At 32.8% G+C, this 51,068-nt stretch overlaps 3 protein-coding genes, 2 long non-coding RNA genes and 1 pseudogene across 5 annotated transcripts; 4 read left to right on the top strand and 2 right to left on the bottom strand.

The window, feature by feature from the left end:
- Positions 1 to 6,842: 6,842 nt before the first annotated feature.
- Positions 6,843 to 7,696, top strand: LOC107022580. Its single transcript, XR_001457130.2, has 2 exons — positions 6,843 to 6,980; positions 7,065 to 7,696. It is a non-coding gene; the product is annotated as an uncharacterized LOC107022580 (long non-coding RNA).
- Positions 7,697 to 20,323: 12,627 nt separating this feature from the next.
- Positions 20,324 to 21,645, bottom strand: LOC107021979 (pentatricopeptide repeat-containing protein At5g16420, mitochondrial-like). The gene has a single exon (XM_015222686.2). It carries the CDS (start codon positions 21,452 to 21,454, stop codon positions 20,324 to 20,326), a length of 1,131 nt encoding a protein of 376 aa, XP_015078172.1. The 5' UTR covers positions 21,455 to 21,645.
- A 2,207-nt stretch (positions 21,646 to 23,852) lies between these two features.
- LOC107021978 lies at positions 23,853 to 26,793 on the top strand (annotated as a pseudogene).
- LOC107021106 (pentatricopeptide repeat-containing protein At1g74630-like) lies at positions 26,779 to 32,244 on the bottom strand. The gene is given in 5 exon segments (XM_015221699.2): positions 26,779 to 27,308; positions 27,880 to 28,199; positions 29,822 to 29,965; positions 30,059 to 30,490; positions 30,492 to 32,244. Coding segments are annotated over 2 exon segments (1,938 nt in total). The 5' UTR covers positions 32,208 to 32,244; the 3' UTR covers positions 26,779 to 27,308; positions 27,880 to 28,199; positions 29,822 to 29,965; positions 30,059 to 30,268.
- Positions 32,245 to 33,520: 1,276 nt separating this feature from the next.
- LOC114077492 lies at positions 33,521 to 35,475 on the top strand. The gene is made up of 2 exons (XR_003578733.1): positions 33,521 to 33,572; positions 35,005 to 35,475. It is a non-coding gene; the product is annotated as an uncharacterized LOC114077492 (long non-coding RNA).
- Positions 35,476 to 41,288: 5,813 nt separating this feature from the next.
- LOC107021086 (probable polygalacturonase) lies at positions 41,289 to 45,971 on the top strand. The gene is made up of 6 exons (XM_015221679.2): positions 41,289 to 41,444; positions 42,877 to 43,194; positions 43,842 to 43,962; positions 44,045 to 44,219; positions 44,317 to 44,387; positions 44,849 to 45,971. Exons 1-6 carry the CDS (start codon positions 41,433 to 41,435, stop codon positions 45,523 to 45,525), a joined length of 1,374 nt encoding a protein of 457 aa, XP_015077165.1. The 5' UTR covers positions 41,289 to 41,432; the 3' UTR covers positions 45,526 to 45,971.
- Positions 45,972 to 51,068: the final 5,097 nt, after the last annotated feature.

Here is a 51,068-nt window from a genome sequence, read left to right as displayed (position 1 = left end):
TATATATATATATATATATCTGTATGTATGAGAACCCTAGGCCCGCCTACATGTCGCCACCACATACAAGGATTCCCCTTTAAATTTATCTATTTTCAGAACTAGTTTTCCCCTTTTATGAAAAGTGGCGACTTTTATGAAAAGTTGCGACCTTTAGGAAGAGTTATGACTTTTATGGAGGGTTACGACTTTTATGTAAGGTTGTGACCTTTCCGAAGGGTTGTAACTTTTTCAAATAGTTGTAACCTACACTTTGTTTAATATTAGAGGATTTTTTTGCCACTATTATTTGTAGGTTTTTTTCCGTTATAGGGTAGTCGAATTCAAATACAATAAACATGCTTCTTATGAAGTTTGTTTCATTCCTTAAAGTTTTCTAACTCCTACTTCATGGATATTAATATTTTACTATAAGTCATAGTTATTCATGTAACTATGACAATTTCTTTTTACTATTTTGGTGACCTTTTTTTAACTCTATTAAATATTTCAGCAAAAATGATTGAAAATTGATCTTCTCTTTCTTTCCTCCTTACAAGTTTCTTCATATAAACTAAGAAAAATTATTTTTTATCGCAATATAATATTAATACTCTTGTACCTCTCAGTCCACAACTTATAAAACTCTTGAAATGGTTTATTTCTACCACTATTATTTGTAGGTTTTTTTCGCTATAGAAAAGTTAAACTTAAATACATTAATTAAGCTTCTTATGAATTGTGTTTCATGCCTCAAAGTTTTCTTCCACCTATCTAATGAAGCTTAATCTTTTACAGTAAGTCATAGTAATTCATGCATCTATTGCAATTTTGTTTTTCTATTTTGGTGTCTTTTTTTTTTTAACTCAGTTAAGAATTCCAGTGAGGATGATTGAAAATATATCTTCTATTTCATCTCTTTCTATAGTTTTATTCGCATACTTTTTGAGCAAATTTCCTGTGGGTTGTGCTATATTTGATAGCACAGAACAATAAATATGTAAAAACTAATACTCAACCAATGTTGGAGTTTGTTAAAAGAACCAAACAGATTGTTATCTTCTTTGCCACAGTTAGTATATTATTTTGATTGCTCATTCTTAGGTACAAACATTTTATATGACATTGCATCCTTCCTAGAATATTAGTATAAAGACAATTAGTTCTTTTATCGCAAGTTAACTAATTTGACATATTTCTTCTTCTCTTCCTTTTACGCATAATAAGAGATCAAGTTTTCTTGAAACTAACAAATGTCCAAAATACATTAAAACAAAAATATTTTTTTATCGGAAATGAATATGCACAGTAAAAAAAAGTGCAAGAGCTTTTACCTACATTAATTAATTGCTATTGGATTCAATGTTGCTATAGACTTTTTCTAGGGACATTTATAATTGCCGCTAAAGATCATTTTTGTTGCTGTGATAACTCTTTCTTTTGATAAAGTTTTTTTTTTTTTATAAAGAAGTAATAATTCTTTCTTTGGCTTCTTTCAATTAAATTTCTGAACTGTAAACTTGGATACAGACCGACAGACTATCTTTTTGACAAATATGTTAAGCAAATGTGTTTTTCTTCTTGTGTTAGGAAAGTAAGGTTGTCTTTATTATTATTGTGGATATTTGTGAGTTCAAGCACTCAGAAGATTATGCTTTGAGATTTTAATATGTTATGTATAAAATTTTTGTTTTGAATATCAAGTTATGAATGATGTTGCCAACTGCTTGGTTGATAATTACATTAATTCTTTGTAACCGCATAATATAACCATAACAAAAACTATAGTTCAATTGCAAATAAGTTGGGCTTGTGATATGAAACTTGAGCAATAGTAATGACAATTCTGAGACGATAAGGAAAAACATATATGATACTAACAATTTTAGGGTCGTAAAAAAGGAGTCGAAGGTCCTCTATTTGAATTAGTTAATTATGTTCTTGTATGAACGCAATGTTTCACTTTACTTGGGAGTGTTGTTGTTCAAGGCTTTTGGTCCCTTCTTTAACGTCTGATGTTGTTCTTTATAAGTTCTTGGAATTTAGAAAATTTCATTACTTCTGACCAACTATTTTCATGGATATTTCTTAATCTTCTTTCATATCTTAAAATATCTCTGACTCATAATTTTTGTATAAAAACATAAAAAAAAAATATAGTTTTTTTAAGAGTTTGAATTGCCTTAAGATAAAATGATCTTGACAATGTAGTGTATATATCTAAAATCCGAATATTACCAAATGATCCGAATATTACCGAATGATCATAATTTTCCTAAATCCGAATATTACCAAATGATCCGAATATTACCGAATGATCATAATTTTCCTAGTTTTAATAATTTTCTACCTCTTTTCGGCCTACGTAGCACTATCTTGTGAGTTCAACGTTAGTTGAAATTTTTTCAAGCTAGTGTCACGTAGGCCAAAAAGGGGTAGAAAATTACTATAAAATAAGTTCAGGGGTAATAGAACCTTAGTATAGTATAAGTATGCCTCTGAGATTTTAGGCATAGATTGAGGGGTCACTTGTACAGTTTTCCTAATGAATTTGATACATGTTTAAATATGTTTTTGAAAAGTTCAATAACCAATAAAAATGATCACATAAAAACAACGATTGGTAGGGGAATTAAATTATGTGGTTGGTGAGGCTCACCTGTGGATCCCTTTTCCATTGGCCAAATACAAATGTGCAATTCATGTTAATTAGATTCCATTTATTTTATTTACGAAAATTATTAATTTTCTATAACAAAATAGTCATCCAACTTCTTGTACTTATCATAAAAATCGTCAACTATTTGGTAACAAAAAGTTCACTCATTAAATAGTATAATGTGTTTGTATGCCTTTTGGGGAAATTGTCGAATTAACATAGAAAGCGAATAATTTCAAATAGGCAAATAAACTTATAGTATAAAGACAAAATAGAATTGTGATAAACTGATTTAGATTTTTTTTATTTTTGATAAGAGATATCGAGTTCGAGCTTTGTGGAAAAAATTCTATTTGGAACGGCTTCTTAAGCCTTATGATATGCAAAGTCAAATTTAGTCGAGCCTCAATATGAATATTGAACATTGAATAATCTCTAAATAATCAAACCTCAATATAATTATCAAACACTGATCATGAAATTGATTTTATCAGACTTCCTACGTGTGAAAAATAAAGATGATTTTTTGGAGGTATAAATAATCCTAGATATTTAGTAGAACTTTCTAGAGTTATGAAGAGTAATACCTTAAGTACTTGATATATCTAGGAATTGTGTACATGTTTTAGAGAAGTAGATATTTATAGTGAATTATAGAAAAATCTAGATTCTTGTTAGATAGTTAGAAAGATAATGACATCTAGATTTTTCTTGTAGATCAATCTAGAATAACTTCTAGAAGCATCTTACTCTCGTATAAATAGGGATGGTCATAGTCATTTGCGATCAACCCAAATCAAACAGTCTTCTTCCATATCTTACGAGTGTTGTTTCTAGATCGAGTTGGTGGTAGATTCAATTAGTTTGTGTAGATGAATTTTAGCGATCGTGTAAATGGACTGGAAATAGAGTTGTTGAATCAGTCCAAATTACAAGGTATGAAAGACATGTGTGGAATCATACCTTATGAGAGAGAATTTGTGGGATATTGTTAATGGGAATGACACAAGTCCGACAGACCGGAAAACAGTAGCATATATAAGAAGTGGAAGCAGGCCAATGCGAAAGCGAATTATTTTAAAGAGGACAATCTCCTCCGATTTATTTGATCATATTATAAGGTGCAAATCAGCTCTGGAGATATGGAAGACCCTCGCTTGTTCAACAAGAAGAATGAAGTTCGACTGCAGATTTTGAAGTATGAATTGGCTAACACTACTCAAGGAAATCTTTCTATCACTGAGTAATTTTTGAAGATTAAGAATTTATGCTCTATCTTTGTTGAATTCGGAAAAGGCTATATTTGAAGCACGAATGAGAAGAATAGTCATTCGTGGGTTAAAACCTGAATATATTCCATTTGTGACGTCGATTCAAGGATGGACTCAACAACCATCCTTGGAGAAATTTAAAATTTTGTTGTCGTTACAGGAATTACTAGCCAAGCAGTTGGCTAGTCTGTTTGTCAAGGACGGAGAAGGAAATGCTCATGTAGCTGACAACAAAAACTTTAGAGGAAAAACAGGAGATATGCCACACTTTCGATCCTTAGGTTGTTCACGCTCACCTAGAGAGAAGGAAAAACCTTCTAATTATTATGGTGAGAAGCCTCTCAGATATTATTATTGTAGCGAAGTAGGGCACATAAAAAGATATTGCCGAGCAAAGGAGAGCAATATGACTCAAAAAGTTGCTGAAGAAGAAGAAGAGTGGGGAATATGCTTCTTAGTTGAGGCTCGAACAATAAATGTCATGGCTTCCATTAACTTTGAAAAAGACTGGATTGAAGATTCAGAATACAATGCAGTCGATCATGTGGAGAAGCAAGACAGTGATGTCACCGATATAAAGCAAAAAGCTCTTGAAGATGTTCATACCAGTGATATGGTAACTTCTATCGAAGAAACCAAAGAAGTAACTCCTGAACAAGTAGTGTTTAAAAGTATGTGTGTCGATGAAGACCTTCATGGAGAAGACATTGAGGGAGATGTATTAGAAGCGAAAGTATCTGGTTAGTCATCTACAATATCAAGGTGGATTAATGACTCAGAGCAAATTTCGAAAGTAGATGGAGAAATATAGATCATATAGAGGAAGAAATTGATATTGCAGGCTCAAAGGTAAACGATATGATTTTTGAAAGCTCTGATGTCGTCAAAAAATCTATCGAGGAGATGATACAAGAATATGGCAGTGAATCCTATGTTGATATTGAGACTTCACTACAAATTGATAGCGTTTTTTTCTGGATAATATAGTTGTCAAGAAGCTAAGAGAAAGGGGGAGTTCATGAAATCAACAAGGAGATAATTTACATGGATCATTCGATGTGGGAAAATCTTTATCATTTGAATCAGCAAGAGGAGTCCAAAAGAAACTGCTGATATTTTCACCAAGATGTGGCTCAAAGCTTCGTTTGAGCTCCTCCACGACAAGTGACGGATAGTTTCCAAAAAATCACTTTAAGGGGGGAGTGTGAACAATAAAGATGATTTTTTGAGGTATAAATAATCCTAAATATTTAGTAGAACTTCTAGAGTTATGAAGAGTAGTACCTTAGTATTTGATGTATCTAGGAATTGCGTAGATGTTCTAGACAAGTAGATATTTATAGTGAAATATAGAAAAATCTAGATTCTTTTTAGATAGTTAGAAGATAATGTCATCTAGATTTTTCTTGTAGATCAATCTAGGATAACCTAGAAGATCCCAACTCTAGAATAAATAGGGGTGGTCATAGTCATTTCTAATCAACCCATCAAATAGTCTTTTTCTATATCAAAGTTTTCTTATTCAAAATATTCCTTCTCCTTTCCAGTTTCATCTTTTTTAGTTGAATCTTCCAATCTTAATTAACGATCTTGGGCTAGGCGAAGATTTTTCAAATTATACTTTTCTTTTGTGAGTTCTGCTATTCTCTATAATATAATTATCGGACACAAATAAAAAACCAAATCACGCTATTGGTGTGCAGCAACTACAAGGAAAGGCTGAATGATAATCACGATTAATTAGTGACTATTATGACTTTAAGTCATGCTTATTAGGTTCCTTATTGTGATTTTTAACTTAAATTTACTGTCAGCTTAATGATAATTTTATACTATCATATCAATTGAACTTGTTAAAGAAAAGTGCTTTATTTTTCATGTTATGAAAAATCATTTTTTTTATAAGTAATATTTGTAATTACCTTTTAAATAAAGTAAATTTTAATCTCAATCCTCTGATATATATTAATCTATTCTAGCAATTTTATTGTTTTTACTACTATATGTAATCAAAATTATTTTATATTTAATTAATTAACATGTGAATTTATGCTATTCTATTTCTGGATCTTCATAAATTAAACATGTTATATATCGTTTCATTATTTAACTATCATAAAATCAATTTATATTTGATTAAAATGTAAATTGACGTTATTCTACTTATAGATCATTATAAAATTAAACGTGTTATATATTATTTCATTATTTGACTATCAGATGTTAAATTATTATTATTATTATTTCATATATGAAGACAATACATTTTAAAGATAGTCTATTTCATATATAGTTCTTCGGATATAAAAGAATAGTTCTTCGGATATAAAAGAGCAAAAAGACAAATATTTTCACAAATTAAAGAACAAATTGTTGAGTCATATTTCACAAAGTTAAAATTAAAATTTCTCCAACAACTAAGAGTTTAAAAACAATTTTTTTTCCTCTTTATAATTGCACTTTTCAAAAAGTTTATATTTGAAAAATTCAAACAATTATTTTATATAAATTGTCTGCACTATTAAGCGAATAGTACATACTAAAATTTTAATATCTAAACTTACTCTAAAAATATTAGGTATATGAGATTTGTATATGAGATTTTTGAAGTGTTTTTCTGTCCAATATCTAGTATAATAATGATATATGCTATGTATTTTCACAATAATAATGCAAATTCAATTTACTTTACTTGAATCAAATTCATGATCAGATCATGGTAATTTTTAATAACTTAGAAGTAAAAAAATACACATTCACTTGATGACACTACATTTTTATGTCATATATATTTTTTAGCAATAAAATACAAATTTTCTAATCCACAAAATAAAAAATAAAAGTAAGATTTTGTTTTATTTTTTTATTTTATTTATGAAATTATATATATATATATATATATATATATATATATATATTTTCGTCCTTTCAATGCTTTATTATAGATTAGGTGTCTTGTGCAGAGATATTTTCAATGACACATCATTAGCTTCATCTTTCAACTTTCTTCCTTTATTGCTTTTTACTTTGGTTGCTGAAAATCTCTTCTATGTTTTTCCCATTCATCCCAGGTAAGGCTCCTTCAAATTTTTTCTTTGATTTCTCTAATGTTTTATTTTCCCTAAACTTTGATGGTTGTTTTTTCCTTCTTCTAGCTGTAATCGTTATTCTCTATTTATTCCCTCTTCTTCGCCACTCCTCCGGTGACGAAAACCAGCTGCTCCGGCTACAACTCTGGCGAAGAATCCCACAACGGTCAACGCTCGCCGAAGTCCGTTCTACGGTGTGCTTCAACTTCATTTGATGAATCTCAGAATAACGAGGAAGCTTAAGCTGAGTCATTATCGATTTTACCCTCCGATATCAGGGACAAAAATGACATTTCCATGTCGGAGAACTTCTGCGATTTACCACCGTTCGAGAGTTTCTTCCCAAATGATTTGTTTCAGTTCGAGAACCCGGCCCGTAGAGGACTTCTTTCAGGATTTCGGAGATGTATTCGGGTCTAACCCGCTTGTGGCTCTTTGATTTCATCGGCAGATTAATCGGCGATAAGTATAAATGGTTTAATATTCGTAATTTTAAAATTTAATTTTGTGTTTAGTTTACCAGTTTTGTTTAAATTTGTTGATTAATGTGAGTGATTAGTGAGTAATTAGTAATTAGTAGTATTAATATGTAACAGCTCCGTCACATTAACGGTGATGCTGATGGATGAGATTTTGCGGTACAGTGTTGTTTTGGTGTTTTGTGCTTCGTTAATAACAATAAACGACTTTAGCAATTATTAATTATTCACTAATTATTATTTTAATTGCTAATTAATTATTGATTTTTTTTTAATTGTGAAGGGGTGGGGTGGGGTCTGATAAAGGCACGTGTACGGACACGTGACTTTAGTAGCAAAAGAATTAGGTGAAAGAATGAAATGGCATAAATGCTTTTAACCTGCATTCACACATGCTTAGCCTTAACACATTCTCATCCTTCAAATTTTATAATTCGTTTTGTTAGATATTCCATATGTGTATTCAACATTTGAATTTAAGAAGATACATAATATATAAATCGAATACATTAAAAACTAATTCCAATACATTAAAAATTAACTCAAATATATTAAAATAAATCAAAAATAAATATATAATATAATATAATAATACTTGCTTATAAAGTTAATGCATTTTATAGGTATGCGAGTTAAATTTTGTTAATAATTTGTTTAATCTAACCACACACATAAAGAAATCTTGCGTCAAAAGCAGGTACTTGGCTTCTTTAAATCTACCACTATGTTAAGTTGTTAATTATGTGGACTTAATAGGGGTGCTTATCAATCGATTTGATCCGTCTTGTGAATTATCGATTCGATTTATCAGTTTGTAAACACCTTAAACCGATAATCAAATCAGTAAGATATTCGTTATCCTTCTCATCACATAATCTAGCTAAGGAATTTGTTTCCTCTCCAAATAGTATAAAATTCTTCAAATATTCAAGTGAGTTCGTGAAGACGAACTATAATCTTTAAAGCACCCAAATAAGAGTATTTCATGGCTAATCCATAGAACAAAACAACTATTTGAGTGAAATAATAGGTACATGTATACATGTCAGAGTAATCATTATTTGTGTCATAGCAAAACAAGAAATGACACGAAGCTGGACTATTTTCTTCTTCTAGTGAACCCCTCTTGTGCTTATGTTTTTTTCCTCTTGGACACAATTTTGAAATACTCCATAATGTCTATCTGGTTGTGGTATTACTTTTCAATATCTAGACAATTAACTATCCTTCTAACGTGCACATAATATATCTACTTTTTGATAAAAATATTAGGTCCCCCAAAATTGAGAGCTTAAGGAGTTTGTCATAAAAAAAAAAAAGAGAGATTAATGTGTACGCCAAACAATATTTTTTTACCATGATTAGTAGCAGTAGAAGATAAGGTGAGAATCAGTATTAGTCAACAATAGTTACATGTTCTCTCTCAGTAGCCAGCATGAAAGACACAAGAGACTGCAATTTAAAAACAATGAAAATAACAAATTCAATAGACAAATGAAGTCTTTGTATGTTAAAAAATGGTTATAAGTTAGAGTGCTATATAGAAATATCATTGTCATTCTTCATTCATAATCAAAAAAGTATCTTTATTAAAATGTTGCACTAAGTTTAGATTTAAGAATCAAAGTTAATCAATGTGCCACAATCTTATTAACCCGTATATGTATCGACACTTCCCTCTAGAAAATAGGTCTATTATTCATTTATTTAGTAAATATCCTTCATTGTTCAGTCAGTCTTTAGTCTTTATATCAAACTCGAAGACAATCATAAGAATAAACTAAGTTACTTACCTCATGAAATCTATCTGATTTACTTGATTCAAATTTATTCAAAAACACGTAGCAATCTTTTTTTCATCATTAGAATTAGTGATGTTATGCTTGTGTAAATTCATGTGGAATAGGAAGAGAAGTTAAAAGACACTCTTTTATCAAGGACATTGCTCTGTTAAACACATCAACCTTTTTTATTATTGGAGTTACGATAGATATGCAATGCTGATGTAGAACATAGTGTCTAAAATACAAATACAATGGCAAGTTGAAACTCAAAACTTTTGAAAGTCTATACCAACTATTTGTTATTTCTGTTAGGTTATATCTTCCTAACTCTATTAATTGTCTAATAGGAAACTCAACGGCAAGTTGTTAAGAACGGTACAATTATCACACATTATGAAAAGAGTTTGTTCCGTTCCAAACACACTTGGTGTCGATGGACATGTCCAAGAATCAACGAAGGCATATGGAACTCATGTTCATGATTTCACCAGGACGATCGATCGGGGCACAATTGTTGAACCAGTGGAAGAGGTTATACCCCCGAACCACCATTGTTGTCACCAATACAACTAAAAGTTACATCGTTTCACAGTTTCGACTATCAAGCTATATGCTTTGAGTTCGGTATCTCTCAACATTTTTCTATAATATACTTGCCACACATATTACCCATTTTCCGTAGCTGTTCTAACTTATTAACAACTTCTTACTTACTGCAAGATGTTTTTGCCCTCGTACGTAGCCCTCCATCATAAGCTTCAAATGGAAGCAGAATTCAAGATTTCATCATCATTGATTATCAGTAAGTACAATTTTACTGTCTAACCATGTAAATCAATCAATATTTGATAGAAAAAGTCAAGCAACCAACTTTGACTTTGTAGCTATATACCAACTGTTTTATCTTCGGTTTATAAATTATAACTGGTCATTCATTTTTGTTTAATAATCATACCATAATGAGTTTGTTGAGTGAAAATTTGTTCTTCACATTGAAGATGTATGACATTATGTAGAGACAAAAAGTTATACAATATATAACATATAATTCAATATATTATGAAACAATTTTTAATAACCATTCAAAGAGAGTAATTAACAAACTATTGTTCATCATTTTTATCATTTAAAACATATTTCATATTGGACTAAATCATCATTTAAGGTTTTTCTCTTTATTTTCATTAATATTTGAGTAATCTAACTAGACATGCCCTTGGAGTTTACAAGCTTTATAGAATAGTTGATTACTGAAATTTTTCAGCAATATTTAACTTCGGCTGTAATCGAACAAAAGAGAATATTGTATTCCTTGTGAAGGCCTTTAAAGAAGCTGCAATTGCCTTCATCTTGTCTCCTAATTTGGCTCTTTTGATTTGTGTCCCTTTGTTCTTCTTACAGTGATTGCTTCTTAATTAATAGGTGCACAAAATAGTTCATCTTTAGTGTCATTTTTCTCTTCTTAAAAAAGGAAGTTTGTTGGTATCTTTAGTGTTACTCTTTTAAGGTATTTAAGCAGTTATTAAGAGAACATATGACCACCTAATCTACTAGATGTAGATGTTAAAAATTAAAAACAACAACCTCAAGAACTATTGTTGTGCCTTCAGTTCCAGTGGTCCTAACTTCAGCTCTTTTCCCCCCAATTTGGCGGTTATTAGATCTCTCTTATGTTCTCAACAATCTTGATTTCATTTGTTTTCTTTTCTTTGGATCACATTGTCAAGGTCATTGATATTTAGGATAGGTAAGATATGAACATATGGACTGAAATTGACCTTAGTTACTTCAAATTTTGAACTTATTTTTATAAACTTAGTTACTTTAAAGTTGCAAACTTTCTTATCATGAGGCTTGGAGTTTTACAAAACTTGATATTAAAGAAAGTTTTCTCACACTTTGATTCCCAAGAGGATGCACATATAAAGCTCAAAACTTTTTAGTCAGATATTTGAGATAACTAAATCCCATCGTTAAATATGATCTTAGGTGCATGGAGGACCGGTGCTTAGAGATCATAGAATAAATGAAATCTCATGTAAATTGTTAGGGAGGACCAATACTGATAGAAATCACCTATTGCCATTCACTGCACCAGCAACTCTAGAAAACAACAAACGCAAGTTGTACCAGATCATGATGGAGGAAGACTGAAAAGGTATTCTCTTCACAACTTATTTTTACTTGATTCATACTACCACCGGATGCAAATACACATTCTGTCGTTTATGTTGTTTTAATACCCTCAAAAATATCGCTTGTTAATTAGAATCCTAATCTAACTCTAATTAACCAAACTACATTCATTTGTCATTCTATTTCTCCAACAATTGATACCTTTAAATGTTGATGGCGTAAACTTTTGCTGCCTACTTCTTCAAAATTCTCAGGTACAACCCAAAATAATTAAACTATATTTTGATCTTACATGTTGTCTTTAATTCTGAAATACTCCATTCACTAACAAACTTTAGAATTGTTGATGCAGTGATCCACATTTACTATACTAAATTCATTCTTAAATAATCCTATCACTTTAAGTTGTACTAAATTCATTTTTCCTCTTATTTCACAGGTAATTTTTATCTGGAGCTGCCCAACTCTGAAAAGCAGTCAAAAGGTAGAACTATGTAAATATAATAGGATGTAAATATCTAAATAATACAGCCAGAAAAACAAACTAAACAATTGCCAACTATATTTACAATATCTAGCGATCTCTATATCTATGTATCTCCATATGTACATTTAGTCGGCTCATACATTTGATATATGTTTAGATCCAACTAACAAAAAACTTTCAACGTTGGGCCCGTGCAAGCACGGGCCACCTCTATCTAGTATATATATATATATATCGTCAATGTAAAAACTTTCTTTTTATAAGTAAACCTTGTTAATATATGAGATTTGTAAATTTGAAAATAGTTCAAGTTACGTATAAAAAATGTAAATCTTTTTTTTTACAATACGAGGTCTATATATTAGAGGATATCGTAAGCTTTCTTAAAGTATCATGAGATTTATAATTTTTATAATAAGATAGATTATCTGTTAAAACAAATAGAGATAATCTGTTAGTGTAAAAATTTCTTTATTAATAATGTATATAATTTAAACTCGGATAACAAGTTGCTCAAGCAAGTAAATATGACCTTAAACTCTTTGTTAATTTAATGTGGTATATTATAGTGTTATATTTTATACTATGAGTATGTTTGGTATAAAGGGAAGTGTTTCTTTTGACATTATTTTCTTTTGTTCGACGAGGAAAATTATATTATTTTTAAATTATTTATATATAATTTAAATAAATATTATAAAAATTGAGGGTTAATTGTAAAATTTGTTTTTCTGGCATCAATTAGAAAAACTATATATTTTGTTAAAAATAAAATAAATTGACATGCCAAAAATGTGAAAAAAATTAAAAATACATTTTCCACCATTCCCAAAATCGCAAAATTTGGCTTTTGGAATTCAATCACCTTTTTCACATTGGCAATGTTTATTGAAAATGAAGAGGGAAGGATCAAAATAGTCCCTTTTCTTTAGGTTAAGGTTTAAAGTAATCCTTGAGTTTTTACATAGAGCAATAATAGTCCCTCATGTTGCAATATTAGTGCACTTTTGGTCCTCCTCTAAATTTTACCTATTTTTTAGCATTGATTTTATCCACAACTTATGTATGGGATGTTCAATCATTATTTTATATATTTAGTAGAAATAACAACTCCATATGAACGAATGTGAGAAGGAAAACATTTTGTTTTGTTTAGTAGAAACTAAACTGCAGGTAAAGTCGAGAGGTTTATCATGATAATTTCACGTGCAATAGTATAATTTTTTCTTTTCATGTAAAGTCATATGTTAAGATGTTTTTAGTTTAGCTACAATAATATTTCTAGTGAACAGAATAAGGTGTTTTTCTTATCACCTTCTCTCAGATAGAGTTATTATTTCTATTATATATATAAAATGACGATTGGACATTCTTATATAAAATTTTGGACAAAATTAATGTTAAAAAATAGGCAAAATTTTACGGAAGGATGGAACTATTACTGCTCCATGTGAAAACTCAAGGATCACTTTGAGCCTTAACCCAAAATTGAGGGACTATTTTGAGCCTTTTCTCGAAAATGAAAGGAAAAAGTTGGAAAAAATTAAGGAAATAAAATCAAGAAAAAATGTATAAAGATAAAGTTGTGCACTTTTTAAAATGATTTATCAAGATAATGATTATCCTTTACCCACCAAATTTATCAAAATCATACAACAAATTTTGATGGGAGGGCCCAAAGTGTTCCCATTAATTGGAATATAATCAAACTTTTGTTGACTTTAAAAAACTATGAAAATGATGGAACATGGTATAACAATTTTTATTTCATTTTTAAAATTTTAAAAAGCTTGTAAAAACTTCCCATCTTAATTTAACTTTTATTATTATTATTATTATCCTTGTGATATCTATCGAGGCACTTGTATTACTTAAATATGCAATTTAATTTCTCTACTCGTGAATATTCACAATTTACAATTTCCACTATTTGATTACACATATATTATATTAAACTTGTATCATTAAATCATATTTAAAGGTAATATACTTCTTTAAACAGTTCAATACACATATTTTAATTAATTAAAAATTAACTCTATTGACTTGAATCATATGTAGGACAATTAGCCAGTCAAAAAGTGAAGCCAATATATATACAGATACATCTATTGCTAGTTTACAAGTCTACAAAATTCTAATTGGAAAAGCAAATAATGCAAATTATTTAAATAGAAATATTAACCAACGGGGGCAAACAATTCAGATTGTGATGTGTAAGGAGGAGAGTACCAGGAGAGGATTGGTTAGAAGGAAGATGATTTTCAGAAATCCAAGTAGGGCAAGAGGCGGTGTGCAAATGACGAGTTTCCGATCCCGATTCCGTTTCCGATCCAGTTTCCGATGGTAGAGTTGGGATCCGGCCGGTAATTAGAGCTAATCTGTCATTTCCCCGTTCAACAATACGACGTCGTCGGGTATCTCTGCCGCTCGTCGCCATTATTATCCTTTTCGTATCTGTGACAAGAGTTGTTCCCTTCGTATTCAAGTTGTGCTTGCATTTCTTTTCTTATAATAATAACTAGAGAAAAGACATAAATACACCATCGAAGTTGTTTCATATTTGCATAAAGACATCTAAACTTTCAAAGTGTCCTATCACACCACTAAATAACTATATATCGTTGTAAATGGGTTATTTTTACCCATTCCCTCGTCTGGGTTGTTTACACGCACGTTAGGCGCGTCATGGACCAGTTTTCACTTTCATTGACCAGTTTAAAAGTGACACATGTCATTTTCTTTCTTTATTATTAATTATTTCATCAATTTATATCATCTTCCCCAATTTAAACCCAAAATAGATGTGGTAGCCCTAATATTTTGATTTTTATAACAAGAACTATGTTGCTTTAGATTTCAAAGGTGTGACGCCTGAGTTGATTGACACTCGTTATGCTATTTTAGTTTTGGTTATTCCGAGTGCAAATGATGATTGGAGCCATAATGAGATGGAGATAGTGGAAGTAGTTGTTGATCAGGTGATTGTGGCCCTATCCCATGCGACTGTTCTTGAAGAGTTAATGAGGGAGAAACTAGAAGCGATGAACGGTTTGCAGCAACAGGCTAAGGAGAATGTTCTGAAGGCAAGCCAGACAAGGTATTCGTTTCAGAATTTAATGAACAATGGGATGAGACGACCGATGCACTCGATTTTGGGTTTGCTTTCCATACTTCAAGATGAGAACACAAGCACTAACCAGAAGATTATTATCGATACAATGGGGAGAATGAGCACCGTTTTGTTAAACTTAATAAATGATGCAATGGATATACCTGACAAAGACGAAGGGAGATTCCCAGTAAAAATGATGTCGTTTCAGTTGCATTCACTTATCAGAGAGGCTTCTTGTCTTGTTAATTGCCTGTGTGTTTATAAGGGCTTTGGATTTTCCATGGATGTTCCCAATTCTTTAACTAATCTGGTGATGGGTGATGAGAAGAGAACGTAGACGACTTTTCTTCAAAAGATAAGGGTCGGGTCGGGTAAATTCTATCCTAGGGAGTGAGCAACACGCGCACGACGTAGACGAGGGAATGGGTAAAAATGACCCATTTACAATGATATATAGTTGTTTAGTGGGGTGATAGGACACTTTTGAAGATTAGGTGTCTTTATGACAATATGAAACAACTTCGATGGTGTATTTATGTCTTTTCTCTAATAACTATATATATATACTAGGCAAGAGTTGCCTGCGCAAGCACGGGCCCAACGTTGTTAATTATTTCTCATTTTCATATCATACTTATCTTCATTAATTAATTCTATCTTATACTATCTTAATATTTTATTATAGATATAATAACAAAGTTTGGTTATAAATATGATTGTAATGAGAGAGTACTATAAAAAGAAGAATCAAATAATGATGAGATTATTTAAATGGAAAAGGATAAAAATGTCGTTAAATTATGTGAAAATAATAAAAATATCTTTCATTTATAGTTTGGCTCAAAAACATTTTTATCGTTAATATTAAAGAGGCATCATCAATTGGTTCAAACATAAATTAATGTGTTAACTCAACAAAGCCAGAGATCGTAAATCAGACTATCCTTCATCTTAAACGGCAAATAGTTAAACCAAACACTCTTATATAAAACTTAATGACATCAAAATGGAAGTGATGTTATTAGGGATAATTTCAGAATAACATTTACCTGAAACCAGGGGAATCAGAAGGTGACAAGCCAGGTTCACTGGCAAGTCTATGGTGTATTTATATATATATATATATATATATATATATATATATTAGACACTAAAACAGAATGAGACACATGAAAGGTATGTATTAGATTGTGATAATACTTTCGTTATCTCTAGTATGAACAATAAATCAATAATTTGTGAAATTTCAGCCCATCCAAAAATTAAGAAATGCCTAATCCACATTAAGTGTAAGATCATGATTTCACTTATATCAGCTACCAATAGTTTCTTACTTTGTATATGATAGACATTTTTCTGTTATTTTTCTAGTTATCTTTCTTATTATCAGTAACAAGACAACAACTTTCTATCCTTAAACTCTTCATACACATCCAAATCTTCTATCAATCAAAATGGAGCAAAACAGAGTGGCTGGATAGCTACTACGGAAGGAGATAAAATGAGGAATGAGAGAGAAAGAAATCACAATGACGGATGAAAAAGAACATACCTGTAGCTGAAGCCTTAATTGTAATAACTGCAAATCGTTAACTTCACCTGCACGCGAAAACAATTATAGAATGAATTTAGTATTTTTTGCAATTTGTACCTATCAAATAACATCTGTTACACTATTAGCACACTTGTTTTCCTTGTTACCAGCATGAAAACAGATTGTCCAAGGTTCAAATGCAATGTATTATAGATGGGATAGATTGAATTGAATTCTATGTGAAAAATAGCATGTGAGCACCTTTAAGTAAAATGAGTCGTGCATACTATAGAAGCAATAGTATCAGTTTGATGTCTCTTCTGCAATAGAAGTTTGGAAGCCTTTTCCATGGCTAAGAAATATGCTAATCTATTCTTACTTTTCTCTGTCCGGAAGTGTTGAGTCCTTAAGTTTGTACTTGGCGGAATAGATCCAAGCTTTTGAGAAAGATACTGAAACATTGAGGGATAAATAAGTTTTATAAAGGATGCCAAAAGTACAAGTCTTTTCATCTTGCTCTTTCTACTTGTCTTCACATTTTATGTTTCACGAAACACTTTATTATTAAATCATTCTATGTAAAGAGGGATCAACAGAGAGAGAGCACAACAATTGATTTCAATACACTCTTTTCCTATATAACAATAGGACATCTAATAAAGAAAGGTTATTGCATCTGAGAAAGCAGAACAAAAATGTGAAACAGAAATCCAAAATAGAACACGAGAACCATGGATATGTGCTTTCAACTTTCATGACCAGATGAACAGAACATCTAAAGACAATACAATCTCTGTTGGACCTTAGATAAAAAGCAATTCAAGTTTTGTCGATTTCATCTTCTATACAATTCGACAAATACACAAAACTTAGAAGGAACTTGACAATCTAGCTACTTAAATCGAAGTCTAGCGACGTCATATTTTTTCATATAAACATTTAAACAGAATTGAGAACATGGGTCAATACAATCGAAACCATACAATGATGGCAAATATAATAAATCTTATGATTTAGGTTCAAGATATTTAAAAAGATAATCAATCTGTTGAAATTAAGTCAATCGATCCACGGAAAAGAAAAATATAGCGAAGGCATATAGAGAGAGATATGAGGACGAACAAGATCGATAGGTGCTTAAGCGACTGATCAAGAAATGCAAAGATGAGATAAATGGTTAGTCATGATGATATAGGACACAATTTAATATTTTCTGTTTTTTTATTATTTGTAGTTGATTCTATAGTTTTTGGAAGTCCTCTGGATGTATAGTAAATTTATAATTAGTATTTACTACTCCATGACATGCAACAACATAGAAAGTGTAATCCTATAAGTGGGGTCTAAGAAGGGGGTGGTGTACACGAAGCCTTAAGTTGTTTACGACATGGTAGGTTACAAATATTATCACACAGGCATGATCCTTCTAGGGTTGTATATCAACTCTCTTTAATTTGCATAGGATTTTTATTGTAGTTCATGATTCATGGGATAAGATTGGTGGGTATTAAACTGCCGCCTGTGTCTAGCCATCTAAACGTTTCTCATTCTTGGCTCTTGGTTTATAGAAGCAATCTTTGCTGCATTCTGTCTTTCATTAGAACATATAAGTTGTAACCAATGAAGCTCTGCCTGGTAGCAGGAAATTGAGGTTGCATTACCCCAAAGTCATGGGCAATCTCAGGGCCACGGGAAAGAGGCTAGTTCCTTAAAAAGGTGACAGAATTGTACTGTAAGTTCGACTACGCTTTTTTGGTTAATCTTTGTTTCCTAGTTGTTTAGCTAAGAAGACCTTCCTTTTTTGGGTGCCATCAACTATATAACTCTGGTCATCTAGTTTTTTTGTTAGCGTTTATATATTATCAAAAATGTGATAATTTGTATAGCTAGCTTCTATACAAATTTGACCAAAACACAAAACTAAGAAGGAACTTGATAATCCGGCTACTTAAATCAAAGTCTAGCGACATCATATTTTTTCAGATAAATATTTAAACAGAGTTGACAACACGGATCAATACAAATCTGGAACCATACAATCATAGCAAATATAACAAATCTTATGATTTAGGTTCAAGATATTTAAAAAGATAATCAATCTCACACAGCTGAAAATAAGTTAATTGATCCATGGAAAAGAAAAAAATAGCAGAGGCATTTATAGAGAGAGATATGAGGACGAACAAGATGGACAAGAGCTTAAGCGACTGATCAAGAAATGCAAAGATGAGGGAAATGGTTAGTCATGACGATGTAGGACACATAAAGTTCCTTCTCTCACTTTTCAATCTGAGCATTGCCACACAAAAGAGGCTAGTCCCTTCACAAGGTGACAAAATTGTACTGTCAACTCGAATACTAAAACACGTAGTTTTTAGAAGCAAAAACAAAAAAAAAACTAATTCAAAGAGTTTTGCCTATCATGTAGAAGAACCCTAATCAAGGAGGAATTGTGGAAGGGATACGGTATAAGGTGTAGTTTGAATTGAATCTATACTTACCATATAGAAGACCCTCACAGATACCAATAGAGTATAAGCTTTGGTTGTTTGTACATCACTCCGATTATTATCATCTCTGTCCAATTGTATTCTCGTTTATATTGAGCAAAACTAACAAGATTTGTGCAATATTCTGTATATGTAAACTTTATTTAAAAAAATCCCTTCCTCTTGTGAAAGTCATCAATTTAGCACTATCTGTAGAATACTAGAGTAAATACTGGGATTTTTGTATGTCAAGTGGCAGGAGTATATGATGAAAACCACTTCTTTCTAAAGCTAAATCAGCAAAAAGAAAAGAGTAGGATTCATGGGGCTTGAAGCAATAAAGCAAGTAAAAGCACACTTCTTTGAGATGAAAGGCTCCATTTACAGAACATAAAAAATATTGAACATCTATGAATGTTAGTCCTACAATAATTGTAATTAAAATAGTTAATATCACCACCCAATACAGAAAAATGCAGATAACAATCCAACTCTTCAAATTGAAATTTAAAGAACCAATAACTTCACGGTGGGACCATTTTGCAAGTCATTGTTTCAAAGCGCCATGCTTTCTCATTACCCGATGACTCCTCACTTGCTTCATGTTGCTTCATCGCTTTAAGCAACAAATCAAGAGCTTTTAATAACACTGACCTATTCCATTGTATGAGTATAATTTTACATACTACAAACTTATTAATTGGACACAAACTAGGTAATGCTAACACCATTTCACTAGATGTGTTCTAAGAAAAAGTACACATGGAAAAGGCTTCCAAACTTCTATTGCAGAAGACACATCAAACTGATACTATTGCTTCTATAGTATGCACGACTCATTTTACTTAAAGGTGCTCACATGCTATTTTTCACATAGAATTCAATTCAATCTATCCCATGTATAATACATTGCATTTGAACCTTAGACAGTCTGTTTTCATGCTGGTAACAAGGAAAACAAGTGTGCTAATAGTGTAACAGATGTTATTTGATAGGTACAAATTGCAAAAAATACTAAATTCATTCTATAATTGTTTTCGCGTGCAGGTGAAGTTAACGATTTGCAGTTATTACAGTTAAGGCTTCAGCTACAGGTATGTTCTTTTTCATCCGTCATTGTGATTTCTTTCTATCTCATTCCTCATTTTATCTCCTTCCGTAGTAGCTATCCAGCCACTCTGTTTTGCTCCATTTTGATTGATAGAAGATTTGGATGTGTATGAAGAGTTTAAGGATAGAAAGTTGTTGTCTTGTTACTGATAATAAGAAAGATAACTAGAAAAATAACAGAAAAATGCCTATCATATACAAAGTAAGAAACTATTGGTAGCTGATATAAGTGAAATCATGATCTTACACTTAATGTGGATTAGGCATTTCTTAATTTTTGGATGGGCTGAAATTTCACAAATTATCACCCTTAAAACTTCTGCGTTGACTTCAGAGTCAAGAAGCCCCTTGATTAAGATGGAATAAGTAGATTTGTTTGGGTGACACCCTTTGTCAAGCATCTCTTCCAGAACTCTAATTCCTTCCTTAGCATTTCCAACTTTGCAAAAGCCTTTGATCAACATGTTGTAAGTAAAAGCATTAGGAATGCAACCCTTGTCTACCATGTCATCCCATAACCTCCCAGCTTCATGCAGTTCTCCTTTCTCACGCATCCCAGCAATAAGCATGTTATATGTCAAAACACTAGGACTCGAACTCTTTTCAAACTCGTCAAACAATTTCCTTGCTTCCCGAATCTGTCCCTTCTTACAGAGCCAGTGAACAAGTGTGCTCGATATTGTATTATCTGGAGTACAATTTTTTACCAATAGTTTCTTCCACAAATCACACGCCTCCTCAACCTTCCCCTCTTCACACAAGACATCAATCACCTTAGAGCAAAGTGTTGGGCTTGGTATATACCTCTTATCTAGCATATCATTAAGTAAATTAACAGCTTCACCGGACTTCTTTTCCTTGCAAAATGCCTCAATCATAATTCCATATGTCACTTCGTTTGGCCCAATCCCATTGTCGTCCATCTCATCCATTATCTTAGCTGCATCAATAAACTTCCCTTGCTTAACATAACCATGCATCAAGATAGTGTACGTCGTTGCATCAGGCAACCACCCTCTATCAACAATTTCATCAAACATCCTCTTGGCGCCGAGTAAATCACCAAGTGATACATAACAACCCAAAATGGTTGTGTAGCTCACAACATTGGGAACTATTCCCATCATAGGCATCTCATCAAGAACTTTAGTTGCACTATTAATATCGTCTTTCTTACAGAGAGCCTCAGAGTCCCACTTTTGAATTTTTAATTTGGTATTCTTGCAATTTTTTAAAATCCCTTGATTGAAATTGTTGGCTCCACCATTATCTCCAACTCCAAGTAAATAGATAGGTTCAGTTACATTGCTAAATTTGTCCATCTAAAATCTCACATAAAGAAGAATTGGGTCTAAATAAGTTCTCAAGTCCAACACTAACATGTAAAAAAAGGCCCAAAGAACGATTTTCTCCAAAAAAAAAATTTCTCAATTTAACAAAACACCATCATTACATACTCAAATTTCATCACTCTCACAATATATAGCTAATAGCAAAAGTACTAGTACATTTCCATTAACAAATACAATGGCAAGTTGAAACTCAAAACTTTTGAAAGTCTATACCAACTATTTGTTATTTCTGTTAGGTTATATCTTCCTAACTCTATTAATTGTCTAATAGGAAACTCAACGGCAAGTTGTTAAGAACGGTACAATTATCACACATTATGAAAAGAGTTTGTTCCGTTCCAAACACACTTGGTGTCGATGGACATGTCCAAGAATCAACGAAGGCATATGGAACTCATGTTCATGATTTCACTCGGACGATCGATCGGGGCACAATTGTTGAACCAGTGGAAGAGGTTATACCCCCGAACCACCATTGTTGTCACCAATACAACTAAAAGTTACATCGTTTCACAGTTTCGACTATCAAGCTATATGCTTTGAGTTCGGTATCTCTCAACATTTTTCTATAATATACTTGCCACACATATTACCCATTTTCCGTAGCTGTTCTAACTTATTAACAACTTCTTACTTACTGCAAGATGTTTTTGCCCTCGTANTAAAAAGTTTTGAGCTTTATATGTGCATCCTCTTGGGAATCAAAGTGTGAGAAAACTTTCTTTAATATCAAGTTTTGTAAAACTCCAAGCCTCATGATAAGAAAGTTTGCAACTTTAAAGTAACTAAGTTTATAAAAAATAAGTTCAAAATTTGAAGTAACTAAGGTCAATTTCAGTCCATATGTTCATATCTTACCTATCCTAAATATCAATGACCTTGACAATGTGATCCAAAGAAAAGAAAACAAATGAAATCAAGATTGTTGAGAACATAAGAGAGATCTAATAACCGCCAAATTGGGGGGGAAAGAGCTGAAGTTAGGACCACTGGAACTGAAGGCACAACAATAGTTCTTGAGGTTGTTGTTTTTAATTTTTCACATCTACATCTAGTAGATTAGGTGGTCATATGTTCTCTTAATAACTGCTTAAATACCTTAAAAGAGTAACACTAAAGATACCAACAAACTTCCTTTTTTAAGAAGAGAAAAATGACACTAAGGATGAACTATTTTGTGCACCTATTAATTAAGAAGCAATCACTGTAAGAAGAACAAAGGGACACAAATCAAAAGAGCCAAATTAGGAGACAAGATGAAGGCAATTGCAGCTTCTTTAAAGGCCTTCACAAGGAATACAATATTCTCTTTTGTTCGATTACAGCAGAAGTTAAATATTGCTGAAAAATTTCAGTTATCAACTATTCTATAAAGCTTGTAAACTCCAAGGGCATGTCTAGTTAGATTACTCAAATATTAATGAAAATAAAGAGAAAAACCTTAAATGATGATTTAGTCCAATATGAAATATGTTTTAAATGATGAACAATAGTTTGTTAATTACTCTCTTTGAATGGTTATTAAAAATTGTTTCATAATATATTGAATTATATGTTATATATTGTATAACTTTTTGTCTCTACATAATGTCATACATCTTCAATGTGAAGAACAAATTTTTCACTCAACAAACTCATTATGGTATGATTATTAAACAAAAATGAATGACCAGTTATAATTTATAAACCGAAGATAAAACAGTTGGTATATAGCTACAAAGACAAATGTACTGGAATCTATCAGATAAAATGTAATTTAAGAAGTAGGAAATTCCAGAATTCTTCTTCTTGATGTTTATGGTTTCCTTGGAATCGAAGTATAAATTTTGCAATACGACTATAGCCCAAAACTGGGATTTGCACTCCAGATGCCTAAACACATATACTTCTTGTTTTTCTTAATCTTTATATATGTACAGGTTAATTAGAATGCATCACTCAGTTACATCTTTTACGGAGTTGTGAGAGTGATAATGTAGTGTTCACCGGGAAATTGAGATGCATTTCCATTCTTAAAGGAGCAAGAATTGGATGCATCTATGAGATCATATATAACTGTGTTCTTTAACGTTCTCTCTTTTTTTTTCTTGTCATCTTCTTGTGTGTTTAATTTTTGTGCTTTCAGCTATTTGTATTTGTTGTTGTTTTCTCTTTCGGAAAATTTCTAAACGTGTGACAAGTCACTAAAAGGATATCAATTGAAATCCACCTTTCTAGTTGCAGCAAATCTTTGTCCAAGACATTCTGCTTGATGTCACTTGATTATATATTACTACTTCATTTTTGGGTAGGGAAGCAGCATACTCCAAACTAATGTTTTCAGATTTGAAACTGAAATAAACTCGGGGGTGGCTGTATTTTGCGGTATATGGTTGACTTATTTTGCTTGCAGGAGAGATGTGACAAGCTCAAAGTGCCCAATTCATTTTCAAAACCAAGTTGTTCACAGCATAGAAAGAAGTGTCATGAGGACATGGAAGATAACAGTCCTACCTACGCGAAGAAACCACAACGGAAACATCTTGTTTCAGAAGGTCTTACTGATTCCGAGTTCTTAGCGGATGATCAATCCAGTTTGTAGCAACCTCAAGAAAAGGCCTAAACAATTTCCAGTGGAGAACTCGTCAGACAAGATTCTATCTGGTCCTAATGATGCAAATTACAAGGCCACAAACGTGTTATCTCAGGTAAGAAAAGCACAATAATAGTAAAGCATTTCTTCTACATGTTATCAGTTTTATCAGATATTTTTGCAGTCTATAATCTGACCTGTTTGCTACTTTCATTGTATAAGACGATGCCACAGAGAGAGGAGAGGTTCTATCCCTTGTGGAAGAGAACGGAGCAAATAAACATATTTTGAGAACTACAGAAAGTGAGGTTACTGTTCAACCAGGATCCCCAAAGAGGTCCGTCGTGCAAAGTACCGCTGATGCTCCTAGTTTACTTAGGCACAATATCGGTACTAAAGATAATTCATCTGAATGCAGTGATGTTTTCAATCAAGTCTCTGAGGGAAATGACAATTTAAAATTATTCGGAAGAGGTTCTGGAGTAGCATCACACAGTTCACAGTATTTCTGCAATCCTGGGTCTCAACAGATGTATAACCACCAAAAGAATGACCAAATAGTTGGAAGTCTTATTAATGCTTGTGGTGCCAGTGAGAGATCACATGACAAGTTAAGAGGTTCTCCTCCTGAAGTTGCTGGAGTTTGCTCTGTGCATTCTGTGAAATCCTCAACATTCATCAGCTTACGAAAATGTGAACAGGAAGCTGCCAGAATCCATCGAGGGAAATTGCAGTGGTCATTTCATGCAATATCAGCCACTCCCTCAAATCCGCCATCAGGAATTAATGTGCAAAATATGTTCTTTCCCTGAGTGGAAGCAAAGAGAATCCATGCATGGAGAGAAGGTAATTGAAAAGGACTATGTTCGTTTGCCCCTCAACTCTCAAGGGGAGTTAATCCATCTGAACTCAAACAGTAAAGGAAAGTTGACTCAGCTGCCAAGCTCAAGGAGAATTGTGGGATCTTCCGGAGGATTAGCAGTAAACAACGTTTCACACTCAAACATGGACAATCTCTCTGATGCTAGAGGTTGGGATAAACGAGAACCATCCACAGACCAGCTAAAAAGGTCCTCTGCAGATGACTCAATGGAATGGAGCCCTACTTTTCCAGTACCTTCAAGGTTAGGTATCATGAGTACGACGCTGGAAGAACAAATGTTGAGTTGGATCCGCTAAAGAAAAATAAGGAATCTTTTACTCCTTTTGAGTTAGATTGCAGTGTCAGTAATTTGTCCAACCATAGAAGCAAACAAAACAATCAGGCCAAGCAACTTGAAACGAGCTGGAGTAAGCAATGTGGGAATTCTGATGATGTCTCACTGGTTGTTACTCCATCGAAAATGCGTCTGATGGGGAAAGAGTTTACGGTTGATAGAAGAGATTTTCATGCACCACAGGATAAAAGGATTTGGACAGATAAGCAGATCATTGCTGAGAAATTTTCAGCAGAGACTTACAACTACAATTCAGTGGTTACAAATCATGATCAACAAAATCTCACCGTGCATCCTGTGCTGGGAACAATGAAAGGCATGGTTGCTTGCTCTCCTAGTATCCAAATCAATCAGGCCATTCCAAGGCCTCAAGTTTGTCCTCCTCACTTCAGTCACCAAATTGATTCGGTGCAGCAAAATTGTTTAGGTGCAATCAAACAAAGCCCTTTCACCCTTTATAATCAGAAAGCAAATTTTGAGGAGCCTTTTCCAGGTGGATATAAATCTTTCACAATCAGCCCATATGGACCTGTACCAACATTAATGCATCATTACTCCAGCCAGAATGGGGGCTCGAGCTCTCTTGATCTGAACAGCTCAAGCTGTGCCATCAATTTTCCTTACTCGCGTCCAGATTCCGGAAGGAACTTCCGATCATCGTGGTCTCAGTTCTCTACAGAAAGCACCCCATGGTTTTCAGATGCAAAACAAAAGAAACTACTAATGGATTTTCATGAATTATATTCTTCATCTGACAGGAAACATCATTACTGCAGCAGCATTACTGGGGATAGCCGTCAAACTGACCCTTCACTATATCTTGCATCAGAGCGCTTCTGTTCTTTCACTCAGCGCCCTCAACATGCACTGGAGAATCCAGTCTCTCTACCATCTTTAGCTAACAATGCTCCTATGCCACTCCAAATAGGTTCCAGAGTAAACACTGGCTCATATAAAAGAAATGGTGACGTGACCAAAATCATATCTACTCCTTCTCTTAGAGATCTTGGTGACAGCAGAAAGAGCAAAAAGAGGCCATTATCTACATCAGACAATCGTACAAATGTGGCGGAGATCCCTAACTTTTTGTTTCGGGAAGATCCTTATGTTGTTTCAGCACCATTAAAAAGCTATAATTTTGAAGGTTAATACAGCTGCAGAAAAGGAATTGAATCAGGTTCAGTTAAAGGCATGTCAAACAGTATTGAGAGTGGCCAAAGTGGAACAACAGAGGCACGCCTTGGATCTTTCAAAGATGAAGATACACTGAAATTTGAATGTACTCTGGGATCTGGGCCCATTAAATTAACAGCTGGAGCAAAGCATGTGCTTAAGCCCTGCCTGTATAATGATCAGACGAACTTCAGTCCAACTCATTCAACCATCCAATTTTACGCTTCTGCTACTGGTAGCACAACTCGGGAAGCTGAGCAATCAATTGCAACCTTAGAGAATGTTAATCAGTTGAAAACAAATTTAGAGAAGTAAGACATGCAGAAGCGAGGTTCAAGCTGTATATATTTTTATATGATATAACCTCTTAGATGGTAGCTTCTTTTAGTCTACTAAACAATCACAAAACGAGGGCATGTTCCTGAATATACAGAGAATTGAGCTTCAATAAGCCTACATGTAAAAAGGTTGTTTAACCCTTCTACTTCTTAGCAATCAAAAGAGAATGGAATTGAAAGTAAGTGAATGAAGTTAGATTAGAGCCAACAAAAAACAAACTAAAAACAGTATGCTACGTAATCGTTTGACGACAAGATGATATGTATGAGCGAATGATTATTTGAATTCCAATAGCAAATACCTCTTTATATTGTAATGCCATCAGTTGATATTTCTTGTTTCCCTCTTTTTTTGGTTAGGGAAGGTCCTTTATCTACCGGCTGGACTTTACAAGTCTACTCATGTGTGTCGATGGTGATTTTGTTGATAGTAAATTGTTCTGTCATAAAAAAGATTGTTGGCTGGATCCTCCGACCCCACTATGTCTGGCCCTTTATCTTACCTCAAATGCAGAAACATAAGCCTACATCATTAACAGAGGAAGAATGACATGAAGTAGAAGGATATAACTAATTCTAGTAGATGTGGCTTGAGATTCTTAACTTCACGCTACAAATGAAAATAATTTCAAAACGTCAATGCAATAATAGGAAGAAACTTTATGCTAAACCCACATAGAAAAGGCGAGACAACGAAACAAATATTGAAGCTTTAAATCATCAACAACAAAAAATTATCAAAATAAAAGACAAATTTGGAGACATCGGGATGAGATGTTTATTGCCCGGAAGATAAATATCTAACAACTTGATTTCAAATTCAACCATTCTAAAAAGAAGTATATTCCTCTCCCTATCTGTCTTTTCCACTTCCCTCATTCGGAAACAGAAATTTCGCCTGGCTCTTTGCATGGTGGTGCTCCTCAGTCCTCACTAACCTATAAGCTTTTGCTACAAAGACTACCTATTGCAGATAACATCTCTCGACTCACAAGATGGATATAAGTGATAAGGGATTTTAACCTAAAGACCTCGTGTCACAAGGATCTATTAAGCAAGTTCCAGAAAAATGACTTGACAGGGGCACAGAATTACCATGGAACATGGCTCTTCGATGAGTTACATCAGCCACAGAAGAAAGTAGTGGATTCCCAAGTGTCCCTTCTTAGCAGACAATACCTACAATAATACATAAAATATCAAACATATTTGTTCGTAGCATTTGCAAATGTGGTGAAATCCAATTCTATACGAAAATTTCCAACTCTGATGTTTGATGTACTAGCACTCAAATAACTACAACATACCTAGTGAAGTGGGGTCTGGGAGGGTAAAATATACGTAGACCTTACCACTACCTCGTGTGGAGGTAGAAAGGTTGTATCCAGAAGACTCTTGGCTTAAATGCAGCAATTCTAGAAACAAAGAAGAAAATATAGCCAATTACAAGCAACAACAACAACAACAAAAAAAATTGTGCAATAACCGCAACATAATAAACAACATACTAGGATAGATTATTGAAAACAATGATCCATAATGATGGATAAAAAAAATAAGAACTATAGTACCAACCACCCTAGGCAAGACACACTACACTACATATTAACACACCTTCCTATCTAATTCATGTCCTTGGTAATCTGTTCTAGCAGTCAAACATATAAATTTTAGCCAATGGATAATACCCAGCAGATCCCCATATTTTAGCTTCTAATTCTGCAAGAACAAGAAATTATTCGAGAAAGACTTCAAAAGCTTTGCAATTGGGTTGTCCATCTAACATCCATGTCAATCTTAGGCCAGCAGGTATCACAGAGCTAGCTGTTGAGCCTTCTTATAAACAAGAATCATAAAGGTGCAAAGTAGGAATGATCTAGGTTCATTTTTTTTAATTACCGAGAAATCTGCCTGTGACCTGCCCTTTGGACCAATCACACACTTCTAAACTCGGTGGATGATGGGCCCGCCCCTCTACCCTTCTCTACTTAAATGCTGGGCTTCGCTCTTGTGACCTAAGCCACAAATCCTCCACCTTTTGCCATTCGAGCTAAGTCTTGGGGGCAGGAAAGATCTAGGTTCATTTCCCCCCTGCTATAAGATCTTTCAAAAACAATAGGAGGTGGACCAGCCTAGGTGGAGAGTACAGCAACAATAATAGGCTTCACAAGCACTTCTTTGCAGCCTGAGAACTGCTACTATAGCACCATTCCACCCTCCCTCAGCTGATTCATTTGTTTTGGAAGTGTTAGGAATAGTACTCCTATAAAGAAATTAGTGCTCTAAACCTATTAACGAATTTATATACATAATCTAATGCAGAGGGGCATAAAGAAAAAGGCATTAACAGATGTATCGTAGAAAAAGAAAAAACAAAGAATTAGCATCAAAACAAAAGCACAACCTTTGGACAAATGTCAAAAGAAAACGGAGAGGGACATCCAAGATGCAAAATGATAGCTATGCTTGATTTCGAAAGAGAAGCATACAGAAACCGATTAGGAAATTGCATTTAAAAATTTCACAAACTACAACAATGATGCATCATTGTAGATGATGTTAATCTTCAGGTACTGACAAACTGGGTAACTTGTCCTTGACAAGACAAGATGGAGGGGTGGATTCATAACTGCTGTCATATTGTTCATGAGTCATAAAACAAGAACCAGGAAAGTCAAAAGGACAAGAATTTCCAACTCTGGTCTTCATATTATTGTAAAAGATAAAAGAAAGTGAAAATGCACTTGCTTTGTCTTCAAATTCTTTTTCATAAATTTATACCTATGGACGGTCTCATACAAAGTTTTTTATGTTCCAGGTCCAGACCTCTTATTGCACAGTACAGCTCGTCATTCAATCCCCCAATGCGAATGGAAGGAACATGAACAACAGTGACCTTGAGCATACAAACAAGAACATTTTGCAGAGCAGAAGATTACAACCCATGACACATTTTTGTTGTAATCCTCTTTTCCTGACATCATGCAGTTTAAAGAAGAGACATTTATGTCTTTCAGTCATAAAATGTAAGGCTTACCAATCTATTACTATCGACGTTGCTGTAAGGTTAATTTGTCAGCCTCATGCTATTTTCATTTGCATCTGCTACCTAATTAACAAGACTAGCATGTTAAAATAACTTGAACAACATCCTCAGAGGCTCTGGAAGTGAACAGACCTTCTGTATCAAGTAAAAGTCAAATTTAAGTTTGCAATATTGTTCAGGGCCATTATGCTTTAGTTATTAAATAAGCAGAGTCCTCATATCACATACCAGAAGATCTGTAAGGAGCTTGATGCAGTAGCCTTTTCCAAGTCAATTAGTTGACAGACATGTTTGACTACTTCTTTTCCATTTTCTTTCATTTCGATGGCAAGCATGGAGGATTCCATGTCATCCAAAATGTGGGTCTTCTGTTTGCACTCAACATGTTTATCCAGAAAATAAGAGCATTGCCAATTCAATTGGACCATAAATCATCCCTCACCAATAATCTCTGCAAGAGCACAAACCTTCTTTAAAAGAATGAAACCTACTTCTGTCTCTAACCACAATCTCTAATCCATAGACTTCAGATATCAACTTCATAAAACTATGACAATCTTTGCACACCCTCAAATTCTTTACAATTCGTATGGTGCTTCCCTTACATAACCTTGTCATACCAAAAGCAACAGCAAGTTTCTCGCTGTGCTTACTGCTTAGACACAGTATCTTCCTTTTCTTCCTCTTCTATATCATGCAAAACACTGCCTACCTCTGGAATATAACCACCTTTTACTTTAAGTTTTAACATTATCTCACTTAGCTTATTATAAGCTTCTTCAGTAATCTCATTTCGTTTATCACCTGCTACAAAATTGTACATGACCTTGTCTATTTCAATCGTGCTCCAACCTGGTATTTTCTTCAAATTTTTCTCAGTCATTGATCTCCTCACCATGGCAACATCCTTCCATTTCCCTGCAAATGCATAAATGTTGGACAGCAAAACATGGTCACCAGAATTGTCTGGATCCAGCTCAGAGAGTCTTTCCTTGACTTGCTCAGCCATTTCAATGTCACCAAAAAAACTGCAAGCCCCAAGAAGTGTTCGCCAGATAACTGCATTGGGTGGAACTGGCATTTGAACCACAAAATCATATGCCTTATGAAGCTGACCAGCCCTACCATACAAATCAACCATACAACCATAATGCTCAATAGTTGGTTCAATGTCATAAATTTCTGTCATTTTACTGAATAGCTCATGACCTTGTTCAACTAAACCAGCATGACTACATGCATAAAGTACTGAAATAAAAGTGACCCCATCAGGTCTGGTCCCAGATTCTTCCATCTCATGAAAATATTTTATCACCTCTTCACCATATCCTTGCATTGCAAACCCTGCGATCATAGAAGTCCAAGAAACGATGGTTTTCTTCCCAAGCATTCTCTCAAAGACAAGACGAGCCATCAACACATTTCCACACTTGGAGTAGGTATCCAAGAGTGCATTGTTCACAGAAGTTATCCAAACCAACCCCACTTTCTCTATATATGCATGTAATACCATCCCAAACTTAAACGCCCCAGCTTGAGCACACGCAGATAAAGCACCCGTCAAGCTCACTTCATTAGGTTTACTTTCACTCCCAACCAATTCCCTGAATACCCGAATCGCCTCATCAAAGCAACCATTATGAGAAAATCCAACAATCATAGTACTCCAAGAAATATCATCTCTACTTGGCATCTGCAAGAACAACCCCTCTGCACGTTCAAGCTCCCCTGCTTTAGTATACCCTGCCAGCATCACATTCCAAGTAGTCAAATTCCTAAACGGCATTAAACCAAACACTTTATCTGCACCACTTACATCACTCCCTCGAAGATACGCTGTAAGTATTGCATTCCACGCCACAACATTTGGTTGAGGTATTTGAACAAACACCTTCCAAGCAAACTCAACAAACCCACATTCCGCATACATACTAATAATTGTAGTCCCAACAAAGAGATGGGTGTCAAGCCCACGAGTCATAGCTTGACAATGCAGCTGAAACCCAGTTGTTAAACACCGTAAATTAGCCGCTGCTTTGAGTACAAAAGCAAAGGAGAAACTATCAGGAGGAGAATATGATTGTCGCAGCATGTAAATGAATGTGCTGACTGAATTCTTGGGTGAGTCTGACTCGGATTCACCTCGGATGAGGGTGTTGTACATGAACACATCTGAGTTTGGATAGTGTATGAGCAGACGGCGAGCGTAATCAATAGCATCAGAAATTTGCAGGGCACCAAGTATTAGGAGTTTTCCGGCGATTAGTGGGTTGGTCTCAAGGCCGGATTTGTAAACGAAGGCGTGGATTTGGTTGAGGTTTCCAAGTGTTTTGCAGTAGCTTAACAAAGAAAGACACAGCTTTTCTGCCCTGCTCATTTTTTCAACATTTCAAAATTTAGAGCCAAAAGAATACCAAAAGAGATTTTCTCCTTAATACTCACTGCGTTTAAAAAAAGATATTTAGTTTAATTGGAACATAATTAAATAAATAAAGATTTTTTAAATTTTATGACTCAAAATTAAAGTTATGTTAAATATACTAAAATATCCTTTAATTTTATAGTTTTAAGCATGTTACATGGAAAGTTAAAATTAAACTGTTGTCAAAAAAGAAAAGGGGTCATTCTTTTTTAAACAGTTAAAAAAATAATAATATCATTCTTTTTGAAATGAAGGAAGTATTATGATTTCTTATCTTTAAAAAAAAATATGTGTCTAGTTTTAAACTTAAGAATAAAAACAATATAAAGAAGAAATTTTTTTTAAAATTATATAATATAATAGAGAAAGTTATGGAGATGAAAGATTACAATAATAATAGTCAAGAGGTTATCTTCATAATGGATTAAAGTAATAGAGATAATTAGTCATAATAATTTTTTAGTGTAGTGGATATTCATATCATTATAAAGGTGGAGGTTATCTTCATAATGAAGGGAAGTAATGGAAATAATCAGTCATACTAACTTCTTAGTATAGTGGACATCCATACCATAATATTTCATAACACTCTCCCCTTGGATGTTGTCATATTGGTACATTACTTCATCTAAATTCAGTGTCAGAGGTTAACCCACTATGCGGCAGTCAAGTCCAATTCTTGATTCAGCCTGTTCGCAGCATATTCTGCATAATGTTCAATATTGTTTCTGCGTTGCTTTAGAATAATTTTCGATGCTTAATAATGAAATGAACACAAGAACTACAGGTAAACTCAACTTTTATATTAATAATCAAAACAATAGAAGGGATCTCACTCGTTAGGATAACAATTTTATCCTAACTTCAACTTCAACTTGAGGCACAATCACAAGTTGGTTTCTGCCTTTGACAGCATTCAAAAGCCTCACGTTTTTCTCTAAGTGTCTAGTGAAATTCAAGACTTAATTCTTTTCACTTTGACTCTCTCATTTCGTTCAACACTAAGACTGCACATTTATAGACCATGTGGCAGCCTTGTGTTTTATATTGCATAGCTTTCTAACACATGCTAAAAAGAAAAAAAGTGGGGTAGAAGTTAAGTTTCTATTGAATTGAGTAAGATCCTTTTGAATAGAAGATGCCCATGAAAAAGAATTTTTTAGAGGAAGATCAAAAAATGCGGATTTCCCTACACATGTCATGACCATAGACACTAAACTAAACTTTATTTGACATCCCTAACTGATAAGAGCATTCAAATTTTGATTCAAAAATCATATACAAGTTACAATGAAACTGGACACAAGCGGTTATAAAAAGGTAATCGTCGCTGCAGGTGCTTGACATGTGACTAATGGTTGATTGAATTTCACACATTTGTTGTCATTTCCATCTATATTTTTGGCTTCAATGCAATTTCTAAACGTTGTATAGTTATTGCTTGATCAAAGTCCACCCGAATCATCCGCCCATTTTTTATGTCTGCGCACTGCCAACGCCCTGCCGCTGCCTTGCCTGTGTTTTTCTTGGTCATGCTAACTTTTAACCCACTCGTGTCATTTATTTATTTCTTGTTGAGTTTCATTCATATTTTATATGCTTTAATTTATTTCAGCTTAATTTTTTCGTACTTGATCAGACCGTGTGTTTTTCACATGTCAAACTTTGTCCATAATCGAGGTCGGCCAGCACTCATGCAATGCCATGGTCTGCTGCCTTGCCAGCGTCCATGTCATGTCATGAAATTGCCTTCCTAACTTTGTTTGACTTCTCTAAGCCATGTTAACACTCCGCTCACATAATTAATTTTATCCTCACTAAGCCCTTAACAAAGTCATTCATGCTAACTTTGTTGTAACCGTGCCATGTCGAGTAACCGGGTCAGACCCCTTACAGATGTCCATGGATAATATATCTTGTTAAAATCTTAGTAGAAAAAAAATATGTAGGAAAAAGTACTAGTGAAAAATAAAGGATACACATATCTTTTAGTATTGAGCACCGATATGAGAATGAGTTCAGACAACACACATTCCTTATTGACTATGTATGTATGGGTACAATATCATACATTTTACATGAATCCTAAGTTCCTTCAGGAAGAGTTTAGTGGATCCACTTAGTTGAGGTGTTTTATACCCCGACAAAGTATAGGACAATTCTGGCAGTCGTAGATCATAGTGATGGTTATCAGTTAAAGAATCTCCCAGATAGAGTTAAAAGTATATTTTTATTATATCACTTAATATGTTGAGTTCCGATATGGGTAAGTATTTTTGTAAAGTTTAAAATGATTTCACATCTTTATTTGTTTATATTCAGTTGAGTATATATCTATATATATAGTAGTCCTTTTATACAATTATTTTTTATTCAACTATATTACATATTCTTACATTTAATGTACTGCTTTTATTTAACTTGCATCATTCAATTATGCAAATACAAGTTCTTAGGTACCTTAACAAGAGTTTGTTTAGAACACTTCATCTGCTCATCAGCTTTCGAGTTCGAAGGACTCCAATTATGTATGTTGCTAGTAATAGTTCTTTTGAGGAGTCGTGAGTCTTGTCCCAACACTTATCTTTTTATAGTAGAGGCTTCATAGTACACAATATTGGGGAGTCTTTCAGTCTAAAATACTTTTTTTAAAACTTATGTTTCATACTCAGTATATTCAGAGAAATTTTGAGATTCACTAAACTATTTTTAAGCATTTCTTTCAATTTAATGCTTATGTATGCCTGGATAGTCTTCTGTTTGTAGGTAACCAAGATGAAGGTTCGAAGGGGACCAACAATGGATCTCGAGTGTCGTCCACGTTTAAGGTGTAGGCTTGGATCGTGGCATTATGTTTCTGCAAAGTTGTTGTCATAAGTTTCACACAAGTCTTCTCTACTGAAATTGTTGAAGGTACAATAAAAAAAGTATCCCTTAAAAATCTATACAACCATCTCTTGGAGACATAATTCAAATTTGGTATGTCGTTGTAAGGACATAAAAATCTTAAAAACCTTATTGTGCCTTAATGTGCAAAGTGAATCAGGAAAAGAAGACAAGAATTAATAAACTTTAGACATGACTTCAAGGATGTGGTGTTGGATGACCTATAGAGGAATATGACTACTCTTTTAATCCCAAAGACATATATAACTACCCAATAAATTAATTGCTCAAATATGAAGTGTGGAAAGATTCTCAAATTTACTGCAAGTTGTAAATATTTTTTTTGAAGTAACATATGTGTTTCTCGACACTGCAATTGAAATAGGAGTGTATAGTTTCAAACTGAACTTCATCACTTTGATATGCTGATTTTAGAAAACACCCAAACAAACTGAATAATTTTTATATAATATTTTTCTCTTTCAAATATATATAATAAGTTGAATTGTTGTCCAATATGATACATTCTTTGTTTGATTTTCCATTTTAATAATTTCTTATGATACATTTAAATGGGGGAACTTTAAAATGATATATGTAAAGCAAAATGTATGATTGAACTTCCAACACATTAAAATTAGAATATACATTCACTTTTTTCAACCTTTTAAAATTTATTTAACCCTTCAACAACGATTATTTATTTATTAGAAAATGTAAAATTTCAAGTTGATGTTCATTTGATTCTCCAAAAAATCAAATAATAGAACTCCCAAGAAGCAAAAGGATAAATTATAAATCAAATTAAATATGTTTGATTGAAAGGTAAATGATAAGATGTTACAATTATCATTTTCCTTTGCATATTAATGTTCGTCTATGTTATCTTGCATGTAAGATAATATAGTGTTTTAGTTCTAATGACGAATAGATTTTAAGTATTATTTTATAAGTTCTGTAATATTAAATTCTCACGTGAGGCAGGGGTAGTCAGTGACGGCTCTACACCTTTTGAAAAAAAAGCAACCACCTTTGGCCCCAAAATTTGAGGGGCCTCATTCTTTTTTATTGTTTTTCAAAAAATAATAGGTTATACATATCTTTCTTAAAAAAATATGAGTAACAGTGTTTTCAAAAACATTTTTGAATAGAGTCTCGGGGCGAGTCTCGGAACGGGGCGTACCAAAAACGCTCTGGGCATAAATTAAAGACGTAGATCTATAAGATATATCTTCTAAAATTTGAGATGTAAGTCTCGATCATAAAGACGTAATTCCCGAGCCTAAAAACTTAGGCCCGAACATTTTTAATTTTATTTATAACTTTTTTGCTTTAGATCATATTTTTTATTGTTAGTGTACGTAATGATATTTCTCAAATAGTAATAATAATACTTTTTTTTCTTTGTTATGATTATTAATACTTATCTCAAATAAAAATCATAATATAATTACTATATATTATAGGTTATGTATAACCAAATTATTTGTAAAATCATTGAAAGATTTTCCTTTGCTTATTTTAATAGTTATAAAACTATAAAATTAAATATACATGAGATTACGCCCCGTAGATACATGGGTTTTATGCCCCTATCTCGAGGCTTACGTCTCGCTCTGTATTGTGTAAATGTCTCCCTTCACGTCCCCACCTTTTAAAACACTGATGAGTACTATGTCTCAAGAAAAATTAAATAATTGACTATAATAAACTTCATTAAAAAAATATAATTTAAGGCCTCTATTCGAATTTGACTTTAGACCACCGATTTGTTAGAGCTACCCCTGCAGATAGTTTTACTAGTTATATATTCATAAAGAGTAATTACTCACAACTCATACCCTTTAAATTTNTATAATTACTATATATTATAGGTTATGTATAACCAAATTATTTGTAAAATCATTGAAAGATTTACCTTTGCTTATTTTAATAGTTATAAAACTATAAAATTAAATATACATGAGATTACGCCCCGTAGATCCATGGGACTTATGCCCCTATCACGAGGCTTACGTCTCGCTCTGTATTGTGTAAAATGTCTCTCTTCACGTCCCCACCTTTTATACACTGATGAGTACTATGTCTCAAGAAATTAAATAATTGACTATAATAAACTTCATTAAAAAAATATAATTTAAGGCCTCTATTCGAATTTGACTTTAGACCACCCATTTGTTAGAGCTATCCCTGCAGATAGTTTTACTAGTTATATATTCATAAAGAGTAATTACTCAGAACTCATACCCTTTAAATTTTCGTATTAATAATTTCATAACTTACAATTGTAGTTTAGATTTCTTTTCCTTTTCGATGTAAATATTTTTTTATTTGGCATGATAAGACTATAAATACTATAAATACCATACATAGAACAATACCATATTAACAATACCTTTATATTATTATAATTAAATAATATATTTTATATATTGATAATTGTGTTAAAAATAATTGATAGCATATAAAAAGAGCTTTTGACATAACTTTAAAAAGTAAAACATGGTGGTGGATCTACTTACAAAGGAAGACTTGGAAGAATGTTTTTTGAAACATAATTAGAAATTACTTTTATTATAAAAAAAAAGTTTCAACTTTGGCTTGTAATAGTAACTTAGCTATACATATTGACAATATTAGTCATTTTGTCCTCTATAATCCTACTTTATACAATAAACATAATTGATATAATTATCCTATTTCAATCAAAAGAATTATTAGAATAAGTTATATTTTAATTTTTCTCACAAAGAAAATCAAAGACGGAATAAATTATTATATATTGTCATTGTTTATTTGTTTACACATGTAACAATTTGTTTTTGTCGCTGTTCTTTTCTTGTCTGAAATGTATTTAAAAGTTTTTTTCCCTCATTTTTATTACTTTGTGAATATAGTAATATAGGTTATTTTTATATGTATTAGCTACATAATTATGAATATCTATGTCTATATATTATTTAATTATGGTCTTTGAGATTGTAACATGTATCTTAGGCATAATACATAAACATGACCCTTGAATTGGTGTCAACGGACAACTATAACCTTTAACTTTGGGTGTGCACAAGCAGACACAACTATACACTTATGTGTGTACTTATTCAATTTTATACATATATATTTAAGTGTCTACTTGTACACAGTTAAAGTTGGAGGTCATAGTTGTCAACTGAAGCCAAGTTAAGGATCATATTTATGTATTATGCATGTATCTTATGCAATCAAGTTATTTATCTTTTTTCATATTTTTATGATTTTACCCCTTATATTTCTCGGTAAATATATTTATTCTTACAAATAAAATAAATGCATAACGATTAATGTATTTAATGTCCTAAAAATTATATGTTAAAGTTATAATAACTCATACCTCTTATCTTCATTATAACTTCTGCTCTTAAATATTATTGATAACTCATGTTTGTTTTATTTTTATTATTTTAAAAAAAATTCTTTGATGTAGTAAAGAAATGTGATAATAAAAACTGAACGTACAGGTTCAAAAACTTTTTAAAATAGCAAAAGTAATTTTCATAAAGGAAAAATTAAGCAGAAAAGCAAACATATACTAATTAATTAGCTAAAAATTAAGCAGAAAAACAAACATATACTAATTAATTAGCTAATATAGCTATAGTTTGAATGATTTATGGCTCGCGACTTAATTTTAGTTTTAAGTATGTCCTTTGTCCTCTTTTATACATATAGAAATACAAATTATATATACACACACACACACACACAATTATATGACATATATACAAGCACAATTAGCCTCTCTCCATTCTCCGGCCTTTCTCGCTCGCCTATCTCGCTCGTCACTTTTCTCCTTATAACATGTAGCTACGAATTGTAATTAGCAAACTATAACTATAAAGTGTAATTAAGTTATTATTGAGTGACTATATATGAAAGTTCCCTTTCATAAATGATCAAGTACTCAAATTATAGATGAAATTTAAACAAAATGTATTGTTTTCAACTTAATACATAAATTGTTATTTCAAATATGACCTCTTATTTCATTTACTTAGCCATTTATGCACTCTAAATTGTTTGGTCTACCATTTGCATATAATATCTGAATTTTTGACCAAAATGAGTTATTTTAAAAATCAATTCACCTAACTAATATGTTTTTACTTTTTTTTATATATATAAAAATAGTATAAACGTACTTTATGGATATATTGTTTTCAACTTAATACATAAATTGTTATTTCAAATATGACCTCTTATTTCATTTACTTAGCCATTTATGCATTGTAAATTGTTTGGTCTACCATTTGCATATAATATCTGAATTTTTGACCAAAATGAGCTATTTTAAAAATCAATTCACCTAACTAATATGTTTTTACTTTATTTTTATAAAAATAGTATAAACGTACTTTATGGTAACGTTTTAGGCTTTATTTAATTTTAAAAAATATTAACGCCGTTTAGTTAATATACGTTACTGGCAGTAACGATTTTAGATTAAATGTGCCACGGCCCACCCCTTTCACCAGACGACGTCATTTTTTATTTTCTTTAACTTTAATTTTCCATTATCTTTGGCTGGCTTCTAAACCCTTTCACCCATTTCACTGTAAACAAAAACTTGGCAGCGGCGATTGAAACCCATAACCCATTTCATTGTAAACAAAAATTTGGTAACGGCGACTGAAACCCATAACTCCATTCCCGACGATAGTTTGTGGTCAAAGTGGAGGCGTGAAAGAACAGAAAGACAATGAATGGGTGAAAACCTCATATGCTGGATAAACGGTAATCGTAGTATTTCCAAATCAATTTTGGGGATTTCTTGTTATGTCGAATTTCAGGATAAATTACGACTATATATCTTCTTGAAAGCTTGGATTCAAGTTAATTTTTATGTGTTAGAGCCTTGAGGTTTTTTTTTAATCCTTACAAATTAGTAGATGAAATGCTTGAATTTTAGAATTTTGATCTTCTCGTATTTATATCGTTATGGTTATATAGAATAATCACTCAAGAAATTCTAATATGTATGTTCTGTTTTTTTTTTTTTTTGAATTCATGCATCTTGTTGATGCAAAGAGAAACAATGAAAAAATGTTCACATGAAAATGGAAGGGAAGACTATAACAGATTGACCTGCAATGCACCTCTACTAAAATTGAATTCATTTTCCAAATTTCTGATGAAACATTAAGTGACAGTACATTATTTTGATTTTTGGGACTAACATTAATATTTAATTTACTTTCATATGAATTTTTCAGTTTAATAGATACGTATATGACTGGTTATAGTGCATACCAATTGAATCCCGGTCCACTTGAACCATCGGTATTAACTCAACAATTTACCCATAGGTCATGGGATATATGAGATGGAAGTGTTAGCAGTGGAAGACAAAGATGGCAATAAAGGTTTATTAGGATGGTTGAGGAGGCGGAGCGTTGCATTTCCAATTTTGAGCAAAATGGTTCGTGATGTTCTAGCTATTCAAGATTCATCAGTTGAATTGGAGGCTACTTTTAGTGCGGCAACGTTTTAAATTGGCGATCATAGACATTCATTTTCGGGAAAAAATTGTAAACATCAATTTTATTTGGATATTGGGTCAACGCAAGAGGAGGAATAATAATTTGTCAAAGTTAAATTCCAAACAAGAAGCTTGAGTTAAAGCGGTAATTGGATCTAGTGATGATGAATTAGAGTCACAAGAGTTTACGGATACATTATAAATTAGCTCGAATGCATTAAAAACTAGCTTGGATGCATTTTAAAATAAACTGGATACACAATATGTAGCTTGAAACATTAAATATTGGTTCGAATACATTAATATGTAGTTCGAATACATTAAAAAAACAAGAGATTTTAGCAATTTTTAGAAATAGAAGGAGATATTGAAAATAAGAAAAAGATAAAACGTGTTTCAGCAATTTTTCCAAAAAATAATTAGAGGGCTTTCCCACTCCTTTTGCTGGATCGGCCATATCCACTAAATAATGGAGTTCCCTAGAATATTTCCTAAAATTCTGCCCTTTATATAGTTTTATATACTCTTTAATTGCCTATATTTTTAATTTTTATTACCAAAAAAAAAAAGTTAAAATGATTAGTGACAATTAAAGAGTAAATAAAATATATATAAAATGCATGTTTTTTCACTAATCATTAGCATTATTCAATTGCACATCCTTCTCTCTCTTCCTCTCCATCTCTCTCTTCTTTCTCTCTTCACTCTACAGTGTAAAATCTCATAAGAAGAAGAGGATTGATTGTCTACATTTCTGAAGACAAGAGAACAGATTCATGAAGGGTCTAGTAAGTACGTTTTGTTTTAGGGTTTTTACAAGTTCAATTTTTTCAATTTTAATTACACGAGCAGCATCTGTTATTTCCAAGAAACTGTGTATGAATCTTTATTTGTTGTTGCTAATCGAGTTTTTAGTGTGCTTTTAGTAATGGGTATTCAATTTTATTGCAAAATTTGTGCTAAAAATCGAATCTTGAAGCTACTTTCTGTAGTGTACTTTCAATGGAGTTCTCTTCATCTTTGTGAAATTTGCTTATTTCTGTGTACTTTAATTGATTGTTATGACTACTTCTTTAGAGATATACTCGATCTGGAAACTGAAATCTTATGATTTGGTCTACATTGTCTTTTTTCAGGAGAATAAGTAGGACAAATTTCTAGATTTTAGGATCATTTTTTTGCAATCCAAAATTTTGATACTTTTTTTGTTCCTAGAATGAACTTGTTATGCAAGTGGGGATGCTTATATTTTTGTGTCTTTTTTGCTCATAAATATTGATAAGAGGGATCTAAACTGGGTTGAGAACCCTGAGGTGTCAGGCTCGGAGACAAAAACACCAGTTGAAAGTAACAGGTGTCTCGTGAAATTAGTTAAGGTGTGCGATAACTGGTTATATAAAAAAGAGAAAAAAAGAAGAAGAGGGATCTGATATGAAGCTGCAGCTGGTATACAATTGGTTACTTCCAGTGCTTTGAATTACTCAAAGCTTGTGAATTTATGTGCATACACCTGATTTGTACTCTCTTTGTTTTTCTTTTTTCTGTTCTCATTATTATCTTTATCATTTGTACTCCCTTTTTTAAACTTACATTCATGAGACTTGCCATAGTTTTGTGTTTTTGCTTCAGTTAAAAGCTCAGTTACTTATTGCTACTAGGTTTCTTTTTTCTGAAAATGAAAAAAAAAAAAGAAGAGGTTATCTAGTTGAGCTCTTTCTACTGGTTTTGTCTTAATCCTTTTCTGACATTTTCAATTATTGGAGCTCTTCTGTATCTCACTTGGTTTTTTCCGAATCTAGTCGTTATAGAATGTCGACAAAGTACTGTTTCAACTGTAACTTTGGCTTAAGTGTGCAAGGACGTGGTTTAACTTTTTTAGATTTTTGTCTTCCGTAAGCATCTGCATACAACAAAAATAATGTCATAGGAAAAAAAACCAAAAAGACCCGGAGTCTCTTTTTTCTTATTCTTTAATAGTGGAGAAATGCTAGATTTGAAGAACTTTTGTATAATTTTGGAGGACATGGAACCACTGATGATATTGTATTGGTAGCTTTTTGACCGACCGTGCTATGCATTTCTCTTCATGTGAGTCTCTTGCTTGCATATATACTATTGATTATTGATGGTATTGACTTACAAGATACAAATGGTTAAGCAGTAGTAAGTGCATGGTATTGAAAGACTTACCATTTCCTTTTTTGCATTTATCTTTTCCAGGCAGTGCTAATTTTGTTGTTGGTGTTAAGTCATATTATTGTACATACTGATGCTCAATTTGACGGAGAATGCAAATTCAACAAGCCTCTGGAACCCAGACCTCACAGTGCGTCAGTGTTGGACTTTGGGGCTGTCGGTGATGGGGAGACTCTAAATACTCTGGCTTTCCAGAATGCCATTTTCTATCTCAAGTCCTTTGCTGACAAAGGTGGAGCACAGCTCTATGTTCCAGCTGGAAGGTGGCTGACCGGAAGCATAAAGCTTACCAGTCACCTCACACTCTTCCTTGAAAAAGAAGCCATTATTCTGGGATCAAAGGTTAGCCCCTGGACTGGTTCTGAAGTTCCAGCTTGTTTAGATTTTTTCTGTGTTCATGGAAATATGAAGGCTGTTGTTGTATTTACAATTGCCGAATTAATTCTTGAAAAATAAATGATTAGCATGGGGCACTCAAGGGTGTCGACTAGTGGTTAATGAGGTGAGTCGAAAACCATGAGGTCTCAAGTTCAAATCCTACTGGAGGCAAAAATACTAAGTAGGTGATTTCTTTCCATCTTTCCAAGCATTGGTGCACAGAATTACCAGGTGCATGTGTTGGAGGGAGGTAACAAGTACCCCGTGGAATAGTTGAGGCGCGTGTTAGCTGGCCCGGACACCACGATCATCAAAATAAGAAGAAGGAAGAAACGATTAGCATGAGAACTTGTAGCACTTAATGATGAGGTGTTATGGTTTAGTTGCTATAAATTATACTGAAATCTACGTTCTGGTAACTCCAACAGAGAAGATGATACATGTTCTGCTGTGGAAGGGTAGATCACAAGTTGTCATAACCTCGTAATAATCAAATTTTAATGTTTGTATTCATATTATGATGGTGGGGACTAACTTCATGTCTCAATGTATTTAGATATGCATTGAATATATACATATGTTATTTATAAGTATACATTTTTGCAATGTAGGATTATGCTCATTGGGATATAGTCGAAGCTTTACCCTCTTATGGTGGAGGTATTGAGGCACAAGGTGGAAGATATCGCAGCTTGATTTTTGGAGATAATTTAACTGATGTTGTGATAACAGGCAGGAATTCCTTCATTGCATTGATCTACTAATTTTGTTGTTGTCCCTGCATGCAGCCACCTCATGCCTATTGCTTGTGCAGGTAATAATGGAACTGTTGATGGTCAGGGTTCTATATGGTGGGAGCAGTTCACTGCCCATTCTTTAAATTATACTCGACCACACCTAGTAGAATTTGTTAGCTCCAAAGATGTTGTCGTCTCAAACTTGACCTTCCTGAATGCTCCAGCCTGGAATATTCACCCGGTGTATTGCAGGTAAGTTCATTATCTCTGTGTGAAAAGCTTTTCAATATAAGGTTCAGTGGTGAGATCTGGAATTTTCTTATTTATTAGATATTTTCATATTTTGCAGTAATGTTGTGGTTCAGAACATATCGGTTCATTCTCCAGCTAACTCCCCATATACCTATGGCGTAGTCCCAGGTTGGTTTAAATATAATTATTTCTCTTACCTTTGTTACTTTGTATACAACATTTCTGCATCTGTAACCTGTTTTTAAGTGGTACATCCAATAGCCAACACTTATGTTTGTCCAAGAACCTCAGATTGATTTTCTAAGACAATTTTCAGCCAAAAATTGGATAATTTTCTTTACACTCAACGGGAAGAACCGGATAATTTCCTGTTACTGCTTAGTTCATCAAACAATGCCAGTTTTGTGCAGCAAAACAAAAACAAATTTATAATAAATGAAATGTATGCATACACACCACCACCACCACCACCTTTGAAGGTACACATAGCCTTCACCCTGGTTTTTACTTTGAGCTGATGGACGAAACTAAGTACTCCAGATTTTACTGAAACAATCTGTAGTTGCTTGATCGCTTTACAAATTTAGAGGTACTTTCCAAGTAATGTGTGAGCTTATATGCAATTTCAGATTCTTCCGAGCATGTGTGCATTGAGACCAGCAATATTAGCATGGGCCATGATGCTGTTGTTCTCAAAAGTGGTTGGGACGAGTACGGGATTTCCTATGGCAAACCTACTTCGAATGTCCATGTTCGAGGGGTTAGGCTGCAGTCTTTTGCGGGTGCTGGAATGGCTTTTGGCAGTGAGATGTCTGGTGGTATCTCCAATGTGCTGATAGAGCATGTTTACTTGTATGACTCCCTTTTGGGGATTGAGCTGAAGACTGCAAGAGGGAGAGGTGGTTATATCAAAGATATTCTTGTTACGGATGTGGTTATGGCAAATGTGCTAGTGGGAATTGAGGCCACAGGTCATTATGATTCTCATCCAGACGAGAAATTTGATCCGTCTGCACTTCCAGTTGTTAGTGGTATCACCTTTGAGGACATTGTTGGCACAAATGTTTCTATAGCAGGCAATTTCACTGGATTATCTGAATCTCCCTTTACTTCAATATGTCTATCAAACATCACTTTTTCCATATCTTACAACCCTTTTACATCATGGCTATGCTCTGATGTATCCGGTTTTTCTCTAAATGTGTCTCCTGAACCATGTCCTGAGCTTGAGAGCTCATTTTCTAGTACTACTTCAACTTGCTTCACCCTCTTACACCACCCTTACAGTCAAGTTGCAGTTTTGTAAGTGAAACAATTCGTTTCATTAAAATTATACGAGACACATTTCAACTTCCAGTGCTGGTGTACATTCTCCAATAAGATGCAATGCAGAATCTACGGTTTCGTGCTTATGCAAGTATCAAGAATTCGATGATACAACATTTTCGAAGTGGCCTGAGATCGCTGATTGTCTCCTGTGTACAGCATCAGTTTCTTCATTCACATATAGGAAAAGTTTTGGTAGTGCAGCAAATTCAGATGAGTTGTTCCTTTCCTGTCCCTTGGTTCATTTGAGTTTTTTGTCATTTGTCTTACATTTGTAAATTAGGCAGCAAAGAAGGGGTGTTATAGTTGATTGTCATTGTTGAAATATATCTTCTTTTGTCATTTGATTGAATTGAAAAGAGTTGTTAGTACACAGTCTTGAGTTGAAGGCATCAAATTGCAAATTTTCTTTTAAGGTTACATGTATCATGGTACCTCTGCTTGCACACCCTGCCTTTTGAGGTGACTTTAAAGTTGTCATATCAACATTACTAGGTGTTCATATTTAGATGAAGAATTATTATGAAGATGAGTTATTTTTCCATTTGATTGAATTGAAAAGAAGTCACAGCCCACAAAGTCTTGTGTTCAAGACATGCAATTTTCTGTAGGCAACATTATCAAAAGCAACAAGGACAACATAACCAGTGGAATCTACTAGGGATGGTATAATGTACGCAGATCTTACCACTACCTCATGGAGGTAGAGAGGTGGTTTCTGAACGCTCAAAGGTCCTTTGGTCTTCAATGAAAAAAGGCGTAAACATGTATATAATACACACCATAATTAGCATTATTTTTATACACTCTACGAACTTCCAAACTTCATATTGTCATGTCAACATTATGGCAAGATTTGTAATGGAGACAAGTCTTTAACAGACAGCACCTAAGTTTGTTTTGTCATTTCATTTTTGTTTTGGCCCAGTTAACAATAAGCAATTGATATCGATTGGTTAAGTAAAAGGTGTTCAGGTAGACACTATCATATAAAATATGAAATGTGCCACTTGTAAACAATACTCAGATGAATTCCGTATAAATAGTTTTCAAGCCTTTTAAAAAAGATACAAAATGGCCGTTATATCATTATAAATAGGAAGAATCCAAGTCAAAAGTTGAATTACCGTTTTACTCCTAAACTAAATAAATAAAAAAAATTTTATTAAATAATTCTTAAATAAAAAACTGAAAAGGCTTCTTTCAACCAGAAAACCTCATGGTTGAAAAATAAAAAGCATTGAACCTCATGGCTCAACCAATGCTATCCTTTGGAGCAATACCATGGTTGACAGGTAAACTTTTTTATTTTTATTTAGATCTATTAAAAATCTCAATTGATTGATCACAAGTTCTATTCAGTGATAAGAAGCTATTTTGTTTTTGTAGCCAACAACATGTCCACATATTTTTATTTTATTTTCTTGGGTATTTATGGTTGTGAATAATCCCTTGTGGGAGTACTATTGACTTCATAAAATTGTTGTGTCTATCTCAATCTTGTATTAACAAATACTCATAATTACTAATTCACTTTTAACTGAGCTATCAATATTGATTTGCACATTACAATCATTTTAATAAAATGACTCTGTTTAATCACTCCTTGTATTCAACCATTGCTTATTATATATGTATATGTCAATATATATTCTCGGTTTTAGGTTTAAAGTTGGATTACGAAAATATCCTTCACTAAATTTTTTATTAAAAATATTTTATTAAATTTTAAAGTTAAATCAATAATGACATTAAACTAGACTAAATAAATGGTTAGATGTTATATTGTATTTTTCACTTCTTAATTCTTAATAACTTTAACTGTCAAACTTTAATAATATTCATTCAACTTAGAAAATTTATCTAGTAAAGTCATTAAACTTTATTTTGTATCAATAAAACCAATCAACTTAGATTTTTTATATCAATAAAATCACTCAACTTATAATTTTGTATCAATAAAATCACTCAACCACATTTATCATTAAAAAAACAACAAAGCAAAATAGATTATATTTATGCCATATAAATATGAGCTTCATAAATAACTTAATCAGTGAAAATTATATCATTGCATTAATTATTAACAAGAATCCTCTGTCTTACAGCAGCTGGAAACTTGCAGTGTTGATGCCTTTGGGTGATTCTAACAAGCATCTGGATTTATTTATGAATTCTCCAACAAAAATATTCATATTACTTTTTATTATATCCATATACCTTTTTTTTATATCTGAATATTAATTTTAAGTTTTTAAATATGTAAAATGTTCATCCAATTTTGTTCTTTCAATTACTCCGCTGAATTGTCATTTCTTCTCCAAATCTGATAATGAATTTGTTTTTGTTTCTGTGTGATGGTTATAATGATTGGATGACTTAAAACTTGGTAGGAGAGAAAATGAATGGTGATATGATAAATTAAGTGGAGTGGTTTTTTTTTTATATAAAAACGTAAGTTTGAGCGATTTTATTGATGCAAAATAAAGTTTAATAATTTTACTAGATGAATTCTCAAAGTTGGATAATCTTTTGATATATTAACTCATTAAACTAGACCAAATACATGATTAGATGTTACAACTTGCCTTTTTCACTTATTTATAATTTTAATCGTTAAACTTTTTAGCTTCTACAATTAAACACATCCAATCACAACCTTTCATGTACACAATTTCTCTCTTTATAAATTGAACAGAAAATGTAGTCCATTACACTTTGTGTTTCATCATCTTAATATACTTCATTTTTCTTAGTTGATATATTATTTTGTTTAACTTCTTTCATTTTATATGGAAACATTGTGTTAGATATTTGGAAATTATATAATTAAAGTATGAGATCTTCTTTTTTTAACCGAGAAATATAGCCAATAGGGTATTCCAAATAATTTAAAAGAAAGTTTTATCCGTACAATCAGAAATTCTTCTGATTTGTTGATCCTGACAACCTTAATCTTAGGGTTGTGATAAAATAATTCTTATTGAATTTAATTAGAGAAGCAACATTACCCATTAATTTTTTTGTAATTCATCAATTATTATAAAATTATTTGTATTATGTCAAAATATTTTTAATTAAATAATATGAAATATATGTGCAATGCACTTGTTCAAGAAATAGTATTATTAAAAGTGGAAAGCACCAAAGTGCAAAGTTGGATTACCTTTTTATCCCTACATTAAATTAAAATATTGTAAAGTATTTATATTAATTAATTATTAACTACTAATTCAACATAAAAGTTAATTTTTTATTCATTAGTTGTGAGTTACACCTCTTCCAACATGACTTTTAATCATTTTCAGTTTTCTATGCATCAAGATCAGTTTTATAAACTTTTTCTTGTGAAAATATTAAAAAAATAAAAGGACATATTGTATTAAGTATAAGATATGTTAGAACTATATAAGAAAAATATCACATATACCAATTCAATTGAATGTGTATAACTATAAACAATTATACTTCTCTTTCAAAATGTAATTACTCATTACTACTCGCAAGTTTTAATAGCATCTATATCATTTAATTTTTTTATACTAATTAACACAGAACACGTGCCTGGAAACTAGTAATATCAAAATTGGAAGAGATCTCATTTCCTTGATGAATTACGTGGAAGGACATCAACTGATGAAAGTTACAAATTATTTCAACGAAGACAAAAGTTCTTCACTGGTCTCTCCATATTCCTTTTTCCTGGTCCCTGCCTGTATTCCACTGAGTTCCATAGTATGATCAAGTTTGATGACAGTAAAAGTTACTGTGTTGCTCGAATTCTGTAAAAATATCGACAGGTGCATGTAGAATTCTCCAAAAATAGTTCAGAGGATTTGACATGGTTACACCTGCTTTTTTTGGAGAGTCCAAACAATGTAGGAGCTAAAAGAAACAAAGATGACAACATTTGGATCCAGGGGAGGGGACAAGTAAAACAACTAGATGTAGATTGAAGAAACATTTTCATGGTCCCTGCCTATATTCCACTCAGTTCCATTATCCCTTGCTATAGTATGTTGTATCAAGGAAGAAAAATTCACTCTGTTGGTCGGATTCTTCAAAAATGTCGATAGGTGCATGTAGTATCCCTCAAATGCAGTTCACTTTTGGAGGATCCAAATGGGTGCACCTGCATTTTTGGAGAGTCCGAGCTGTTAGGACCGAAATAAGAAGGTGTAAACGCGGAAGCTAGCAAAGCAAACCTCGAAAGACCACGAGTAAGAAGACAACGAGAAATATACCAAAAGACACAAAGATTTAACGTGGTTCAGTCAATCGACCTACGTCCACAAAGGACATGAGCAATCCACTATAAATATGAGAGCACAAAATACAGAGGGAAACAACCTCAACCAATTCACTCGGAATACATTGGAGGTTCACACAAGTGATAACGTATCAAGCTTGTGACCCACAAATTCTCCCTCTAACCAAAACTCTCAAAGCCCTTAAGACTACATTGTGAATGCTGATTAAGTTAGAAGGAACATTCCTCTATTTATAGAGTCCTAAACCTTTTCCTACACGAAAAGGATTAGTCAATCCAAAATCTTTTCCTAAAAGGAAAACCTATTCATGGTAAGAAATTTAGGGCAAATAAAACCCAACAAATCTCCCCCTTGGCCTGAATTTCTGACAAAATAAATTTGTCCACCTTCTTCACTTAATCTTCAACAACTTGCTTCTCCTCTCCATAATCTCCTTTGCAAAATTTATGTCTCAACACAGAGAACCTCTCTGAAACAATTTCTCCAACAAAATCTTCATTACTGTCAAAATAGTTGCGGCTAGAACTACACCCGTCAAGATGAACACCTCTTTCTAACCTGGTTCAATAATCGATTATCGAACCACTGAACCTGACTCCGTCATTGAATCTGGCTCTGATACCACTTGTTAGGACCGAAAATAAGCAGGTGTAAACGCGGAAGCTAGCAAAGCAAACCTCAAAAGACCACGAGTAAGAAGACAAAGAGAAATATACCAAAAGACACAAAGATTTAACGTGGTTCGGTCAATCGACCTACGTCCACAAAGGAGATGAGCAATCCACTATAAATATGAGAGTACAAAATACAGAGGGAAACAACCTCAACCAATTCACTCGGAATACATGGGAGGTTCACACAAGTGATAACGTATCAAGCTTGTGACCCACAAATTCTCCCTCTAACCAAAACTCTCAAAGCCCTTAAGACTACATTGTGAATGCTGATTAAGTTAGAAGGAACATTCCTCTATTTATTGAGTCCTAAACCTTTTCCTACAAGAAAAGGATTAGTCAATTCAAAACATTTCCTAAAAGGAAAACCTATTTATGGAAAGAAATTTAGGACAAATAAAACCTAACAAATCTCCCCCTTGGCCTGAATTTCTGACAAAATAAATTTGTCCACCTTCTTCACTTAATCTTCAACAACTTGCTTCTCCTCTCTATAATCTCCTGTGCAAAATTTATGTCTCAACACAGAGAACCTATCTGAAACAATTTCTCCAACAAAATCTTCATTACTGTCAAAA

This window comes from Solanum pennellii, chromosome 6, assembly GCF_001406875.1.
Source record: "Solanum pennellii chromosome 6, SPENNV200".
Taxonomy (NCBI): Eukaryota; Viridiplantae; Streptophyta; class Magnoliopsida; order Solanales; family Solanaceae; genus Solanum; species Solanum pennellii.
This window is presented reverse-complemented; position numbering and strand designations above follow the sequence as displayed.

Bases quoted from the DNA above. Each gene is read 5' to 3' on its own strand.
- LOC107021979 (XM_015222686.2), bottom strand. From the start codon at position 21,454: ATGGACAAATTTAGCAATGTAACTGAACCTATCTATTTACTTGGAGTT.
- LOC107021086 (XM_015221679.2), top strand. The intron at 43,195-43,841 runs GTTAGCCCCTGG...TTTGCAATGTAG, and splicing joins CCATTATTCTGGGATCAAAG to GATTATGCTCATTGGGATAT. The intron at 44,220-44,316 runs GTAAGTTCATTA...CATATTTTGCAG, and splicing joins ATTCACCCGGTGTATTGCAG to TAATGTTGTGGTTCAGAACA.